The sequence below is a fragment of the Callithrix jacchus genome, chromosome 16 (assembly GCF_049354715.1).
Source record: "Callithrix jacchus isolate 240 chromosome 16, calJac240_pri, whole genome shotgun sequence".
Classification (NCBI taxonomy): Eukaryota; Metazoa; Chordata; class Mammalia; order Primates; family Cebidae; genus Callithrix; species Callithrix jacchus.
Genome location: NC_133517.1, coordinates 37,101,558 through 37,170,765, shown reverse-complemented (window position 1 = coordinate 37,170,765; position 69,208 = coordinate 37,101,558). Strand labels below are relative to the sequence as shown.

At 38.6% G+C, this 69,208-nt stretch overlaps 2 protein-coding genes across 2 annotated transcripts in view; one reads left to right on the top strand and one right to left on the bottom strand.

Annotated features, from left to right (window-relative positions):
- Positions 1-11,930: 11,930 nt before the first annotated feature.
- Positions 11,931-59,225, top strand: DECR1 (2,4-dienoyl-CoA reductase 1). Its single transcript, XM_008982873.5, has 10 exons — positions 11,931-12,038; positions 23,399-23,601; positions 25,302-25,359; positions 25,478-25,564; positions 27,303-27,450; positions 50,134-50,233; positions 55,787-55,859; positions 57,914-58,060; positions 58,900-58,962; positions 59,061-59,225. Exons 1-10 carry the CDS (start codon positions 11,970-11,972, stop codon positions 59,118-59,120), a joined length of 1,008 nt encoding a protein of 335 aa, XP_008981121.2. The 5' UTR covers positions 11,931-11,969; the 3' UTR covers positions 59,121-59,225.
- An 8,268-nt stretch (positions 59,226-67,493) lies between these two features.
- Positions 67,494-69,208, bottom strand: part of CALB1 (calbindin 1) — a 24,957-nt gene continuing 23,242 nt past the window's right edge. Inside the window, exon 11 of the mRNA XM_002759055.7 lies at positions 67,494-69,197. Within this exon, the coding sequence (XP_002759101.1) occupies positions 69,084-69,197 (114 nt within the window). The 3' untranslated portion in view covers positions 67,494-69,083. The remainder of the gene's footprint in view (positions 69,198-69,208) is intronic.

Below are 69,208 nucleotides of genomic sequence, written 5' to 3'. Positions count from 1 at the left end.
TGATAGAGTCTTCCCTTTACATCTTGCCTTAAACGAAACTTTGCTGTCACCCTAAACTACAGCTTCCCATGACAGGTTTTAGGATAGTTTGCTCCAGTGCCGTTCCCATTCATATCCACCACAGCTGTGGGCCACTAGGGTTACTACCTTCCCCTAAACTTTACTTTCCATTTTAATGTATTACTCTTCCCTACTTTACAAAGTATCTTCTTGGTCAGGATCATTTCGTGTGACCAGCCATCTTCTAGACCTTCTTTTTCTATTACCTACTGCAGGTATGACCATGACACTTGCCCATATTAGTTAAGGACACTGTCACCTATGTGAGAGATTTTGCTCCATCCCAACTCTTGCCATCATGCTCAAGTAACTGTAAGATACACTGAAAACTCATTGCACATGCTAGGCTCGCTATTCTTCGACTGTCTCAGCTCCTGTGACTTTCATCTCCACTCCACACACCAGCCTCTTGGTTGAGCACACTGTAGATCTTCACGACGTCAGAAGCTTCTTCCCCTTATTATCCTGCTTTGTAACTGGAGTTGCCTGGCCTTCCCACTTCCTCGTATGTTCACTTCCATTGCAGCACTTTTCAGCCTCATCCAGGACTCCAGCCACATGATCCTTCTACTTTACCCAGGCATCAGTCTCCTTCCATCCTCCTTCATATCCAGGGTTGATAGCTCAATAACTTTGCTGTCAGTCAGCTCTCAGAACTGAGCTGTAGCTCTCAGAGGTACTTTTACTCTGAGATCTCTCAGCTCCATAGCTCACTTGTCTAGGACCCTTAACAAACCCAGCACTGTGAGTCAATCCCAAAACAAGTTTCTCTACTGAGACACCTGGGTAAAATCTGTCCCTCTTCAAAAACATGGAGCCAATGCCAATCCATAAACTCACCTGGCCTCTTGTCTTCTTATCTCTGGTTTCATGATATGATTTTACCCTTCAGTTCAGGATGAATTTCTCCGTGGGCTTACACCCATCTCCTCTCATTTCCCCAGGGTTTTTCTTTATCAGCTATCCCTTTCTCCTACATGTTTTTGGTTTCTCTCTTTGGTTCCTTACCTTACCCTAAAAGCATTTACTTTGTCCTCTCCCCGCAATTCCATTAACCCTGGCATTAATCTCTACAAGGGATCTTATAGTTCTATAGTAATCTCATTTATGCCAACACTCTAGTTTTATGGAAGAGGAAAATAAAGCTGACAAAAGTTAATTTGTCCAGTAGCAGAAAGCCAATTGGTCGCAGAGTTGTGACAAGAACAGTATCATCAGGTGGTTTGCTTCTCAGTACAGCTCTTTCAATCCCTTCAGCTCCCAGTTGGAATGGACTTAGCTCCTGGAGCACAGCACAACTGTTGAGCAATTCCTGTGATGTGCAATCTGGGGAATGAAGGCAGCATCAAAAACCAGAAAGGCCAGCACATGGCTCACATCTGTGATCTGGAGGCTGAAGCAGGAGGATTGCTTGAGCCCAGGAGTTTAAGGCCAGCCTGAGCAAAATAGTGAGATGCCAACTCTAGAAAAAAAATATAAAGCAAATATCCAGAGGGAGGAACATTATTAACTGTAGCTCCCTTTTCTCCAACTCAGACCTGCCCTTTAAGGATGTCACCAGTCACATGTCTGGCACCTTCCACTAGAGGTAAGCATGACTCTCCCTTTCAGGTGAGCCTTACTGATATTCTTCAGTAGTGTGTCAGAAATCAGACAAGGAGTGTCATAGTCCATTTATTCTATTTCCAAAACAATGCGGAGCAACCCTACAGCCATTTCTGAAAGATGTGGTTCTTCCTCACTGCAGCAGCACAGGCCAGTGTGACAACATGGCTTTGGGGCTGGGTGTCAAGGGGTTTGCTTGCAGCTTACTGCTATTGGGGATGACCAGTTAAAAACAAAATCTCCTGGCCGGGCGCGGTGGCTCATGCCTATAATCCCAGCACTTGGGGAGGCCAAGGCGGGTGGATCACGAGGTCAAGAATCGAGACCATCCTGGTCAACAAGGTGAAACCCCATCTCTACTAAAAATACAAAAATTAGCTGGGCATGATGGTGCGCTACTTGGGAGGCTGAGGCAGGAGAATTGCTTGAACCCAGGAGGTGGAGGTTGCGGTGAGCCAAGATTGCGCCATTGCACTCCCGTCTGGGTAACAAGAGCACAACTCCGTCTCAAAAAAAAAAAAACAAAAACAAAAACAAAATCTCCTGCCACCTTGGAAGACTAGAATCACAGGCAATCTACTAGCGATTATGAAGACAAAAATAAATTTCACATTTCATATAGGCAAGCAGATACAGCCATTTTATATGTGTTCTTAAGAGAACAATAATTAGTCCTCAAGTAAGAGGACTTGACAGCACCCTTTGTCACACATTGTTCATGCCAAATTCACTTAGTGATTAGGGTGACCACCCATATTAACTAATTGGGTAGATATAAAGGAAAAGTTAACTTATTTTATCTTTATGACAGGGGGTGGGTTTAAACTTGAAGCCAGGTAAACAGCTGAAGCTAGGCTCTTAGTCTCCCACAGAAATAGGAGATAGGATGGGGCATCATCTTTGATTATTACTTTTCAAAGGGGTGGCTGTCCTTAGACACTGCTGCATTTTAAGGCTGGCAAGAGGCTTACTTAGTCTTAGGGGAAAAAAAGATTTGCATACATTTCAAAGAGACAAACAATTTGGAATGACAAGATTTATAAAGCAAATGCTCTAAGAAAAGGGAGGAGGGGAAACCTCTTCCGTTATTTTCAACAGGGAGAATTAAGCCTCTTATTCTTAATTTGTGTTTGCCCTTACATTTCCAAGCTGGCTAAGCCTGATCACCCTCTTCAACCTCTTTTCCTGGGGCAGAAGCTGTGAGCCTTAATTTCATTCAAACACAACACTGTATTTTGGATACTGTGTGTCCATTTTTTTAGAAATAAGATTCCAACAAAATATTAAACTGCACTGGCAGGGCGCAGTGGCTCACGCCTGTAATTCCAACACTTTGGGAGGCCAAGGTGGGTGGATAACCTGAGGTCAAGAGTTCGAGACCAGTCTGGCCAACATGGTGAAACCCTGTCTCTACTAAAAATACAAAAATTAGTCAGACATGGTGGTGGGCACCTGTAATCCCAGCTACTCAAGAGGCTGAGGCAGGAAATCACTTGAACCTGAGAGGTGGAGTTTGCAGTGAGCAGAGATTGTACTACTGTATTTCAGCCTAGGCAACAAGAGTGAAACTCCATCTCCAAATAGATACGTGTGTGTGTGTGTGTGTGTGTGTGTGTCTGTGTGTATAAAACTGCACTAAGCATAATTTCTAGACAACAATGCTTTCAGTAAGGCATTTTGTAGGTTTTCCTTTTTCTCCCTTCGGGTAGTTCATTTCATGGGTAATAATCTTGTTGAATTTGCTTAGTAGTTATAGCTTGTGATTCTGTCAGAAAAGAAATATCAATACAGTGATATCAGGGGTTCTCTGCTAATTCTGGGCTAATTACTGGCCATTCTCTATGTGCGGTACAATAGTGAGTGTTGCTAGCTGTTTTGTATGTGCCATGGCCGTTCTAAGTGCTTTAAATATATTATCTCCTTTAAATCTGAGTAGAAGTTTGTGAGGTTGGCACCCTTACTATTATATATGCATCTCACAGATAAGGGAATCAAATGAGAAACTTTCTAAACATTGTACGTTTAGTTAGACATGTAGCTTGGCTTGAACCTGAACAGTCTGACTCCTAAGGTTCCACCCCACTAGCAAAGAGTAAAATACAGTGGCAGAAAGCAGGGACCCTATAGCGGAACAAGGCTGAGTTCAGATTCCATTGCTGTTGTTTATCAGCTGAACAGTTTGCCTACCTGTGTTGTGCCTCAGTTTCCCAAATGCTGATAATGATAATATAAGCCATATAAGTGCCTGTGACGATTAGTGAAATGTGTACACAGAAGGTGTGCAGAATCTGACACACAGAAAATGTTAAGAAATACTAGTTTTCTTGAGAAATATATCCTCAGACACTGAAGTCAGGCTCCATGGCTCCCCCTCATGGAAATACTGTAACCCTGCATTGGAATGCCCTCTTGGTTTTACGCCCCTCCTCTGCTCCTTAGTAGCGCCTATCAATGCTACACATTCTCCTATAAATTGCTTTTGTGATAACTCAGTTAGAAAATGGTAACAGTCTCAGTACTTCATTCAACAAAGTGTTTGAGGGTTCACCGTGCACCAAACATTGTGCTAGTTATGAGGGTTAGTGGATGGTAAATTTAAAAAAGTAGGCACCCCACCCCACAGCCTCTAATATAAAAGAGAAAGAGGCAATTGCAGTTGTAATAAGAGCCACCTCACCCCAACCAAAAAAAATCAGTGCTCTATGAAAACATATAGTTGAGGCACGGGTTGATTTACCTGAAGCTAGTAAATTTCAGGGCCTCTCGTTTGCACAGCTCTTCCAAGGCCCCAGGGCCATTTTTTTTTTCCCAGTAAAATTCACGAAAGGAAGTTATTTTAACAAAAAGAGTTAAAATAATTCTGTTTCCATTCCTATTTCTGTCAAAATTCCTCTCATGTTGGATGATATTGGAGTGGTCACCAGCAGTGTGAGTTTCTGCTAAATTGAATTGGGGGATTAATTTATTTCTTAGATTAACTGAGAAAAACTTGTGTTAATTGTTGTCACTTCAGTATAGAGTTAATGCTAGTTGTCCTTTGGTCGGGCTGTCTTCCAGCAGACTGGACTATACTTTCTTCCCACCTTGTGACACATACATGCAGGGCCCAAGGCGGTATTGAAACGTAGAAGTGGCCAGTGGTACCCAGCCCTGGAAGTAAATGGGAATTGGAGGAGGAGCAAAGTTTGAATTGTTCAAAATGTTTGGAGCCATAAGCTAGTATCAAATTATGTAAAACTGTTAGCAGAGGATATGGCTTCATGGATGCGTAGTCAAAACAAAAGTTTGTTCCTGTCATGAATATTCACAATGCAGAATTTACTATTATGAATGAATGCACCATACTTTTTCTGTATATGATAATAATCACATGCAAGAGAAATTTGTAGAAATTCTCACTACAAATTTCTATTTGTAGATCCACAGTGGTCCTATGAATGGCAAGTCTTAGTGTGTGTGAGGTATGATTTAACATGAACTCCCTATTCTCTCTACTAAAGATGTGCTTGTAAAATCTTCAATAAATGAAGAGGTGATCAAAGAGAATGCAGCCCAGAAATGTACATGGAAATTACAAGTAGAGGTGTGTTAGACATTTAAGCAATTTGAAACATTACCTTATATTTGTGTGAAATTTAGGATACTGTGACTTTTTTGGCATTTGTAATTTGTTATCATTTCTTCTTACATTCAAAGTTAATATTCATTTTTGCATCCATTTTGTATTCTTTTTCCTAAATGGCTTCCCAGAGTTTGTAAGCTTCAGATGCCACCAAACTTGGATGCTTCCCTAGTGGGAAGACCTGAATTAGTGCAGAAGTCACTTTTCTAGAGAAAACAACATCAAAGCTGACCCCCGATTATGGGGTCAGAGGCAGCCATACTAGGGTGATGATGTGAAAGTGGGGAGAGGAGGCACGTGTGTGAGGGAAGCAGCCATTGCTGGAGTGCAGGCGTCTGCCAGGCACCAGCGCTGAACCGTGAGATAGGAAACCAGAAGTCATGGTATGTTTTTAAGTCCTTTGATTTCAGAAAATATTAAAAATTAAAAATAATATAACCAGTTTTTTCTGTTCATATTCAAGACAAACTAGTAGGCATAAATGTTCAACCCTATATCCAAGGGTGAAGGTAATATCTTATTTTATTTAAATTCCATTCCTAGCCCTATCCATCCGTCCATGATTGTGGGAATTAGGAGAAATTTGACCTTAGTCATCTTTAGTGCCCTGTCTCCTTTCTTCCCTCTCAGGATCATGAGAAGGACCTTAATTCATACAGGATTTTGGGGAGGCTTCTCTGATTTTCAGCTCCTAGTGGTTATATTTTTCCTAACTGGTTTGTTCCTTTGAGGTTCCAACCCTCTGCTTCTGTACTGAGCTTGGGGAACAACAGTAAAACGGAACCCAGAGTCCAGGCTGCCTAAATGTTTCATGTAGCTTTTTACCTCTGACACATTGTAGAGTGTGGGTGATGTAGTTTGGATGTGTGTCCCCGCCCACATCTCATATATTGAAATGTAGTCCCTGGTGTGGGAGGTGGAACCTGGTGGAAGGTGACTAGATCATGGGGCAGGTTTCTCATGAATGATTTAGCACCATTCCACTTGGTGCTATCTTCAGGATAGTGATGGAATTCTCCTGAGATCTAGTCACTTAAAAGTGTGTCCCTTTGCCTTCCATGAGTGGAAGCTTCCTGAGGCCTCCTCAGAAGCAGATGCCACATGCTTTCTGTGCAGCTTGCAGAACTGTGAGCTAATTAAACCTCCTTTCCTATAAATTACTCAGCCTTAGACATTTCTTTATAGAAATGCAAGAATGGACTAATACAGTAGGTCTACCTAAAACTTTGGAAACTTCTCTCTTTTTCATGTCTAGTGCATGGTTGTGGTAGACAGATCCTAAGAGGGTCTCATGAGTTCCAGTCCCTGATATTCATCTGCTGTGTAACTCCCGTCCCTTGAGTATGGCTAGGAACTATGACTCACTTCTAGATAACAGTATATGGCAAAGGTAAAAGAATTTTGCAGATGAAATTAAGGTCCTGTGAATGAAAAATAGAATATAGGGACCCCAAACTCACTGTTCCATAAGGAAGTTAAGCTTGGGAACTCAGTCACCAATACTGTCTTTTCCGGTTCCCAAACTGACAATTGTAATTTCAAAATCCCAGGATGTAGTGCCATTTCCTCTACTGCCACTTTTCACATGTTTACTTTGTCTTATGTAAACTATAGATTTACAGAGGCTAATCAGAGCCTCAAAAGAATGAAACCATCTGCTCACTGCCTACCCTCCCTTCCTTTTTTTTCTCTCCTGTTCGCTCTTTCTCCTTTAAATACAGAATTTCCTAAAACACCCTTTGTAAAAAGCATAGGTCACAGATGCTCCTGTGAGTTGCATTTTTTTTTCCCCGGACATGTCCTCAACCTTGGCCAAATGATCTCTAATCGACAGAGACCTGCCTCAGTCACTTTTTGGTTTGCAGTCCCAAGTCAGTTGATTTTAGTTAATCTAAAGGAGATTAAGACTATTTTCAGTGGGCTTCACTTAATCTGGTGATTGTCCTCAATAGAAGGGATGGGGCCTCCCTGAGGTACAAAATTATCCTTGCTGGCCTGATGTAGTAAGCAGTCTGTTGAGGAAGCCCATAAGGAGAAGGATGGAGGTTACTTCTAGAAGCTGAAGGCAACTCCAGCCAATATCCAGCAAAAACCTGGGGCTCTCAGGCATACAGTGATGAGGAAAATCATTCTGCAAACAGTCTGGAGGAGCTTGGGATCACATCTTTCCCAGTCAAGCCTCCAGATAAAAACAGCCTAGCTGACACCTTGATTGCAGTCTTGTGAGACCCAGAGCCCAAGGATCCAGCTAAGCTGTGCCTATACTTCTGACTGCTGGGACCGGTGAGATAATAAATGAATAATTGTTTTAAGTTACTAATTGTGTTAACTCCATTCTCACAGTGCTGTAAAGAAATACCCAATACTGAGTAATTTACAAAGAAACAAGGTTTAATTGAGTCATGGTTTGCAGGCTATACAGGAAGCATGGCAGGAGAGGCCGCAGGAAACTTACAGTCATGGTAGAAGGTGAAGGGGAAACAGGCAGTCTACATGGCTGGAGCAGGAGGAAGAGAGAAGGTGGCAGATGCCACACACTTTTAAACAACTGGATCTGCTGAGAATCTCTCTGGAGAATAGCACCAAAGGGAGGAATCTGCTCCCATGATCCAGACACCTCCCACCAGGCCCCAATTCCAACATTGCAGATTACAATTAGGCATGAGATTTGGGTAGGGACACAAATCCAAACCATGTTACTACTGTTGCAACTTCTTCTTAGAAACAAGATGAACCCTACTTAAAATTTGGTTTGGAAGTCAAGAATGACAGTGCCATAAATATATCAAAAGCATAGGAAAGGGTTTATTATTGATATATTCTCAAGGTTTTTTTGGGAGGATGGAGCAGGCCTCCTAAACTGGTCTAAAAGTTATTTAAGAGAACAAGTGTTCTAGGCTGAATTGTGTTACTTCCTTCTTCCCCAACCAAATATATCCATTGAACTCTTAACCCCCAGTACGTCAGAATGTGACTATATTTGGAGATAGAGCCTTTAGGAAGGTAATTCCAGTTAAATGAGGTCATTGAGAGTGGGCCTTAATCCAACACAATGGGTGTCCTCATAAGAAGAGGCAATTTGGATATGGAAAGGTGAACAGGAGGATCATGTAAAGCCACAGGGAGAAGATGGTCTCACAAGAAGCCAACCCTGCCGACTTCTGGCCTCCAGAATTCTGAAAAAATAAATTTCCATTTAAGCCACCCAATCTGTGGAACTTATGCTCCTGAACCAAATTGAGGATCAGGCTGCTATTTCTCATGGCCAATAACGAGATGCGGATGAACTGAGGAGGAAGAGAGTTTTTATTTCTGTAACTGGTTACAGGGAAAAGGCCTGGAAATTATTGCCAGAACAACTAAAAAGTACAAAGTTTTTCAGAGTTTACATACCTTCCAAGCTATATGTCTATATGTAAATGTGAATTCATCTAAAGACATAAGTGATTAACTTCTTTTAATCTATAACTAAGGTCTGAGTCCTGAAGACCTTTCTCTGGAGCCTCAGTAAATTTACCTAGTCTAAATGGGTCTCGGTGGTGGGTGATTACCCTTGTCTTGTCTCCTGCTAAATTGCAGCGGTTTGGGAAGTTCCTTCATACCTCCAATACACTTGTCTGTGGAGGCCTGGGGAGTTTCTTCAGACCCTCAGTAAAACTTGTTTAATCCTAAATGGGGCCTATGAAGAATTCCTTAGTTATTTTGTCATGCTTTAAGGCCCAGGAAACACCTAGGCAAAACTCTCGATGGGCTTTTGTTACACCCCAGCCTTTGATAAGGGCACTGGCTGTTTTTTAGCTTTTAATATTTAACTTATCCACTCAGTCAGTACTGAAACAGCTGTGATGGAATCTTGCGTTAGTGAAACCTGGCCTGCCACACTTTCTCACGGCAGCCCTAGGAAACTAATATAGCAAGAAAAAAGAGAGTCTTGGGTTTTTTAAAAAAATAATGGTTAGGGGATGGGGCTAGACAAAGGGTTTCCACACATGAGAAAGGGCTTGGCAGCCAGCACCAAAGGAAGGAGCGTCTGGGTTTTCTTATCCACTTGCCCAGCTGTGAGAAACAGGGGAAGAGCTATCAGCAATCAAACATCAAAAAACAGAGTCAGCCTTTTATCACAGCTAAGTTTGTGGTAAACACTTACTATTTCAGGGCACCATCTAACTCCAACGACAGTGTCTGTGTCCCTTTTCTTGAGGTCTTGCTCTGAGGCAAGCCCTGATGCCACTCTCACAGGCCAGAGTGCTGGGCAATCAACAATCCTCACCTTCAACCGCTGATGTGAGAGTCTGTATGCAAATACTCCAGCTTCCTCATCCCTTGAATGGGATTTCTCTGAGGTGTGTGTTCTCCATCTCCACCCAGAGTTTCTCCTATGGCATTAAGCTACAGATGCCCACAGTGCCAGCTGGTCAGATGACTTACCTGGATTGTCTACCTTCTCTTCCCTGCTGGTGCTTCCCAAGGTTCTCAAATGGGTCACTTGTACTGGATACTGGCTTCAGGGTTTGCTTCAGGAAAACCAGCATTGAGACAATGAATTAATACTGCTATCAGGGCATGGTCAAGGCCTTCCAGCCAAAGATTACCAGGGACAAACCTCCAGTTGAACCAGCTGAATTTATTATTTTTTGCAGTGAAGGATACATGCCATGAAAAATTATAGGGTGTCTCAGTAAGAGGGTGTTAGAAAGAACTTTTTATTTATTTATTTTTATTATACTTTAAGTTCTGGGGTACATGTGCAGAACATGCAGGTGTGTTACATAGGTATACACATGCCATGGTGGCTTGCTGCATCCATCACCCCATGATCTACATTAGGTATTTCTCCTAATGCTATCCCTCCCCTATCCTCCCACCCCCTGTTCTCCCTCCCCCAGCACCCCACTACCCAACAGGCCCTGGTGTGTGATGTTCCCCTCCCTGTGTCCATGTGTTCTCATTGTTCAACACCCACTTACGAGTGAGAACATGCGGTATTTGGTTTCCTGTTCTTGTGTCAGTTTGCTGAGAATGATGGTTTCCAGCTTTATCCATGTCCCTGCAAAGAACATGAACTCATCCTTTTTTTAACCCTAGAAGAAAACCTAGGCAGTACCATTCAGGACAATGGTATGGGTAAGGACTTCATGACTAAAACACCAAAAGCAATGGCAACAAAAGCCAAAATAGACAAATGGGATTAAATTAAACTTAAGAGCTTCTACACAGCAAAATAAACTATCATTGGAATGAACCAGCAACCAACAGAATAGGAAAAAAATTTTGCAATCTACCCATCTGACAAAGGGCTAATATCCAGAATCTACAAAGAACTAAAGAAATTTGCAATAAAAAACCAAACAACCCCATCAAAAAGTGGGCAAAGGATATGAACAGACACTTCTCAAAAGAAGACATTTATGCAGCCAACAAACATACAAAAGAACTTCTTATAGGGTTTGGACTTTGATCTAGGAGATGGTCTAAGGAAGTTGGAGTTCACTCTAGAATGGATGTTGTCAGAAAGGGCAGGCAATTCTGTGAGAATCTTAGTAAATCTTATTTATAGAGAAGGGAGATTAAGTCTATAGGTAGGGGAGACTAGAATGAGGTTTAAGTTGTGATTGAAAGAGAAACAGCAGCTCATTTTGGCTGAGAGCCATTGCGTTTGGTGTTTTGTGGGTGGCACCATGAGTTGTTTTCATTGATGCTTAGAACTATGAAGTTGACTTGGTTTGCCTCACTTTATTATGATGGCAGAGCAACCTTGTCTGAATTGGTATTCTGTGTGATGGTTTTAAAGTTTAAAAGGAGATGAGCATGCCCTAGGTGTGAGTTCCAGGCCAGGTTCTGAATATCAAGGTCTGCTTTATTTATCAGCATTTGAAAATGCCCGGCACATGGTTATACGCTCGATATCCATCATCAGCCTGAGCCTGGGGCGTCACACCCATATTCTTTTATCTAAAATTCTGAATTAGGTATAAATATTCACATTTTACGAGTGAGGAAAGAAAAATGTGATCTGAACTAATGCATTGTGTCAACAGATATATTACACTAGGATGGAGAGTGATGTACTGAGTCTGCGTTTGCTTTTAACGTATGTAACTTCGAGAAAAAAGCCAAGGCTAGGCGGTCGGAGCCACGCCGCATCTCGGCGACAGGGGGCGGTGTGTCCTGCGAAAAGTCAAAGCGCCGGGAGCTGCCCTTGGTGTTTTTCAGCCTCTTGGTCTTACAGAAAGTGAGGCCGCGTTTTACATCCGACATATTATTATTCGGATAATATGTAAATTAGCGCCACCCGGACCCCGCACTTCAACGCGCACTTAAGGGATAAACCCATATTACTGAAAAAGGTTTTCGCCCTTGGTGGGCAGTGTATGGGGCGCGCAGCTGCAATCTGCAAACCTTTGCAGGGCGCAGGGGTTCGTCCACCAGCTCAAGGACACAGAAACCTCCATTCTCTGCCCTATAAAGCACTCCCGGCCCAGAGAGCTGGAAAGAGCACTGGCGAGGCCGAGCAAGGCGGTGCCCTCGGCGCGAACCTGAAGGTCAGGGCCTCCGGCGTCCCAGTCCCAGCCCGGGGCGGCCCAGGGAGTGCGCCCAGCCTACAGAACTTTGTTATTTCTAGCCCGCCCCCCTGCGCCCCGCCGCTGCCGTCGCCTTCCGGCCCGAGTTCCGGAGACTCAACATGACGCTGCTGGCCAGGATTTTCTTTACTCGGGGGTCCTGGCTGCCCTGTGGCCTCGCTCCGCGGCGGGTAAGGCGGCCAGGGGTACGGGGAGCGAGGACAGGGCGTCCCGGGGCGCAAAGAGGGAGGACAGGGCGTCCTGGAGCGCTAAGAGAGCACAGAGCGACCCAGGGCGCGGGGAGAGAGGACGTCTCGGAGCGCAAGAGAAAGGGCAGGAGGTCTTGGGGTACAAAGAGAGGACCCGGCGTTCCAGGGGCTCAGGGAGCGAGGACAGGGAGTTTGGGGGCGCAGAGAGGACCGCCAAGTCCCGGGGCGAAGGGCAACGCTGGGTCCCGGGCCCGGGTCATATTCGACTGTTAGATGAAGCCCTGGTGTGTGTAGGGGGATAGGGAAGACACGCGATTTTCGAAGTTTTCAGTTCTGCAAGTTTCCAACTTGTGCATAAATAGGTAGAAAAAGGTAGGGAAGGATACAGCGCACGTCTGAGCCTTGAGGAGTGAGAGAGGGACCTGGCCGAACGAGCACTGGCCTTTGACCTGTGTGTTAGTTATGGAATTAAACACTAATACAAACAAATTCTCAATAAAAATGAAAAAAAAAACAAAACCTCGGCTGTTTATAGACTCCCCTTCCCAGATGTGTAGCTGGGAGAGATACGTCTCATGCCGGTTCCACTTCTCTCTCGCCCACACTTTTGTCACCATCTCCCCATTGCACCCATAATGGAAATAAAATACTGCAAATGAAAAGAGCTAGGAAGAAGAAAGAGTAACCAAAACAAAAAAGAAGCAGTACTATTCAAGACAGGCCCTCCCCACAACTAAATCACAAAATTGTAATAAATAAACTAAAAAGCAGATTTTCTTTAGCCAGGTAGAAAAATTAATATGTCCATTGTGAGAAAACTTTTGATTTGATAGAATGGGCAGCCACAGTGTTCTTTTTAAAAAATATGAGCAGCAGTAGTTCCAAATATGAACGCAAAGAATTAGGATGGTGGTTCCCTCAAGTGAGAGCTCTTTCTTTTAAAAAGTGAGATCTGTTCAGGGTTACAGTTTTGCTGATTTTTTTTCCTCTTCCTGTGAAAACTGGGTTATAGGTCATTGTAAAGGAAGCCGATATATTCTAATTCTTTCTCAGAGACATTTCTCATTTGAAATCTACAACAGCTCTTTGATGCCTTCAGAGATTTTATTTTATTTATTTGTTTTTTTAAAGACGGGGTTTCACCATGTTGGTCAGTCTGGTCTTGAAATCCCGACCTCAGGTGATCCACCCGCCTTGGCCTCCAAAGTGCTTGGATTACAGGCGTGAGCCACCATGCCCGGCCTGAGATTTTATTTTTTAACACACATCATTAGGATCGTAGTAATAAGGTCACACAGACCTTATCCCAGCTCTTCTGACACCATTAGACAATACCATTCGAAAGGGAGAAAATGAACTCGTTTAAAAATTAATTGTAATCTGACAATTTTGGAATTCCTTTGCTGAAGAAAAAAGTGGAAGTTTTGAGGATCAGAAGTGCATCTGTGAAGTGGGAGGTTGTTCCAGGGAACATCATGTTTTTGTGGGCAAATACAAGTTGTTATAATTAAAACCCCTAATTTGAATATTTTTATTACCAAGAACCAAGGCAAATGTTTCATTTGTCATAAAACCTATTTGTGAAGTGCTATATTAAATTGTGCTGCTGACTAGTAGGCCCCAGTTCAATTGAATAAATATTTATTGAGGACTAGCTTTGTGTCTGGCCCTGTGCTACGCCCTGGGATTCAAGATTAAAAAAAAATATGAGCCCTGCTCTCAACTGCTCTCAAGTTGCTCTCAGTTCTATGGAGGAAAACATTCAGTCATTCAGTTGCTTCTGAGGAAACACTAATTAATTAAGTACCTACTAAGTGTTGGACATTTTTGGCAATTTGTGGTTGAAAGACATTCCTACTTTTAATGCGATAATAGTCTCGTATATATTTTTAAAGCCATAAATAATAACCAATAAGTAGGCCTTGAAATCAATTTAGTGGAACAAAAGAGATTTTTAAAAAATAAATGGGAATAGAATAGGATGTATCTAAATTCGTCTCATATAGTAAGGTTGTTTTCTGTGAAACTTTAAAAAAAACACTTTGTTTTTAGATTCATTCTTTGATTACTATCATGCACACTGCCATTTTTCTTTTCCTTTTGTTTTTATCAAGAGTAAAATTGAACTATTTTTAGAAAAATGGTTCCTGACCAATGTTAATTCAGCAACACAGTTAAAAAAACAGTAGCAAATGACCTCCAACTGGCCACCCAAAAATAACTAGGGTTAACATTTGGGGAACATCATTCCAGGCATCTGTTCTGGTGAAAGGATGGATAGGCATGATTTTACTTGGATGTCACATTTTCCCTTAGAGTGCAGTCAACATTGTTTCATTGTTTTCACATGACGAATATTGTCTTGGAGCAGTATAAAACCAGCTAGATATGTTTTCTTTCTTTCTTTTTTTTTTTTAAAATCTGGAAACCTAAGTATTTCTTTATCCAGTGTAAAATTCTAGAATATAGGCTCTATGCAGGCAGAGATTTTCACCTGGTTTGTTCACTATTTATATCTAGAACAGTGCTTGGCATAGAGTAAACATGGAACAAATATCTGTTACACGAAGGAACATGTGTACTGTGTTGCTATGAACATGCGTATGTTGCTACATAAAGCAGATTTCTCACTATGGCTCATGTACAAAAAAATATGAGAAATGATAGTCTGGTGAGTCACCAGCAGACATCAATAGACTGTGAAGATGCAGATGTGTATTATAATGCATATATGACCAAAACTGTGTACTTAGAGGAGGCAGGGAGGGCTTCATGGAGGAGTTGGCCCCTGGAGCTTACTGTTACACCAGGAGTTAGAATTTCTATGGTCCCTATGGCAATCTAGACCTAAGGCATAGCATGTATCAAGAAGCGAAGGAATGGTTTGGAATTGTGGAGTTGGTGAAGTATGGGAACAGAGAGAAGCATGTAGAGATGAGATTAGTCAGGTTGCTGGGGTCCAGGGCCTGGTGGGCTTCTCTTATGTAGCAAATTGAGCATTTATGATTTGCTAGGCACCTTACTAGGGATATGAGGGTGAGAAGAAGAGCTGATTCCTTCTGTCAAGAAGGTTAGAGTCCAGTGGCATTACGGTATGATGTGCTGCATGTTAGGTTGGGTGTTCTTGCTTTTGGAGGGGATCCAAAATAAATAGCATCTGTTTTTTCCAGTCTGAAAAACGAGTGAAGACAGAAGCCAAAGTATCACTTTTACCGTGGTTTGTGAGAGGCAGCTGGGCCCTTCAGCTGGATTTTCTGAAGTAGACAGACTTACCTAATTCTGGAGGAGGGTAGAACATTGTCCTCTGAAAGCAGCGAGCTCCCAAGAGGAAGAAGACCAAGGAGGATTGTTCATACTCAATGACTCTGTCAAAATTTGCCAGTCATATCAACTGTCTCTGCAGGGACAGATTGTACATGACTTTGTGTTGCTATAAAGGAATACCTGAGGCTAGGTAATTTATAAAGAAAAGGGTTTATTTGGCTCATGATTCTGATGCCTGGACAAGTTCAAAACTGGGCATCTGCATCTGGTGATGACCTAGGGCTCTTTGTTCTTGTGGCAGAAGGTGAAGGGGAACCGGTGTTTGCAGAGATGGAAGTGAGGAGGTGTTGGGAGGTACCAGCAAGAGAGGAAGTGAGAAGGTGTTGGGAGGTGCCAGGTTCTTTCACATCCTGCTTTAGTGGAAACAAAAAGAGTGCAAACTCACTTGCCACTGCTAGGATGAGGATGGCACTATGACATTTGTGAGGGATCTGCCCCCATAACTCAAGCACCTCTCATTAGTCCCCACCTCCAAGGGGATCACATTTCAACATGAGGTTTCAAGGTACAAACATCCAAATATCCTTAGTGGGTTGACTTAGGGGACAGAAAGAAGCCTTGAGTTGTACCACCTGAGCTTCTCACAGCAGGGAGAGGTCTGGACTGGGGAAGAAGCATCTCCTGCTCATGGGGGAAGTATGTCCAGTTTTATGTGAGTGTTGTTGTTATTGTTTGGTATGTATCAAAGGTGAGACCTGAAAATTGAGTAGGAGTTAGCCAGAGGGAGAGATGTAAGAATGTTTTAGACAGGAGAGTAGCCTATGGGAAGGCCCATCATAGAGAATGAGGAGGCAGGAGGTGAGAGACAGTTAGTGAGCAGCCTATGGGCTGCGTAAAGGAGTTAGAACTTTCTCCTGAAGGGTGGGAGTGGGGATGAGAGTGGAGACAAATAGCCAAACCCTGGGTAATCCTCTCTTCTGATAAGCAGTGATAGTAGCCTCAACGAGGGCATGCTTTGAGTGTCCAGTGATACTTAGGAGGTAATATCAGAGGCCTTGGTAATTGGTTGGTAGTGAGGATGGGAGATGGGGCTGTGGTCAGGTGAGATGTTGCCATCCAAATTGTGACCGGAAATGTGATATCATCAGTTAAAGACTGGAAGTAGGGAGACCAAATGTCAAAGCACCAGTAATGAGGGTCTGAACTGAGGGTGGCATTAGAGCTTTTGCGGACTGAAATGAACTGGGCTTGGTTTGAATGTGTGGGGATAAGATAAAGTCCAGATTTCTGTCTTTGGCCCTTGAGCTAAGGACAATGCCACTTTCTTGAGCGATGACATTAAGTGGGCGCTGGAGGGAGAAGAGGAGTAAGTGACATTAGTCTTGAAGTGTCAGTAGGGTCTGGGACTCCTCAAGTGGTATATAGATAATTAAGCTGCAGAGTTGGAGGTACGTTGAATTCTGCCTGGGAGTGTTAGGGAAGGCACCAGAGCTCTCACAGCTGTGTTTGAATGATGAATGATAGGGAGCAACTTGTGTAAAGACAGGGAAAAAGGAAAGAGTTTGTGTTTGGGGAACCCTGAGTACTTTGTTTTCCTGAGTGTAAATTTCAGGGGAAACGAGGCAGGAGAGAGAGGCAGGAGCTAAGTCATGAAGGCATGTGCTGTGGGGAGCGAAGGAATCTGGATGTTGTGCAGCTACCAGGAGCCCTTAGAAGTTCCTAAGGAGAGAAGTCGCATGATCCCATTGGCAGTCCTCTGGAGATCAGTTAAAATATGACACAGAGTAGGCCCTCAGTGTTTGTGAATGTTGTGAGATTGGGGTTTGAAATCGGGTGGTGGATAGAGAGAAGGACACTGGGGAGGTAAAGGGCATGGGGCTTGCAGATGGATGGGATGTATCTGCATCCGGGCGAAGAGGAGGAGGGAATCACTGAGGTGGGGGGCAGGACAGGGGATAGGGGTGGCATTAGTGGATGAATCCTGGCCTTGGAGCTTAAATATGCATCTGAAGAAATTTCAAAACAAACTTTCTCCCAAACTACAAAGAGAACTTTAAAATATTACAAAAAAATCTAGATCTCAGATGTCTCCTAAAGGCCATCATAATCACATCAAAAGAGGGGTCAATTTTAAAGGTAGCCAGAGTTTTTTACAGCCCATAGTAGAAAACATGCCATTGATGTTTAGCAACTTTTAGGTTTTGCAGAAAACTCTAGGTAGAAAATGATTAGCATTCTCAGCTGTCCTGTGTTCTTCCCTTCCTAAGTTGGTAAATCACTCTGAGATCCAAGTGTCAGGGTAATTATCAGTAAGTCTAGAAGAAGAGCCAACTGTGCTTTGATCCCTTCTAGTCTGGGAAACACTCACACTGCATTGTGCCATAAAAGCAGTGATAGAACTCTAGGCTTTCATAATTGCTGGAATGATGAAATGATGTTGCGATTTACTTTTAGCCCTGATTTGTTCTCTATGCTTCAAAACCATATTTCCTACTTCAGCTTAGATGTCTCTACCTGACCATTCCAGAAGCATCCCAGGTGCAACGTTTCTAATGCAGAACTCATTATCCTCAGTGCTCCAACTTTGTCTTCTCAGGCCAATCCAGTCATTTCAGTTACAGCATCACTCTGCATGCAGCCACTGAAAGCCAGAAAATTCCCTTACCTTCTGCAGCCCTTGTCTTACCATGTCTGGCTGGTTGGCTTCTGAGTTTAGGCTAATTTACATGTTAAATGTGTGTGGAGTATATTGTCTCCTCTTAATTTCTGCTGCCCTCAGTATCTCTCACCTAAACTCATGACTTCTGTCTGATGGGTCTATTCCCTTTTTTTCTGGCTCAAAGTGAAATCTTAATTTTTCTAGAACTCAAAGGCAGTGCAGATGGAACAGGGATATTGAGGTAAAGGTGAGAGAGATGGAAAAATATCTTTCAGTTCTTTTCAGTAAACACGAGACCTGTTTACATGGTTTTAATGAAATAGGCAAAAGTGTGATGAAATAGATCAAGAACAAAAGCTGAAGCTCATGTTGTTGAGCATGAGGCAAGAAGAAATCACGGAGCTAGTGGATATCCTTAAATACCCTGACTTGATCATTACACATTCTGTGCATGGAACAAAATACCACATGTACCCCATATATAGGTAAAAATGTTATATATAAATAAAATCTTAAAAAAAACAAGAAATAATTGGACCAGACGATATTAGTTACATTGGTAACTCATTACATCCTCATTTTCTGGGACCTTTGCTCTTGCAAGTAGTTTTATTTGCTAACTTCCCACCACTTCACATGATAGCCTCCTGGTCTAAGCCATCATCCTCTCTTGCCTGGCCTGTTACACAAGTGTCCTAATAGTCTCTCTGTTTACAACCTTGCCCTCTACTCCATGGCAGCCAGATCCCCCTAAAAACTTAAGGCAGATCATGTCCATTCTCTGCTGAAAACTTAGCAGATGTTTCCCACTTGACTTAGAGTAAAAGCCTAAGTCTGCATAGTGGCTGACTCGGCCTGCATGGTCCAGTCCCTTTTGCCTCACTGATCTCTTCTTCTCTAGCCACACTGGCTTCCTGACTATTCCCCCATCCATAAGCATGCTCCTGCTTAAGGCCTTTGCTCCCATTCCTTTTTGCCTAAAACCCTATGATTCATTCTCCTCCTTCAGGTCTTTGCTCCAATGTCATCTTCTCAATGAGGCCTTTGCTGACAACTCTATTTAACGTAGCAATGCTCTATCCCTATTCTTTTATTTTCCCCACACTACATATTAGCTTTCAACATACTACATATTTAACTTAATTTCAGTATCCCTCATTCCTCCAAGAATAATCTTGCTGAGGGTAGAATATTGTGTCTTTTTCTTTTAATTGCTGTACTGCCATGTCTAGAACAGTGCATGGGGCATAATAGATTCTCAAAAAACACTGGCTTAAAATGAATAAATGAATGAACTCTATATCCATCATAATGTCATGTTTATCCCTAATACTTTTCTATGTAAGCAAATTCTCAAAACAAACCCTTTGCAAGAGCAGAGATTCTAATTTTTGGTTTAAAAAAGATTGTCATTATAGTTTTGGTTAACATGAATAGGGGATCAATAAGAGATGACTCAAATCAGAGGCAGGCAGGACTGAAAACCGTAGCTGAAACCATCACATTGCCTCTTAACTCTGTGATTTCATCTCTTTTTATTTTGTAGTATTGGGGAGGCCTCTGTTCAGTCTGCATCTAACTGAAGACAGATAAGTACTGTAATAAAATGGGATGTACACCCTGAAGCACAGAGCACATACATTTTCAAGGACTCATGTTCACTGCTATAAAATGTATCATTACTTAAAAATGTAATTTCTGTCTTGCTCCTGGCAACTGCATAATTCAGCCTGGCCATTGGAGCTTGGAGTCCAGCTAGGCACTTCCTTTTATATTTGTTCAGCCTTACCTTCAAGTTGCTGTGGCAACAAGATCTGTGCTCTGCAGAAGCTGAGAATATCAGTGGCCTCTGTTCCATGCCCTGCTGTAAGTTAAGGAGCAGACAGATGTGCCTAAGCAATCCACACAGTCATGGAGCATGAATTAACAAGGCCTGTGGCAAGCCTTGGGTGTGTTACTCAGTTATTTTAATGTCCACAGGAAACTATTGGCATTTGGGGTGCGACAGTTCTTCATTTTGCAAGGCTGTCCTTTTCTGCCCTGGAACATCCAGTAGAATATCCCACCTAGAACTACTGATCTCAGGTGATCCACTCACCTCACCTCCTAAAGTGCAGGGATTACAGGCGTGAGCTACTGTGCCCAGCCTGAAGATTTAGATTTTCTATTCTTGGGCTTATTCTAACTTTTAAGATGTCATAATTTAGGGTCACTGGAAATGACTAATTTTTTAAAAACAGTGGCAAAGAGCTGAATTTCAATCATATATTCATGTAAGATTCTACCTGTCTTTATCCATGCATTTTCCAATGGAACTGGAGTCTGGCCAACCAAATGTTGGCTCAAGTTTTAAAAACATTGGGCAGGATGACAAAACATATTTGGCCTAGAATCACTAATCTACCTCTATTTGAGATATTTACCCTAGACATTTTAGACTAGCCACAATATACTTAAGTAATTTATGTATGTATCTGATTGATACACAGTCCTTATCCTTGAGGGGAAGGTGCAGTGTCAAGACTCTCAGAATTGTCATTTTGAAGATTAAAAGTGTGATCATGTCTCATTAGTTTAGATGCTGTAATTTTGGAATACATGAAGGAGGAAGCTATTGTTTATATGATGTAGAAAAATGATGAGTATGGTGAGGAAGGTGGGTGATAGCTAATTTTTTGAGGGAGAGATTTAGAGCTTGTAACTAAAAAATAATTCTGTATTGTCAAAGTTGGAAGACTAGAAAGTTTTAAGAATTTTAGGTCATTAAACATCTCCAGAGAATTCAGTCTTGACATGAAAGGTGTTATTTATATTTTTGAAAACAACTTATATCTCTAAAAACCACAAAACAAGACTTGAATATCTTTAAAAGCCTGTTTTGTATCTACTTTTTAGAATTAAAAAAAAAAACAGCCAAAATACTGTTTCATGTTATTAAGGATGCTTCTTTGTCGAAACAGGGGATTGAATATGATGTGATCCTGGGAGGTCTGATCTTCTTGATGGGTCTTAATGTTGAAATGAACATCTTCCTTTTAGGAAGAGAAGATGGCTTGAATTTATATTAACATATATGCTGTGTATTGTCAGAAGGCATTGTGAATTAAAATATCATATCAATTTCTTCACTTTAGTTAGGGAAGTGGAATCATAAGGTCAGTATTGATCAGATCAAATAAGATAAATAACACAGTGCCACATGATAACCTGTTACATTATAGACACTAGGAATCACATGTTACATTTTTACCTTTATATCCTTTTCTCTACCGGTTAGGAGGTTGAGGAAATGTTTTAAAATAAATTTAAAAAGGAAGTTTGTATGCAAATATCTTGTTTAATTATTTTCATGAAGTCCCACGTCAAATTCCCTATACACATTAACATTAAAAAGTTAAAAATTATGGTAAAGGCTTTAGAAAATTAGAATACATTTTTTCCATTATTATTACTTAATGAAAAATTTACCATTCTACTTGAGTAAACTTCTTGATTCATCATCTTAATGTAATAGTTCTGAAGGCAGGTCACAGCCTTAAGGAAAACTGCCACTGATGTAGAAAAAGATTATTGTAGAGTTACTTGGATTACTATGCTTTGGCAAAAGGATATGAAAAGAAAATGCTTTGTCAACATGACGCTAAAATAAATATGATGACTGGCATGGAACATAACAAGATTTACAAATTTATCTTCAGTTATTTTATACATGATCTCAAGTTTTATCTTTCGATAACTGTTTTTTCTGCTTACAAAGATCTAATCATATGTATTGGATAGATATTGAAAGTGCTAAAAACCAACCAAACATAAAAATCCCCAAATAATTATCTATAATCTCATCACTTAGCCATAACTATAAAGTAATGGGTGGACTCTGAAGTCAGACAGATACTGGATTTAAGTCTTTATTCCTTATTATTATTTATCTTTAAAAGTTAGCTACTTTACCTTTCTGTGCTTCAATATTTTTTTTTATCTATAAAATAGGAGTAACAATAGAATTTACCATAGTGAGCTGTTTTGAGGACTGTGGTAAATATTGAATCTACTACTTATTGTTGTTATTTCCTTCTCGTCTTTTTTTTCTAGGTATATATTCTTATTTGTAGTTAAAAACATACTGTATATTTGTTTCTCTCTTTTTTTTTTATTTACCATCACGTCATAAACATTTTCTTGTGGAATTTCCAGTTGATGAACAGCCTCATTCTAAATCATTGACCACATTTCTTATTCTTTCTTCGTGATAAATTTCAAGATACCCTGAATCAACTGATGACAGCCTATTTAGCTTACAGGAATATTCTGAAAGGAAATGGTAGCTTCTGGAGTTTTAACTGGAGTTTTAATCTTGCCACCATGTCCTAATGGAATATCACATAACCTCCCTGGTGTGATCATTAAGCTTAGCAGGAGCTTAGAGAATAGACAGAGGAATATGCAAGCTTGTTATCAGAGAAGGCTTAGGAGCCTGTCAGTCTATGTTTGAACCTTGGTTCTGCAACTTTGGCAATTTTTTTAATCACTCTGAGCCCTTTCTGTATAGTAGGATAAAAATAATACCTATTTCTTGTGGTTGTCGGAAGATTAAATAGTTTAAATATGTTTAAATATGTAATCCTGGCAGGTGGTAACTACGTAATGAATGTTAGCTCCTATTGTTCATTGTATTAAATACCTAAAGTTTGTTTTATGATTAAATGTGAGTGAATGGCAGTAATATTTGTATGCAATATGAGTACAAGCTGTTACATATAAAATAGGTAATACAAATATTTTTGCCCCCAAAATGGATTGATTTTTCCTCCATGTAAAGTAAATAACAGAAGTATTCTGTTTTATGTTTTGTGGCCAGAAGCCATCATGGGAAAAGGCATTTGATTTAATAAATCTTATAAATAATTTTTAACAATTTTCTTCGGTGATTCAAAGGTGGAAAGTGATTTTCATCCAGATTATTCTTTTTGAAAGACAAAAATGCTTTATGTTAGTTTTAAAAAAATTAAATTTAAGCAAAACACCTGCAGATAATAATGGCAGCATTTATAGTGCCTACTATATGCTACACACTGCTCTAGGTACTTTATTTATAATTACTCATATAATTCTCACAATGCCATATGAAGAAATTTATTGTCCCCATTTTGTAGATGAAGGAACTGAGGCACAGAGAGTTTAAACAACCTGCTGAAAGTTATACAGCTTGGGACAAAATTCTGTGACATACAGTCCAGCTCCAGAGCCTGTGCTTTTTAAAACAAAGAATAATAATTGAGTACAATGCCAATGTGTTTGCAGTGAGTTTGTATTAATACAAGAATTTGATTACTATTAAATTCAAGAGCATGTTTTAAAAAATTCATCTGTTCTTTGGAAATATATGTGTGCAAATTTTAATTCATTTTTCCCCTTTTAGTTTTTCAGTTATGGGACAAAAATATTGTATCAAAACACTGAAGCTTTGCAGTCTAAATTCTTTTCACCCCTTCAAAAAGCGATGCTACCACCTAATAGTTTTCAAGGAAAAGTGGCATTCATTACTGGGGGAGGCACTGGCCTTGGTAAAGGAATGACAACTCTTCTGTCCAGCCTGGGTGCTCAGTGTGTGATAGCTAGCCGGTAAGTCCATTACCTCAAGTCTATTGGTGACACTTTTGAAGAAACTGTTCTGTGCCCTAGTATTGAAAACACCATGCCCAAGAGTTGTTTGATTTGCATCTTAATCTTATGTGATATATTAGAAATATTCTTTAGATTATTTAAATAAATCTTTCTAGAAAAAGTCAGGTACTGTTTGAGATGAAAGAAACAATGAAAATTGTGGAACTGATGATGTTTGGGTAAACATCCACAATTCTCTTTACTTGAATTTCCCCAATTCAGTGGTAGACTATTTGTCTTTCTATACATGAAGATGAAGTTAAAAAGTACTACATGGAGCCAGGTGGGATGGTGTGTGCTTGTAATGCTGAGAAGCTGAGGCAGGCTGGTCTCAAACTCCTGACCTCAGGAGATCTGCTCACCTTGGCTTCCCAAAGTGCTGGGATTGTATGTGTGAGCCACCGTGCCTGGCCAGTACTTTCAGTTTCTATAAGGTAAATAGATATTTCAAAATATCTATTACTGTGATGAATATAGGAAGGGTAAGACCAGGTGGAAGGAATTTCTTCTTTTTTTTTTTTCGAGACGGAGTTTCACTCTTGTTACCCAGGCTGGAGTGCAATGGCGCAATCTCGGTTCACCGCAACCTCCGCCTCCTGGGTTCAGGTAATTCTCCTGCCTCAGCCTCTAGGTCGCTGGGATTACAGGCACGCACCACCATGCCCAGCTAATTTTTTGTATTTTCAGTAGAGACGGGGTTTCACCATGTTGACCAGGATGGTCTTGATCTCTTGACCTCGTGATCCACCCACCTCGGCCTCCCAAAGTGCTAGAGGAATTTCTTCTTATTAGGCATATTCTGGTACCCTATAACTGGTCTGAGGCTTTAGAGACTGGTTTAAAAATTTAGGCTTTCACCATTTTGAATGGTGTAAATTTTGGTAGGCCAAGTAGTCATCCAAACAACAATTAGTGTGTCATTTGCAACTTCAGATTGGTCAGAACCTTTTTGTTTTTACATTGTGATTTTTTTTTTTTTTTGAGATGGAGTTTCACTCTTGTTACCCAGGCTGGAGTGCAATGGTGTGATCTCGGCTTACTACAACCTTTGCATCCCGGGTTCAAGTGATTCTCTTGCCTCAGCTTCCCAAGTAGCTGGGATTACAGACATGAGCCACCACGCCCAACTAAATTTTTGTATTTTTAGTAGAGATGGGGTTTCTCCATGTTGGTCAGGCTAGTCCCGAACTCCTGACCTCAGGTGATCTGCCTTTCTCAGCCTCCCAAAGTGCTGTGATTTATAGGCGTGAACCACCATGCTTGGCACATTGTAATGTTTTTAAGCATTTTGAAATATTTTCACTTTAATAATTCATAATTTTTCATTTTTTTTGTAGAATGAGAGACTGTGTGAATGAATGTAGACTCTTTGAAACCATAAATTTAGTCCAAACCTACTTATGTTATACCATGAATGTATTTTCTTTGAAATTTGTGAGTAGATATTGTTAAGTGGTTTAAAAGTGACTAATAAATTAGTATCAAATACAGAAAAATGATTTAAATTTGACTTTTAGAAAAAATTCACATTGATTTTTGTATATGAATAACGTCTACATTCTCAGAAATGCTTTTCTTTATACTATGCGTTCTCTGTATTCTTCGATTTATGAAATTGAAAAATATAAAATGAAGTCATACAAGGTGTTTATTTCTAGAAAGATTGATGTTTTGAAAGCCACTGCAGAAGAAATTTCTTCTCAAACTGGAAATAAGGTACATTAAAAATCTGTTACTTAATTTAGATTTAGGAGCTATAACATTTCAAATAATTTGTTCATGCTTTTGGTTTAAGAAATCTGGAAAATATAATATTCTTTTTGTTATTTTGCAGGTTCATGCCATTCAGTGTGATATAAGGGATCCTGATATGGTTCAAAACACTGTGTCAGAACTGATCAAAGTTGCAGGACATCCTAATGTAAGTGTAGTGATGATGAAGCCAAAGGGCAAGACACTTAATATTGATAACACCCACTAACATTTACAAAGGAAATAAAATATTGATACACATGTAGGACAGGGAAGCCCCAAGCTGGGGCTTAGCCTGGGAAGGTTCTTGCCTTCACCAGGAAAGAATTCAAGGCTGAGCTACTAGTAGAAAACAGCTTTATTGAAGCAGCAGCAGTGGAATGGATCTGTGACTGCTCCTTCAGAGCAGGGCAACCCCATAGTCATTGTGCTGGGCATAGCAGTTGAGAGGCAGTTTTATAGTCATGGTTATACCCACTTTTAATTACATGCAAATTAATTAGGTTTATGTAGAAATTTCTAGAAAATGGTTGGTAACTTCTGATTCGTCAGTTTATTGCCATGGAAAGGGGCAGTAACTTGCTGGCATTGCCATGGCAATGGTAAACAAACATGGTGCATTGGTGGGTATGCATAAAGAGGGGGTGCTTTCATCCAGGACATGGTTCAACTAGTCCTTAATTGCTCCTGTGGTTGAGCTCTGCCTCCAGAGTTGAGGCCCACCTTCTACCTCAATATGAGCAAGTGCTGTGTTGAGAAGCACCTATTTTCTGTCCCTAGGAAAATGCCAGCTCTGCTAAAGCATTGAACAGAGTAGGAAGACTGCTGCACAACTTCCTCTCAGGAATACTTAAAGAATCCATCTATGATTGATGATAAAACAAACTTGATTTCACTTTATTTAATAAGATTATGAAATAACAAGAGCAGTCATCCAAGAGCACAGCATTGAGTTTAAATGATTCAAGCTCTTTGCTTCTCCTAATAACTTTTGATTATCTTCCTCAGTGGAGGACAACAATACAAACATGAAAAACTATAAGAAATTCAAAATTTCTCCTTTTAAGACCTGAAATATGCATTAATATTTTGCTGTTTCTTGGTATATTTATTGGAAAGAAGCTATTTGTTCTGGTAGTCTCAAAGAGGGCACTTTTCTATGTTACAGATATTTTCAGAGAGACCAAAAACATTGAATCTCCTGTAGAACTAGGCAGAATCTTTATTGATGGTAAATAGATCGTCAACTGCAAGTTGGATTGGTTAAGTTAAACTAAAATGACACCAGAAACAAAAAGGCATTTCTTGAGATTTCTTGAATTCAAATGCAGTCACATTGTAAATATGTTTAATCTGTATTTTTTTTTAACTTTAAAAATTTTATTTATTTATTTAATTATTTAGAGACAGGGTCTTGCTCTATCACCCAGGTTGGAATGCAACTGGCACAATCACGGCTCAGTGGAGCGTTGACCTCCTGGGCTCCAGTGATCCTCCCACCTCAGCTTCCAAAGTAGCTGGGAATACAGGCATGCACCACCACACTGGGCTAATTTTTAAAACAAAATGTTTGTAGAGATGAGGTCTTGCTTTGTTACCCAGGCTGGTCTTGAAGTTTTCCCAAAGTGCTAGGATTACAGGCATGAGCCACTGTACCCAGCCTTAATTTTCTTAACAAGAGAGTCTATCCTAATTTAAAGATGGCTTAGGATTCTGAAATTGGTACCTTACAAAGGAGGTTTTCACAGACTCAGACTACCAAATCTCATGGTATTGTTTTGTAGGTAACTATGAACTTCAACTTTATTGTATTATTTATCTTAATACATTTCAAAAACAAAAACCTTGCAGGGAAAATGTTTTTCCTCATCTAAAAGTTTCTGTAACTTGCCTTGTTCATTTATTAGATTGTGATCAACAATGCAGCAGGAAATTTTATTTCTCCTACTGAAAGACTTTCTCCTAATGCTTGGAAAACCATAACTGACATAGTTCTAAATGGCACAGCCTTCATGACACTAGAAATTGGAAAACAACTAATTAAAGCACAGAAAGGTATGTTTATTTGCTTTTCTCATATTTATTTGTCTCCTATGTGTGCAAGGTTCTGTGCTAAGTAAGCTCTGTGATACTTTAAAAGTCAATGAGACAGTCTACACTTGTATAACTCACAATGTAATGGAGAAAAATGATACTTAAATAATTATTATGTGTTACGATTTGAGCAGTAATAAATAATACTTTTCAAGTGCATTGGCAATCCAGAGACAGGAATGACTAACTCTCCCTGGGGTCAGTGATCAGGTTGAGGAACAAGGTGCAATTTAAGCGGAAAGTTTAAAGATCTAGATGTGGAGAAAGAGGAGGGAAAGGGCATATGAATGCACATGGCTGGAGGCTTGGTGGAGAAGAGGTGCATAAGTACATAGGGAATGATGAAAAACTTGATGTCATTAGAGATGGGGAAAGGAGTAGGAAATGACTTTGGGAAGGTGGTTTGGAGTATAATTGGGAAGTTCTAAATATCAAAATAAGGAGTTTAATGTTAATTCTGAAAGGAATGGGAAGTATTTTTATATGGATTTCCATTGAAGGTGAAACAAAGAATGTGACTTGATTGGAAAGGTTATTGACAACAAGGTGGACAATGGAAGGAAAGCCATTCAGGAGGATTTGCTTTTTCTTTTAACATGTGATTGGCTGGGAAATAAAGTAGGAGACATTTAGAAGATAAGGTCAACAGGTCTTACTGCTTCAATGAGATGGGGTGAAGAGTTTGGATGATGATGATACCACTGAGAATAAGAACACTGGAGGGAAAATAGATTTAGAGGGAACTTACTAGGAGAACCTTTTTGTTAGTATTATGAATGAACTTCTTTATAAAAATTCATATGTATGTGAATGGTAGACATATTCAATGTATGTATGTGTACATGCATATGTATCTAGAACCAGCATACATTTATTCACTTAACAGACACTTACTAATGACTTTTGTTTGGCAGGCCCTATACTCACGCTCAAAGCACAGTGAAGGACAAGACTCTGTCCCTGAATAATTTGGGGAACTTGAAGGATGGGGTATTTTCCCAGCTTAGGTGGAGAGTATCATGAACAAGGAAAATGAAGAAGAGTTCTCATGCTTCTCAGAGGAAGTCCTTTGAGGATTGAGGGGAGGAAGGAAGGACTGGAGCTGGTCAGGTTCCTCCCTCTGGTTCAGAAACCTTTGCCTTATGAGGTTTAGTTTCTTCTTTTGTGCAGCACAGGTGATCCTAGCACCAGCTTGAGATAGGATGTAGGAGCAGACAGTGGGATGCTACAGAGGCACTAGCTCTGTGTGTGTGTGTGTGTGATTGTGCATGTGTGTGCATACATATGCACACTAATAGCTTCTATCCTTTGTCTATGCAGTTATTGAAATGGAAATTCCTGCTTACATATTTCCATGACAGCATAGGGTATATGATTTATATTTGGAGTTTGGATGATAAGTGTTTGATTTTTCGTTGTTGTTGTTGGAGGGGCAGGAAGATTGATGGGAGAAAGGGAAGAGTGTGACTCCTCTGTCTTCCCTTCTCTGCCCGGGGAACTTTGGTCTCTGTATCTCTCCTGTGTTTCTGCCCCTGTCTGATTTTCTCTTTCCCTACCCCTTGCTCTTGTCTCAATTTCGTTCTCTACTGCTCTGCCTCTGTCAGCTCCTCATTTTTGGTTCTCTGTTTCTCTCTTCATTTCAGTTTCTTTCATTTATTTGTCCTTCTTTGCCTCATTGTCTCTTATTTCTTCCCTCACTCATGTCTGTGACCCTCGATTTCTGTCTGACTCTCCCTTCCTTCCTCATTATTGTCTTTCATTTTAACATAGACTCTGATCTATTTTCGTTCATCACATTGGATTAAAATTCTATGGGCTTCATTAACAATAGATTAGATATCTTTTTAAAAGATGGAAGCCAGTTTTTATTCTTCCAAGATTCCTGTCAGTTATTGATGCTATAAAATGACAGAGTTTGGAGAACTTGGACCACTGGGCTGAATACACAGTTAAAGGATTTGTTCTGCTACTGCATCCGCAGTCAAGGAATTCAAGCGTGTTACTGTGTGTAAAACCTGGAAGTCAGCTCAGGGCCAGCAGTCTGTGGTAATCTGTGATCAGAGTAGGTTAGATCTTGGAAGTCAGCCAAGGTGAGATATCTACGAAGTCAGAGCAGAGAAGACAAAGGAACCAGAAGCTGGAAGACAGAAGCTCACTTGTTGTGGGCAGGAATTGGTGGTGACTCGGAGGGGAAAGCAGATGACTGAGGATCAAGAGTGCAGTGGCCTTAGGAAAGGCAGAGAAACTAGAATTAGTCAGGCAGCACTGATCCAAAATGAACAATTATAAACAAACCAAAGATTTAGGAAACTTCCAAAGACATTAGCTGAGTGAACTCTCACAGCTACAAAGGTCAAAAAATAAATAGGTGGTCCTTATTGGGAAGGATATTGAAAGTATCTTGGTGAGGTTCGTTCCTCACTAGAATCTAATGTATAAAAATGAAAAAATAGTAGTATGGAGAAGACTACCCAATTTTATTAAAAAATTGAGAGACCTTGCAATCACAAAAGACTGAGAGACTAATACAGAGTTTTAAGAGTCTGAGCATGGAAGATATGGATAGGGTAAATATTGAATTTTTTCATCAAATCCTAGATTGTTAGGAAAAAAAATTACTTCCTAAACCTCACAAGAAGTAATTTTAGGACAGAAAGGAAAATTATTTTGTTGAAATGACTTTAATAATTGTCCTTTTTTTTTTTTTTTGAGATGGAGTCTCCCTCTGTTGTGATCTCAGCTCACTGCCACCTTGACCTCCTGGGTTTCAGTGATTCTTCTGCTTCTTGGCTAGCTGGGATTACAGGAATATGCCACCATGCTTGACTAATTTTTGTATTTTTAATAGAGATGGGATTTTACTTTGTTGGCCAGGTTGATCTCCAACTCCTGATCTCAAGTGATCCTCCTGCCTCGGCTTCTTCAGAGTGCTGGGATTATGGGCATGAGCCACGATGCCCAGCCATAAATAATTGTCTTAGTCAGTTTGGACTGCTATAACAAATTACTACAGACTTGGTGGTGTAAGCAACAGACATGGTCAGGTTTTTGGTGAGGGCTCTGTTCCTTGTGTCCTTAGATGGCCTTTCTTTGATGTCTACACACAGCTAGGGATCTCATATCTTCTTATCTTTCTATAAGGGCATTAATCCTACTATGGGGCTCCACCCTCATGACCTGATCCAAAACGAATGGTCTCCCAAAAGTCTCACTTCCAAATACTGTCGCATTAAGGATTAAGGTTTGATACAGTTTGGCTCTATGTCCCCACCCACATCTCATCTTGTAGCTCCCATAATTCCCACATGTTGTGGGAGGTACCCTGTGGGAGATGATTGAATCATGGAGGTGGGTCTTTCCTGTGCTGTTCTCATGATAGTGAATGGGTCTTATGAGATCAGATGGTTTTAAAAAATGGGAGTTTCTCTGCATAAGCTCTTTTTTTGCCTGCCATCATTCACGTAAGATATGACTTGCTCCTTTCCTTCCACCATCATTTTGAAACCTTCCCACCCATGTGGAACTGTAAGTGCAATGAAACCTCTTTCTTTTGTGAATTGCCCACTCTCAGATATGTCCATCAGCAGCATGAAAATGTACTAATACAGAGTTTGAACATCTGAATTCTCAGGAGGCACAAACATTTAGTCCATAGCAGAAATCCTTATGTACCATTATGGTGTTTTAGAACTTACAAAGCTCTTTCATATACTAGTATGAAAAAAGTACAAAGCTCAAGTATAAACCTAAATACAGGTGGATTTTTAAAAAATGTAACAAGTAAATCAATGCCATAAAACAACCTTTTTTAAAAAAAAAAATAGAGATGGGGTTTCTCTATATTGACTAGGCTGGTTTGGAACTCCTGGCCTCAAGAAATCTTATCTTGGCCTCCCAATGTACTAGGATTACAGGCATGAGCTACTATGTCTAGTTACTATACTGTAACTTTAACATATTATTTTTATAATAGTTTGCAAAAATTGAGGTAAAATCTACATATAGTGAAATGCAGAGATCTTAAATGTGTACAAATTTATGTTTCAATAAACTTATAAACTTAGACACACATACCCCAATCAAGACAGAACATTTCCATTACGCTCAAGGATTCTCCTTTGCTACCTTCCAGTCACTATCTATTTAAATCCTTAGCCCATTTCTTATAGGATTATTTTGTCTATTATTCATTTGTAGAAATTCTTTATATATTCTCACTGATTACTTTGTCAGATATAGTATGTATTTAGAATATTTCCTCCCAGCCTATGGTTTGCTGTTTCCTTTCCTTAACAGTATCTTTTGATGAACAGAAGAAATTTCAAATTTGAACTAAGTTTCCAAACTGTTTTCTAAATTGGCTGTACAATATTGCCAATAGTATTCCCAAAAGCAGTGTATAAGTTGCAGTTGCCCCACATCCTTGCCAAATGCTTGCTATGGTTAAGCTTTTTAAACGTCAGCCTTTCTAGGTTTGTATAGTGGTTTTTCATTTGTGGTGCTAACTTACATTTTCATAGTGACAAATGATACTGAGCATCTTTTCATGTGCTTATTTGTCATTAATATATATTCTTGATGAAATGTCTGTTTAAATCTTTTGTCTATTTTAAAAGTTGAATTGTTAAAATTTTTCTTCTATGCTTTTTCTGTCTAAGAAATCTTTGCCTAACACAAGGTCACAGGTAATTTCTCCTTTGTTTTCTTTTTGGTAGTTTCATAGTTTTCCCTCTTACTATTTAGGGGAGAGAATCATTTTAAATTAAGGTGTGCATATGGTATAGGGTAAAGGTTGAGCTTAATTTTTTTGCTTACTCTATTCATTCTTTACCTCATTGAATTGCCCCAGACTATTGTTGAAAATCATTTAACATATACAACATGTGCCGCATGCAAATGTACCACTTTTAATCTTTTATACTGTGTTTTTACTGTGTCTTTTCAGGTATATGTATACGTGTATATGTATATACGTGTGTGTGTGTGTGTGTGTGTGTGTGTGTGTGTGTGTATGAGTCAGTTTCTGAACTCACTATTCTGTTCCATTGATCTGTATGTCTATCATTATTTTGTCTTCATAATATATATATGAACACATAATATATGGGCTTGTTTACTTTTACATATATTATATGTATTCATTACTTTAGCTTGATATTAACCTGAAATGAGGGAGTATGTTTCCTCCAACTTTATTTCTTTTGAAAATTGTTTTGGGTCTTCTGTGTCCTTTGCATTTTTATAGAAATTTTAGAATTGACTTGATAGTTTTTTTTAAACTATTGTGATTTTGACCAGGTTTGTGTTTAATTTGTAGGTTACCTTGGGAGAATTGACATTTTTTACAATATCATGTCTTCTAATCTCGCAATATGGTACCTCTCACCATTTATTTAAAGTCTTCTTTAATTTCTATTAGCAGTGTTTGCACAGGCATTGTACGTGTTTTGTTAACTTTCTCCCAACATATTTTAATTTTTGTTATTATTGAAAATGGCACTGTTTTATAAGTGATATTTTCTAGTTGTTTTTTTGTAGCATTTAGAAATACAGTGGACAAGTTTTGTGTATTGATGTTTTCCCTAGGAGCTTGCTAAACTCACTTAATGGTTATTGCAGCTTTTTTTTTTGGTTAGATTCCTTTAGATTTTCTACACTGATAATACTGTTAGTGAGAAAAAGACGTTTTTGTATTTTTCTTCCCAATTGGTAAGCCTTTTATTTTCTTTCTTGCCGTACTTTACTAGATGGGATCTTCAGTAAAATATTGAATAGCTGTGGTAAAAACTAAGATCCTGTTTTTTCCTCATATTTAAGAATGAATCAAATACATTTTCTCTTGATTCTAGCAGGAAAGCACTTAGATTGTCACTATTAATTATGAATTACCTGTAAGTTTTCATAAATACCCTTTATCAGTATTAGGAAGTTTTCTTCTATATCTAGTTTGCTTGATAGCTTTTTAAATAAATCATGAATAGGTATTGAATTTATTAATATGTCTTCTTTCTATATTTATTGAGATGATCATATTTTCAGCCTGTTAATATGGTGAATTACATTAATTAATTTTTGAATATTAAACACCATTGCATTCCTAGGCTGAATCTTTCTTGGTTATGCTATGTTATCCTAGTTATACATTGCTGGATTTGTTTTGCTGAAATTTTCTTAGTGCTCACTTTGTCAGTTTCCACGTGTTACTTTTTATTGAGTGTTTTAGCTTCTATGCTTGTTTAGTTTAGTGATTAGGATTTGAGGGAAGTTTATATGCAGATGTTACCTCATCCTTTGCACCTGCTCTGGCAGCTTTGTCCAACAGGTCATATGTTGGCTACAGCCTTGCCTTGTGAAATTGATAGTTTAACGTGAATCCAACAAGTGCCTCTTGAGTCCACATCAAAGACATATAAGTGTTTGACACAGTGTGATAGTCTTTATATTAGGATTCTTTTTTTAAAGAATCTTAAATTACTTAACAGTCAAGTTAAAATGTTGTCGTATCTATTATTGTCTTAAAAATAAATTTTGATTCCATCTAGAGAAAACTAATTAAATTTTTTTTTTTTTGCTTTTCTTGCATGTATTGTTGAAAAAAAAATGTGGCAGCCTATTCAGATGTACTTGATTTTGGACTAGCTTTGTTGTTGAATCACATGGATTACTTTATACTAGAAAGCTAGAATTCCTTCTGCCTAAGAACATAGGAGAATTCTATAGTGATTGCTGCAAGTTCTGTATTAAATAAAGGTATATGATATAATGGGTGTTGGAATAAAGAACGAGCAAAAAAGTGAAATATTATTTATAAAGACATGACCTAATTTCAACCAAATTTTCACTTATTTTTACTTCCTTCTTTCCTTCTTCCCTCCTTCACTTCCTTTCTTTTTTATAAAACTCTTCCTTCCTTTTTTTTCTTTCTTTCACATCTAACATTTATTGAGTGCTTTTTTTTTTTTTTTTTTTTGAGACGGAGTTTCGCTCTTGTTACCCAGGCTGGAGTGCAATGGCGCGATCTCGGCTCACCGCAATTTCCACCTCCTGGGTTCAGGCAATTCTCCTTCCTCAGCCTCCCGAGCAGCTGGGATTACAGGCACGCACCACCGTGCCCAGCTAATTTTTTGTAATTTTAGTAGAGACGGGGTTTCACCATGTTGACCAAGATGGTCTCGATCTGTTGACCTTGTGATCCACCCGCCTCGGCCTCCCAAAGTGCTGGGATTACAGGCTTGAGCCACCGCGCCCGGCCCTTGAGTGCTTATTTTGTATCAGGCTTTGTTCTAAGTGCTAAATACTTATCAACTCATTTAACACTTGCAATGACCTTGTAAAGCAAGTGCTCTTTAATTCCCATTTATAGACATGGGTAGAAACTGAGGTACAATCTTTTTTAATATAGGAAGTGAATTTTTTAATACTCACATTTACAGATGAGAAACTATGACTTATTAATTACCTAAGTGTTAACTATCGCTATTAAAATCAACAATTGACATAATAAAAAAAATTAGTTGTTTTAAGTGGTCTAGTTAAGAAAAAGAAGGAACTGTGACATTTTGTTCTAGTCATGGTCAGTCACTTAGTTTACACATGATACTTGGACAGTTAGTAAGTTACAATATTTTACTATTACTCAGCTTTTCCATCTATAAAATCGACTTGATAATAAATGACTACTCCAATATTTAGTAACAGAACAAGATGTTAGGTGTAGAAGCCTCAAGAAAAATATAAATTGCTTTACAAATGTACATGTGTTTTTTCTTACATGTGAATGGACATCCGATAGCCCAACTAATATAAAGACTTGGTAGAAATAACTTTAAGAATTTCAGGGAATTTAAAACTAAGAAGCAGAAGCAACCCAAGGAAGCTTGAACCATATAGAGCTTGTGTTGGGGAAAGGGAAAGAGTGAAGTGAAAGCAACTATCTAGGCAGATTAATCATGTAAAATAAAGAGGAAATAAGGAAGTAATGAAGGAATGTTTATAAAACGAATTGTGGATTGGATGTGTATTATAGGAATTATGTCTGAAATAATCTTACCAGCAGCCTTGTGATAGAGGAAGAGAATAAATGTAAATCACGAATTGAAGGAAAAATAGAAAAAAAGGACAGTTTTAGTCAATAGAGAAGAAGAAACAGTTTTCAAGGCTAGAGGCCTTGGAAGCATTGAACTAAGTAAAATACTCTATATTGTTTTTGCAGTTCAATTAAATTGTCAGAAAACACAAGGTTTTTAAACATCTTGCTGTTCATTGGGAGTTCCTGATGTGTGAAATGTAAACACAAGAATAAATTTGAAAACATTCTTTTTTCAAACCTATAGATATTGTACTTGGCCAGTTACTCTTCCTTGTCCTCTGTAATGCAGCACCCTCAGCCTATCCAGTCTCATGTCCCTCTGTAACAGCCCCTGTTTGACTGCTCTGTTACACATGGCCCAATTGGAATCATTCTTTCCCTGAGCCATAGAGTCTCCATTCTCAGCTCTAGTCCACTCCTCAGTGAAGGACTACCAGTTCAGAGGCTAGCATGCACACTTTAGCACAGTGGTCCCCAGCTTTTTTGGCACCAGGGAGCATTTTCAGGGAAGACTATATTTTCACAGACCAGGGGAAGGGGCAGGGGGTGGTTTTAGAATGAAACTATTTCACCTCAGATCGTTAGGTGTTAGATTGTCATAAGGAGTGTGCAAGCTAGATCCCTTGCATGCACAGTTCGCAATAGGGTTTGCACTCCTATGAGAATCTAATGCCACTGCTGATCTGATAGGAGGTGGAGCTCAGGCAGTAATGCTGGCTTGCCCACTGCTCACCTCCTGCTGTGTGGCCTGCTTCCTAACTGGCCATGGACCATTATGGGGCCTGGGTGTTGGGGTCCCCTGCTTTAGCACTTAAAAACATGCTACATGTGGTTATTGTTTCATGTTGTAAGTCTCCTATTCCATCAAATTTCCATCCATTAGAAGTTCTTTTATCCATCAAGGTGCATTACTTCTGCCCCACCTACAAAGCCTTTCCATTCCTTTCCCACCTTTTCCTGACTCAACACTGAACACAAAGGTGGTGCTTTGTTTATACAGTGAAACATTTTGGAGACCTACAAAAGGAAGGTGCGTTGAGTACATACTTAGCACTTCTTTCAATTATGTCCTTCAACTTTACTATTAGAGGTAAAAGATGACCAGTTATTGACATGATCAACTGGAATTGAAGCCAATGCACCTTGTTTCAGAAGTGGGAAGAGTAGAGCATAGCAGAAGGCTTTTCTTATTTGTCAGTAGTATGAGTACAAGATGTATGTTGCTTCAAGTATAATAGGACCACATGAGTATTTCTTTGTATTAAGTCCAAAGATTTTGTTTTTTTCTAGAACAGTGGGTGCATCTAAAGAATATTTTAAAACACATTTTTAGTTATCAGTTGAAATTTATTAAGGCTGTATTAGTATCCTTTTTGCTAGAGTCATCTTGTTTGATAGAATAGTTCTACCTCATCTGTTTAAATTTCTTAGAGCAACTGTGCACCTTTTGGTGTTTTTTGAAGATAAGGTAAAGAAAGGTAAGGTGATCCGGGAATTTTGAAAATGAATTATTTATTCTTTCTAAGTACATAATTCGAAATTTCTTGGCAAGGTAGTAGTGGTTACATAGTAGTTAAGAGTGCAGGCTCTAGAGCTTAACTGCCTAGTTCCAATCCTGGTTAATACTTTTTTGTCCTATCAACTTGGATAGATTACCTTGCTGTGCCTCAGTCTTGTCTGTAAAATGATGTTCATAATAAATCCTTCTTCCTAGGATTGCTGTAATGATTATATGAGCTAAAGTCTATAAGGTGTTAAGAATAGTTCCTGACCCAGACTAGTACTCAGTAAATGTTAGTTATGAAAGAAAATGTTAAGTTTCCCCCAAGATAAATGTATTTTTACCACATCTTTTATAAGGGGACCATCAAGTATCTGAAAGTTAGATTTTGACCCATAATTAAAATTGGTCAGAAAAACCAGAGTCCTGATATCACTTATTATAATTAAGCTTAAATATAGCAACCTACTTGAGGTATGTATTTAGACTAAATGTTTAAATGAGAAAAGTGTTTTCTTAGTAAGTAATATTATTTGTATAGGGTTATTCTAATTTTTAAAAGTTATAGTCCTTTTTTGAATAACTTAGAGAATTAATGATTTTTAGATTTTCATATGGGCTGTTATTGAAAATGGCTGGGAGACAGGTATCCTCTGTGCCCTCATCAAAAAGGCAGAGAAGTTTGTCTTCTTACCATGATTGTCAGTAATATTAATTGCCAACAATAATAGTAGAACAGTTAGAACTCCAACCAACAGCTCAGTTGTATATTTAGGCAGTACAAGGAGTTCAGTGTTGCTTATATGTGACCTATACTGCCTGGAGGGATAGAAGATGAGGCCAAGTGATGTGAACTTTGTCCTTCGGAGATAGGTAAAGTTAAACAAGGATTTAAAAGAAAATTTCTTAAAATACTTTATTTCCATTTGTTGGAAAGTTGATATAATACACTTATACTAGTCTCCCATCATGACCACAACAACAAATGACCACAAACTTAACAGCTTGATATATCATACACTTATAATTTTATAATTCTGTTTTTCACAAGTAAATATACAGAGTTTCTTGTCTGATTTCTCTGCTTCATATCTTACAGGGCTAATATCAAGGAATCACCCAGAAGAGCTCACGTATTGGAGGCTCTAGAAAGAGTCCATACACACACACACACACACACACACACACACACGTTTATTTAGGTTGTTGGAAGAATCAAGTTTCTTGTAGTTGTAGGACTAAAGTCTATATTTTTCATGGTTGCTGTCAGCTCAGGGCCACCTCATCTCCTAGGGACATCTCTGATCTTTACATAGGGACTGGTACATCTCAGAGTCAGCAATACCATAATGTCTTTCTCATGCTGGGTACTGACTTTCCCTTCTGCCACATCTCTCTTGCCTGCTCCTTAAAATTAATCCTTCTGACTACAGCCAGAGAAAGTTACCTGTTTTTAAGGGTTCATGTGATTAGACTGTGTCACCTGGATGATCCCAGAAATGCCCTCCTCTTAAAGTCTGTAATCTTTATTAATATCTTCAAAGTTATTTTGCCATGTAACATAAGAAATTCAGTTCTTAGGAATTAGGGCATGGCATCTTTAAGTGGGGTCATTCTGCCCACACATATTTCTTATCTAGTTAGAAAGGCAACCCTCAGAACAATCAGCAAATTTTGAAATAAGTAAATAATTATGTAGTATCTGTAATGTAAAAGATGCTTCATTAGATATGGCACCCGTATGTACTGCTCAGCATATGTAGCAGCCCTGACCTACAGGAGTTCAACAAAGTCTTGGATGTGTCCATTTAACTAGGCGGCTGGGATGCCCGTTGGAGTCTTGGCTTACACAGTTACCTTCCACTCTGGTGATGTTTCCTAACACAACTTGCCAAATTATTAACACACAGCTAGTAAATGGCAGACTTTTTGCATGAGAGCAGAAGAGTAATAGGGGGGATCAATAACAGCAGTGAATTAACAAGTAATTCTTAGAATCTAATGACATTTGCTGGACATGCCTTATGTTTCTGTTTTACAGGTGATAAACTAGGGTCCAGAGCAGGGATATGACTTCCCCAAATTCTCATAGCTACACAGCTAGTAAATAGTGGACTCGGTTTCTGAGCCCAGGTGTCTGTATACTATACTACTCCCCTTCTGTTGGTCATTGGAACTAAAATTGGTTAGTGATTCTTTCAATTTTCATTGTATTGAAACCAGATTTTAGAGCTTTTGAATCTTCTTTTGAAATTAGAACATAATCTTGTACATATCTTAGCTTTTTTTAATAGATAATGTGATTTTTGATGTTCTTTTATTACTTTTTTTCCATGTCAAAATAACAAAGGATGGGCTAGCATAATATTTATTTCATTGATTGCTTCCCTTCTTTATTTTCTTAACCTCATTAATAGTATAGATTCATTTCTGTTGTCTGCTCTGAGCTGTTAGAAACTTGCCTTTTACAAAGCTTTTCCATGGGCAGTTATTCTAATTGAAATAATGGGCCTCTGCACAAGAAGGAAACTATATGTGACTAACCCTGGGGATCTGGGAATTCTTTACTTTGAGCTTTAGTACCACTTTTCATTTTTTTGAAGTCCAGCTGCTAATTGTTTCACCTTGCAGCATTGATGCTATGGGAGCAGTACAGTTTTCCAATTTTTACCTGCCTTTTACACTCAGGAGAACTAGAAGCAGCAGTATCTCATTCTAAGAAGTGGGCTCCCCAGATTTTCTGGGCTGAGAAAATAAAACCTAAAGGGATAAAGAGAATAGTAAAATAACTTTCATTTCAGCATCTTCATTATATTAGAATGGCTTAACTCCTTTTCCACACTTGGAAAAATGTATCTGTTCAATCTTAGGTGAAAGGTAGTGCCCTTTCCATTGGAGCATTTGCCTTGTATTTGTCACTTTTAAAGCATTTTTTTTTTTTTGTAATTTTGCTGTAAGAATGATGCAGTTAGCATCTGTTGTCAATGTACTGTAATGGAGCCCACTAATGTTCTACATCCCTCCTCTTTCAGAGTACGATTTTGGAAGCAAAGTAATTTTCAGTGATCTGAAAGGCTGTTTGATATATAAAAGGAATTACCAGAATGACTAACATAACCATTCTTATTTTTTCTATCCTCAAAATGGTACTCCTGCCCCCTCCTACACCCCCATGTTTCCCAGGATGTGCTGAGTTTTCTCTCTACTCTGGAAAATGCTGAGAGAAAGAGAAACTAAATATGTGGAGCAGAGAAAAAACTTATCTGAATATTCTTCAAAATACTTTCCTTGTAGTCCTTCAAATTTAAATTTTCTTAAAGTATTTACTGTTATGTAAAAAATGTAAACTTTTTTGATTCTTTTGCAAATATTAAACTTAGAGTATTGTCTAATCCAATGTTAGGACTAAATAAGAAGTAAAAAATTCACTGATTTCTCAGGAGCTAAGGATAACCCTTCTAAGCCTTCATTCATTCATTCATTAAGTTAGTTGGTTTTTTTTTTTGAGACATAGTCTTGCTCTGTTGTTCAGGCTGAAGTGCAGTGGCATGATCTCGGCTCACTGCAACCTCTGCCTCCTGGGTTCAAGTGATCCTCCTGCCTCAGCCTCCTCAGTAGCTGGGATTACAGGCACACCCTACCACACCTGGCTAATTTTCATATTTTTGGTAGAGACAGGGTTTTACCATGTTGGCCAGGCTGGTCTTGAACTCCTGACCTCAGACAATCTGCCTCCTTGGTCTCCCAAATTGCTATGATTACAGGCATGAGCCACTGTGCCTGGCCTCATTCAGTTAATTTGTTGAGAAGCTACTGTGTCCTAGACACAATTGACCACTGTGTAAACAGTGTCACTTTTTAGTAGTATCTCATTCTAAGAAGTGGGCTAGCTGGGTGCGGTGGCTCAAGCCTGTAATCCCAGCACTTTGGGAGGCCGAGATGGGTAGATCACAAAGGTCAAGAGATAGAGACAATCCTGGTCAAAATGGTGAAACCCCCGTCTTTACTAAAAATACAAAAAATTAGCTGGGCATGGTGGCGTGTGCCTGTATTCCCAGCTACTTAGGAGGCTGAGGCAGGAGAATTGCCTAAACCCAGGAGGCAGAGGTTGTGGTGAGCCGAGATCGTGCCATTGCACTCCAGCCTGGGTAACAAAAGTGAAACTCTGTCTCAAAAAAAAAAGAAGTGGCTACCCAAATTTTTTTATTTTTTTTAAATTTTTTTAAATTTTTTTATTTTTTTAAATTTTTTATTGGATTTTAGGTTTTGGGGTACATGAGCAGAGCATATAAGACAGTTGCGTAGGAACACACATGGCAGTGTACTTTTCTTTCCTTCTCCCCTTCACCCACATTTGGCATTTCTCCCCAGGCTATCCCTCCCCACCTCCCCCTCCCACTGGCCCTCCCCTTTTCCCCCCAGTAGACCCCAGTGTTTAGTACTCCCCTTTCTGTGTCCATGTGTTCTCATTTTTCATCACCCACCTATGAGTGAGAATATGCAGTGTTTCATTTTCTGTTCTTGTGTCAGTTTGCTGAGGATGACGTTCTCCAGATTCATCCATGTCCCCACAAACGACACAAACTCATCATTTCTGATTGCTGCATAATATTCCATGGTGTATATGTGCCATATTTTTCCAATCCAGTCTATTATCAATGGGCATTTGGTTTGATTCCAGGTCTTTGCTATTGTAAACAGTGCTGCAATGAACATTCGTGTACATGTGTCCTTATAGTAGAACGATTTATAGTCTTTTGGATATATACCCAGTAATGGGATTGCTGGGTCAAATGGAGTTTCTATTTCTAAGGCCTTGAGGAATCGCCACACTGCTTTCCACAATGGTTGAACTAATTTACACTCCCACCAACAGTGTAAAAGTGTTCCTTTTTCTCCACATCCTCTCCAGCATCTGTTGTCTCCAGATTTTTTAATGATCGCCATTCTAACAGGCGTGAGATGGTATCTCAATGTGGTTTTGATTTGCATCTCTCTGATGACCAGTGATGATGAGCATTTTTTCATATGATTGTTGGCCTCATATATGTCTTCTTTCATAAAGTGTCTGTTCATATCCTTTGCCCACTTTTGAATGGGCTTGTTTGTTTTATTCCTGTAAATCTGTTTGAGTTCTTTGTAATTCTGGATATCAGCCCTTTGTCAGATGGGTAGACTGCAAAATTTTTTTCCCATTCTGTTGGTTGCCGATCCACTCTAGTGACTGTTTCTTTTGCTGTGCAGAAGCTGTGGAGTTTGATTAGGTCCCATTTGTCTATTTTGGCTTTTGTTGCCAATGCTTTTGGTGTTTTGTTCATAAAGTCCTTGCCTACTCCTATGTCCTGGATGGTTTTGCCTAGATTTCCTTCTAGGGTTTTTATGGTGCCAGGTCTTATGTTTAAATCTTTAATCCATCTGGAGTTAATTTTAGTGTAAGGTGTCAGGAAGGGGTCCAGTTTCTGCTTTCTGCATATGGCTAGCCAGTTTTCCCAACACCATTTGTTAAACATGGAATCCTTTCCCCCTTGCTTGTTTTTGTCAGGTTTATCAAAGATTGTATAGTTGTAGATATGTTGTGTTGCCTCCGGTGCCTCTGTTTTGTTCCATTGGTCTATATCTCTGTTTTGGTACCAGTAGCATGCTGTTTTGATTACTGTAGCCTTGTAGTATAGTTTGAAATCTGGTAGTGTGATGCCCCCCGCTGTGTTCTTTTTGCTAGGATTGACTTGGCTATGCGGGCTCTCTTTTGGTTCCATATAAAGTTCATGGTGGTTTTTTCCAGTTCTGTGAAGAAAGTCGATGGTAGCTTGATGGGGATAGCGTTGATTCTGTAAATTACTTTGGGCAGTATAGCCATTTTCACGATATTAATTCTTCCTAACCATGAACATGGAATGTTTCTCCATCTGTTTGTGTCCTCTCTTATTTCGTTGAGCAGTGGTTTGTAGTTCTCCTTGAAGGGGTCCCTTACGTTCCTTGTGAGTTGTATTCCAAGGTATTTTATTCTTTTTGTAGCAATTGTGAATGGCAGTTCGTTCTTGATTTGGCTTTCTTTAAGTCTGTTATTGGTGTAGACGAATGCTTGTGATTTTTGCACATTGATTTTATATCCTGAGACTTTGCTGAAGTTGCTTATCAGTTTCAGGAGTTTTTGGGCTGAGGCGATGGGGTCTTCTAGGTATACTATCATGTCGTCTGCAAATAGAGACAATTTGGCTTCCACCTTTCCTATTTGAATACCCTTTATTTCTCTTTCTTGCCTGATTGCTCTGGCTAGAACTTCCAGAACTATATTGAATAGGAGTGGTGAAAGAGGGCATCCTTGTCTAGTGCCAGATTTCAAAGGGAATGCTTCCAGTTTTTGCCCATTCAGTATGATATTGGCTGTTGGTTTGTCATAAATAGCTTTTATTACTTTGAGATACGTTCCATCGATACCGAGTTTATTGAGGTTTTTAGCATAAAGGGCTGTTGAATTTTGTCAAATGCCTTCTCTGCGTCAATTGAGATAATCATGTGGTTTTTGTTTTTGGTTCTGTTTATGTGGTGAATTACGTTGATAGACTTGCATATGTTGAACCAGCCTTGCATCCCTGGGATGAATCCTACTTGATCACGGTGAATAAGTTTTTTGATTTGCTGTTGCATTTGGCTTGCCAATATTTTATTGAAGATTTTTGCATCTATGTTCATCATGGATATTGGCCTGAAGTTTTCTTTTCTTGTTGGGTCTCTGCCGGGTTTTGGTATCAGGATGATGTCGGTCTCGTAAAATGATTTGGGAAGGATTCCCTCTTTTTGGATTGTTTGAAATAGTTTTAGAAGGAATGGTACCAGCTCCTCTTTGTGTGTCTGGTAGAATTCGGCTGTGAACCCGTCTGGACCTGGGCTTTTTTTGTGTGGTAGGCTCTTAATTGCTGCCTCGACTTTTGACCTTGTTATTGGTCTATTCATAGTTTCAGCTTCCTCCTGGTTTAGGCTTGGGAGGACACAGGAGTCCAGGAATTTATCCATTTCTTCCAGGTTTACTAGTTTATGTGCATAGAGTTGTTTATAATATTCTCTGATGATGGTTTGAATTTCTGTGGAATCTGTGGTGATTTCCCCTTTATCATTTTTTATTGCATCTATTTGGTTGTTCTCTTTTTTATTTTTAATCAATCTGGCTAGTGGTCTGTCTATTTTGTTGATCTTTTCAAAAAACCAGCTCTTGGATTTATTGATTTTTTGAAGGGTTTTTCCTATCTCAATCTCCTTCAGTTCAGCTCTGATCTTAGTTATTTCTTGTCTTCTGCTGGGTTTGAGTTTTTTTGATCTTGCTCTTCTAGCTCTTTCAATTTTGACGATAGGGTGTCAATTTTGGATCTCTCCATTCTTCTCATATGGGCACTTAATGCTATACACTTTCCTCTAGAGACTGCTTTAAATGTGTCCCAGAGATTCTGGCATGTTGTGTCTTCGTTCTCATTGGTTTTGAAGAACTTCTTTATTTCTGCCTTCATTTCATTGTTTACCCAGTCAACATTCAAGAGCCAGTTGTTCAGTTTCCATGAAGCTGTGCGGTTCTGGGTTGGTTTCTGAATTCTGAGTTCTAACTTGATTGCACTATTGTCTGAGAGGCTGTTTGTTATGATTTCAGTTGTTTTGCATTTGTTGAGCAGTGCTTTACTTCCAATTATGTGGTCAGTTTTAGAGTAGGTGTGATGTGGTGCTGAGAAGAATGTATATTCTGTGGATTTGGGGTGGAGAGTTCTGTAAATGTCTATCAGGTTTGCTTGCTCCAGGTCTGAGTTCAAGCCCTGGATATCCTTGTTGATTTTCTGTCTGGTTGATCTGTCTAATATTGACAGTGGAGTGTGAAAGTCTCCCACTATTATTGTGTTGGAGTCTAAGTCTCTTTGTAAGTCATTAAGAACTTGCCTTATGTATCTGGGTGCTCCTGTATTGGGTCTATATATGTTTAGGATTGTTGGCTCTTCTTGTTGTATCGATCCTTTTACCATTATGTAATGGCCTTCTTTGTCTCTTTTGATCTTTGTTGCTTTAAAGTCTATTTAATCAGAGATGAGACTTGCAACTCCTGCTTTTTTTTTTTCTCTCCATTTGTTTGGTAAATCTTCCTCCATCCCTTTATTTTGAGCCTTTGTGTATCCTTGCACGTGAGATGGGTTTCCTGGATACAGCACACTGATGGGTTTTGGATTTTTATCCAATTTGCCAGTCTGTGTCTTTTGATTGGTGCATTTAGTCCATTTACATTTAGGGTTAATATTGTTATGTGTGAATTTGATACTGCCATTTTGATGCTAAGTGGCTCTTTGGCCTGTTAGTTGTTGTAGAATCTTCAGTATGTTGATGCTCTTTAACTTTTAGTGTGATTTTGGAATGGCTGGTACTGGTTGTTCCTTTCTATGTGTAGTGCCTCTTTTAGGAGCTCTTGTAAAGCTGGCCTGGTGGTGACAAAATCTCTGAGTACTTGCTTGTTCACAAAGGATTTTATTTTTCCTTCACTTCTGAAGCTCAGTTTGGCTGGATATGAAATTCTGGGTTGAAAGTTCTTTTCTTTAAGAATGTTGAATATTGGCCCCCACTCTCTTCTGGCTTGTAGTGTTTCTGCCGAGGGATCTGCTGTGAGTCTGATGGGCTTCCCTTTGTGGGTAACTCGACCTTTCTCTCTGGCTGCCCTTAGTATTTTCTCCTTTATTTCAACCTTGTTGAATCTGACGATTATGTGCCTTGGGGTTGATCTTCTTGCAGAATATCTTTGTGGTGTTCTCTGTATTTCCTGCATTTGAGTGTTGGCCTGTCTTGCTAGGTGGGGGAAGTTTTCCTGGATGATGTCCTGAAGAGTATTTTCCAGCTTGGATTCATTCTCTTCGTCCCCTTCTGGTACACCTATCAAACGTAGGTTAGGTCTTTTCACATAGTCCCACATTTCTTGGAGACTTTGTTCATTCCTTTTTGTGCTTTTTTCTCTAATCTTGGTTTCTCGTTTAATTTCATTGAGTTGGTCTTCGACTTCAGATATTCTTTCTTCTGCTTGGTCAATTCGGCTATTGAAACTTGTGCATGCTTCGCGAAGTTCTCGTATTGTGTTCTTCGGCTCCTTTAATTCATTCATATTCCTCTCTAAGTTATCCATTCTTGTTATCATTTCCTCATATCTTTTTTTAAGTTCCTTAGTTTCTTTGCATTGATTTAATACATGTTCTTTTAGCTCACAAAAGTTTCTCATTATCCACCTTCTGAAGTCTAATTCCGTCATTTCGTCACAGTCATTCTCCGTCCAGCTTTGCTCCCTTGCTGGTGAGGAGTTTTGGTCCTTTCTAGGAGGCAAGGTGTTCTGGTTTCGGGTGTTTTCCTCCTTTTTTCTCTGGTTTCTTCCCAGCTTTGTGGGTTTATCCGCTTGTCATCTGCGTAGTTGCTGACTTTTCGATTGGGTCTCTGAGTGGACACCCAGATTGTTGATGATTAAGTATTTCTGTTACTTGGTTTTCCTTCTACCAGCCTAGCCCCTTTGCTGTACGACTGCTGAGGTCCACTCCAGGCCCTGCTTGTCTGGGGTGCACCTTTAGCAGCTGTGGCACAGTGAGGGATGCTACCTGTTTCTTTTTCTGCTATCTTTGTCCCAGGATGATGCCTGCCAAATGTCAGTCTTTTGGATATAGAGGGGTCAGGGAGCTGCTTGAGGAGACAGTCTGTACTTTTTTGGAGCTCAATTGCTGAGCTGTGAGCTCTGTTGTTCATTCAGGGCTGTTAGGCTGCTATGTTTGATTCTGCTGCAACAGAGCTCATTAAAAAAAACCCTTTTTTTCTCAAATGCTCTGTGTTGGGGGGTTCGGGCTTTATTTTTCGATGTCCGACAAGGTGTCCTGCCCAGCTAGAAGGCAGACTAGCCGCTGTTTGGCTGCTGAGGCTCCACCCTGCTGTTGTGTGATTCGCCCTGTTCCTGCAGGCTCTGCTGTGGTCTCCGCCACGCCCTGCTGCGGAGTCTCTTCGTTGTAGCGTGTTGCCTCTGCAACGGCAGGCTGCGTCAGCAGTGGGCGTGTATCTCAGTAGGGACGGGTTGCCTCGGCAATGGCTGGCTGCATCAGCGGTGGGCGTGTATCTCAGTTGGGGCGGGTTGCCTCGGTAGTGGTGGACGCCCCTCCCCCACAGAGCGTCTTGGACCATCTGCTCGGGATAGTTTGAAATCGCGGTTTTGTTCGTCCCACTGGGTGTCCCAAACGATCTGTCCCTGCAGTCCCCTGGGCTGGCCTACTGTCCAAGTCTCGTTCAGTCTCAAGTCCAGCCCTCTCAAGTCTCAGGTTGCTGGTTCAACAGGGCACCTGGACAAGCGCGCCCTGTGGGGATTGCTGGGTAGGGCCAGCCGCTGCCGCCCCGGCTGCCAGCTTCGCCAGGCAGACCTACTGCCTGGCGTCCCATGTGTTTTTTATACTTGGGAGTTTCCCTGTTCTGTGGGCAACAAAGATCAGTCTGGAAATGCAGCTCCAACTCACCGTTTGTGGATTCAATGAGAGCTCCAATCCTGGGTTGTTCTCACAGCACCATCTTGAGTCCTCCCCCCAATTTTTTTATTTTTATACAATCAGTCATTTTAAAAAGAAATTTAGAAAACAAGAAAAAATATTTTATATTTACCTATTTACCATTTCTCTTGTAATATCATCTTCATATCACCTTTATTTTTGAAGGGTAGTTTTGATGGATATGAGATTCAGGTTAACAAGCTTTTATCTTTCCATACCTTAAAAATGTAATTCCATCGTCTTCTAGCTTACATTATTTCTGATCAGAATATAATGAAAATTTTTATTTGTGTTTGTATATTTTTACTGTTTATTTTTACATTTGGCTGCTATTAAGTATCTATATATCACTGGTTTCAGTGATTATTATGGTAATGTCTTGATGTATTAGTTTAGCTTTCTGCATCTGTAAGTTATATTTTTTACCAAATTTGGAATTTTTTAGTCCTTATTTCAAGTACATTTTCTTCCTCTGTGACTCCAATTATGTTTTTTAGAATGCTAGATATTGTTCCACAGGCAATGAGGTTCTACTGGTTTTTCTCTTCAGATTTTTTTTCCCCATTTGTCCTTCATTTTGGATAGTTAACATTGCTGTGTCTTCAGATTCATGGATCTTTTCTTCTGCAGCTAAGCTTATTTGTTCAATTATTCATTTCAGATATTGTATTTGTCTGCTTTAGGAGTCGTATTTGTTTTTATTTTGTATTTTTCACTGTTCTCATTATACTAATATTTTCAGTGAAATCTTTAAAAATATTTGTAATAGCATTTAAAAGGCTATTTGTCTGCTACTTCTGTCTTCTCTGGGTCTATTAATGATTTTTCTCCTGGTTAGGTTTCTGTGTCTTTTTATGTGCAGTACATTTTTATTGCTTGCTGTGAACGTTATGTTATTGTGAAGGGTCGTTTTAAAGCTTTATTTCAGCAAGTCTATAGTAGCCTTTGCTTTTGGGCCAATTTAATCCTTCTACAAAGGTTGTTTCTTTTTTTTTTTTTGAGATGGAATCTCACTCTGTTGCCTGGGTTGGAGTGCAGTGGTGAGATCTTGATCATGGCAATCTCCACCTCCTGCAGTTTAAGCAATTCTCTGCCCCAGCCTCCTGAGTAGCTGGGATTACAGGCATGTGCCACTACACCCAGCCAATTTTTTGTATTTTTAGGAGAGACTGCGTTTCACCATCTTGGCCAGACTGGTCTTGAATGCCTGACCTCATGATCCACCCACCTTGGCCTCCTGAAGTGCTGGGATTACAGGAGTGAGCCGCCGCACCTGGCTAGCATTATTATTATTATTATTATTATTATTATTATTTTTTTTTTTTCCTGAGCTCTCTACTAAAAGTCTTCAATGTTCAGTGAAGCTGCTTAGAACTCACATGTCTCCCAGCCCTATGTGAGCTCTGGGAATTGTATCACTTAAAGCTCCCTGGTAGTTGTTCTTTGCCTGGCCTCATGGAATCTCACACTAAACATGTACAGCTTATTATTTGTCTAAAGCCTCAGTGAGACTCTATTCAGCTTTATGGAGTTCTATTAATATCTCTGCATACTTTCCTCCTTGGAGGAACTCTTAGAAACCTTAGTTTCCTCAGCCTTCCCAAACTGATCTATATCTTCTTAACTCAGTGTGAATGCCATCTTCTGCTTGGGTTCCTCCTCCTCATCCTACCATCTATAGTACCTTTAGAAAAAAATCTGGAGTATCTTAGGGCTTATTCATTTTCCTTCTTTCAGAGATCGCAATCCTTCCCTGCTTGCTGTACAGTATCTGTACATAATTGTGGCATATATCTGTTTTTTTTTTTCCGAGATGGAGTTTTGCTCTTGTTACCCAGGCTGGAGTGCAATGGCGTGATCTTGGCTCACCGCAACCTCCGACTCCTAGGTTCAGGCAATTCTCCCTCCTTAGCCTCAGTAGCTGGGATTACAGGCACGCGCCACCATTCCCAGCTAATTTTTTGTATTTTTAGTAGAGACGGGGGTTTCACGATGTTGACCAGGATGGTCTCTATCTCATGACCTCGTGATCCACCCGCCTCGGCCTCCCAAAGTGCTGGGATTACAGGCTTGAGCCACCGTGTAGCGTATATCTTACTCAGGTTTCTTGATATTTACAGCAGAAGGGTAAGTTCATCATGTCTAGAGGCAGAGGTCTGTGCTAGTTTAATTTTAATTCTGATTTATTCTTATTCAAGTAGTACTTAGTTAATGGGAATCCTGCCCAGCTGATTATACAAGGTGCAGTAGGGGCAGGCCTCTGAGATTTGGGCTTTTGTATTGACTTGCCAGGCATACATTCCAAGTAAGTGCAGACTGGGCCATCCTAAATCACAAGATTAGTAGCAAGACATATCAATTTTCTTAGGTTATTCTCTCATTACTTTAGAGTGAGTGAAGTTTTAAAAAATACTTCAGTTTTCTTATGCCCTCTTGACTCAGAACCCATTCTTATAAATCATGTTTTCCTTATGCGAAGTGATATAGCTGTATTGCTAATCGACTGCATCCTTTTACAATTTCAGGAGCAGCATTTCTTGCTATTACAACTATCTATGCTGAGACTGGTTCAGGTTTTGTAGTACCGAGTGCTTCTGCCAAAGCAGGCGTGGAAGCCATGAGCAAGTAAGAACTTCCTTGTCAATTCTGTTGCTAAACATAAATAATACAGTTTGGTGGCTCAGGGAACTAAATTGCTGCTTTCTGGTCTCCATCCAGAGAAAAGTAAAACAAAGACTTGGATTCACCATGAGACACAAATTTTATCTCCCAGATAAGTCCTATTCATCTATAGCAGCACTGTCCTTTGGAACTTTCTGCAGTGATGGAAATGTTCTGTAAATATGCACTATCCAATAGCCACATGTAGATATTGAACCCTTGGAATGTGGCCACTGTGACAGAGAAATTAAATTAAAAAAATTAATAGTTGTATATGGCTAGTAGCTATGTATTAGACACCACAGGACTATAGCTTTTTTGATTTCTCACAGATCTTTAGCAGTGCCATCCCTAAGCTCTCTCATAAGCACATCTTTATTCTTTTATTGCACATACTGTATAAGATTAATAGTACTACACAGACCATGAGCACTTGCCAAGTCCAGTGGCATTTTCTCAGCAGAGTATGACTGCCTTTTTTTTTTTTTGAGACAGGGCTTCACTCTGTTACCCAAGCTGGAGTGCAGTGGTGCAGTCACAGCTCATTGCAGCCTTAATTTCCCAAACTCAAGCTATCCAAACTCAAGCTGCCTTAGCCTCCCAAGTAGCTGGGACTACAGCACCTGGCTAATTAAAAAAATTTTTTTGTAGAGATGAGGTCTTGTTATGTTGCCCAGGCTGGTTTGGCACTCCTTACCTCAAGAAATCCTCCTGCCTCAGCCTCCCAAAGTGCTGGGCATGAGCCACCATACCCAGCCATGATTGCTTTTTGAATTTGTTCTCCATTGGCCTTTTCCATTATCTTTGATATAATGGGGGTTCTCATCATTTCATGGCTTGTCTGGCTTACTATAATCATGGCATATTTCTTTGCTAGCAGTCTCTTTCCCCTGTATTTTTAATTCACATTTTCACTAGAATTATCTTTCTAAGAACATATAAGTCTGCTCATGACATTCCCCAGCTAAAACAGATCATTTCTGGTCACTCTTTGGAATAAAAGCCAGAACTCACTATGACATTCTAAACAACTTGTCTCTGGCCATTGTTAATTAATTTATTCATTCAGTAAATATTTATTGTATGCCTTATGTGTGCTTGGTCCTAGGGATATGATAGTGATATAAATCAAACAGTTCTCATTGTCAGCTGAGTTTTAATTTTTTTACTATTCCATTTATTTTTATGCTTTAATTTACATTGAACTGTTCCATGGTTCCCCAAACTTACAATACATTTTCATATATCTATGCCTGAGTTATATTGTTGTTAGAATTTTTCTGTAGTGTTTTATGTACTTCCTTTGGGATGTTTTTAATCATTCCCTTCTCTCTGTGCCTTAAAATTTGTTTAATTCAATCTAGTGAGAGGGCAAACTCTAATAAATAGATTCTAAAATGAAGATAAGATACTAATATAGCAGCGGCAGAGAGTAGGGCATGGCTGCCTTTTTCATAACATTAAGCTATCTGACTTCCCAATTTAAGCGTGAGTTCTGTGAGAGAAGGGACCATATGTTTGCATCCTTAGTACCTAGAAGGGCCTGGTCCATAGCTGGTACTCCATGCTTGTAGAGCTGAATTATTGTACTCTTCTTTTAGTAGTCCCAGTGAATTTTTAAATATTTAAATCAGTAAATACACATTAGTTTGAGATAGAAATATTTATTCACAAGCTGAATCTTAGTCTGAATAGAGATAATTACCATTTTTAAGGTCAGGTGGTGTTGGAAATAAAGGATGAGAACTTGACTATTTTGGCAGCATTTGTACAATGTCAATATTCGTTTTGTTGGTACTATTTTATCTTGTTAAAACTTTCCATTTCATGTCCTTTAAGAACTGATTTTGTGCTGCTTTTCTTTGTATTCCTGCATATAAGAGATGCTCAATAAACATGTGCCTTCCTTTATAGCTTGAGTTCCCCTTGACCTTCTTCTTATACTTTATAGTACACAGTCATACTAAATAAGGCATTGGAGGCTCCCAAATTCTACATGTTGTTTGGGCCCTTGCCTTTTACCCATACTGACCCATATGCCTTGGCTGTCTTCCTTTCTCCATCTGTATTAGTCTGTTCTCACACTGCTATGAAGAAATTTCTGTGACTGTGTAATTTGTAAAGAAAAGAGGTTTAACTGACTCACAGTTCTGCATGGCAAAGGAGGCCTCAGGAAACTTACAATTATGGTAGAAGGCACCTCTTCAAAGGGCAGCAGGAGAGGGAATGAGTGCCAGGTGAAAGGGGCCTCTTATCAAACTATTAGATCTTGTGAGAACTTACTGTCACGAGAACAGCATGGAGAAAACTGCTCCCATCACTCAGTTGTCTCTACCTGATCTCACCCTTGACATGTGGGGATTATTACAATTCAGGGTGAGATTTGGGTGAGGACACAGAGCCAAACCATATTACCATCTTACTGTCTTAATTTCTCATCTCATTCTCCTTTCCCCTGCCTCTTGCCTATTACTTCTTCACCCATAAACTCAAATGTTACCTCTTCAGAGAAGCCCTCCCTATCACTCCTACTTAGGTTCTTCCTTTAAGCAGGTATGACTCACATCACAGAATTCCTAGCCTAGTAACTAGTTTATTATATAACCAACCCCACCTCTCTTGAGAGGAAGGGACTGCTCTTTTGAGAGCAGGGATTGACTTTATTTGAGGCTAAACAATATTTATAGTTTTGACATGTGGCAAGTATATGATAAACATTTGTTGAATGAACAATAATAATGGCTAACATTGAATATATTGTTCTTAGCATTTAAACACGCAGAGCTAACTGTATGAGGTGGATTCATTATCAAATTACAATAGTTCTTCAGTTTATCAGCTAGCCTAATGATAGTTGAAAGATCATGCTAGCAACTGAACAAATGTATCTGGCATACCTCTGAGTAGAGAGAGGATGGCTTTTCCTCTAGGCAGATTTTTTTAACAGGTTGCTGTTAAGAAAATAGATTCTGCTCAGTACAGTAATTCTACTAAGACATGAAGCAATTTAGAGTAGATACATTATAAATAAATGCCCAGGGTAGCTATGGCAATGAACTTTGTCAAAAACATCACTCGGAGAAGCAATTTTTATGTATGTTTTGTCTGAAACATACAGCCCACCCATTTCACTAAAATGCATTCATGGATTAAGTCAGATTAATAGGCTATCCTTAGGTTGCATGTGCCCTATTCTGTAGAACTGGTTTTACTGAACTTGCCTTTGAAATGATGCTGTAAGACTATATTAATGGATATGTGATAGTTTCATAGAACATAGCCCTTTTTTTTTTTAATTATACTTTAAGTTCTGGGATACATGCACAAAATGTGCAGGTTTGTTACATAGGTATGCATGTGCCATGGTGGTTTGCTGCACCCATCAACCCATCATCTACATTAGGTATTTCTCCTAATGCTGTTCCTTCTCTAACCCCTCAGCCCTTGACAGGTCTTGTGTGTGATGTTCCCCTCCCTGTGTTCATGTGTTCTTATTGTTCAACTCCCACTTATAAGTGAGAACATGCAGTGTTTGGTTTTCAGTTCCTGTGTTAGTTTGCTGAGAATGATGGTTTCCAGCTTCATCCATGTCCCTGCAAAAGACATGAACACATCCTTTCTTATGGTTGCATAGTATTGCATGGTGTATATGTGCCACTATTTTTTAAAATCTAGTCTATTGATGGGCATTTGGGTCGGTTCCAAGTCTTTGCTATTGTGAACAGTGCTGCAAGAAACATACGTGTTCATGCAACTTTATAGTAGAATGATTTATAATCCTTTGGGTATATACCCAGTAATTGGATTGCTGAGCCAAATAGTATTTCTTGTTCTAGATCCTTGAGGAATCGCCACACTGTTTTCCACAATGGTTGAACTAACTTACATTTCCACTAACGGTGTAAAAGAGTTCCTATTTCTCCACATCCTCACCAGCATCTGTTGTTTCCTGACTTTTTAATGATCGCCATTCTAACTGGCATGAGATGGTATCTTATTGTAGTTTTGATTTGGATTTCTCTAATGACCAGAGATGATGAGCTTTTTTTCATATGTTTGTTGGCTGCATAAATGTCTTCTTTTGAGAAGTGTCTGTTCATATCCTTCACCCACTTTTGATGGGATTTTTTTTTCTTGTAAATTTGTTTAAGTTCTTTGTAGATTCTGGATATTAGCCCTTTGTCAGATGGATAGATTACAAAACTTTTCTCCCATTCTGTAGGTTACTTTTTCACTCTGATGATTGTTTCTTTTGCTGTGTAGAAGTTCCCATTTATCAACTTTGAACTTAGCCCATTTTATGTATTGCACGGATACAGTGTTTTAAGATTGTTATACAACACAATTTTTCTTTTGTAAGTCTAGGAAGACTTAAACAATTTTTCGTATTAGAAACAATTGTGCTTTTCCTGAGCAATTAGCTTGTTCTTTCTTTAAGGATACTGTGGATTGTATTACTGATTAGGCTTGCCTTTTTTTGTGTAGAGTCATCGAAAGAGTAGATTCAAATTTGTGATGTGACTATTGCAGTTTTATGGAACTTCACACACTTCAATACATTTAGATATTAGCTTCATTCTTGGCTTCTTTATATTTCCTAATCCTGGCATTTCTCTCTTTATCTTGCTTTTTTTCTTTCCTTTCTTTCAAATTATTTTATCTCCCTCATTTGCATTCTTTTAAGCTACCTTGTCATTTTTAAAAATTATAATAAGTATATATACATACAAATATACATATAAATATAAATTTTTAAAATAAATTTAGATTTTAAAAGAGCTATCTGTCAAGTAAGCTTTTAAAACAAGTTCCTTTGAAGTTCTTTGTTTGCTATTAGTGTTATAATTTGCTTTAGGACATTAAGCAAGATTTTGTTAGATTCCTATTTCCATTCAAGTTTAGTTCAACAATTATATTAAAGGATGTTAGTTAGACATGGATGTGGTTAATATTTTCAATTGATGTAATCTTTTACTCAAATAAAGCACTTGTGATGTTATAGACATTGTAATCCAATGATACAGGGTTATTAGTAAAGTTATAATGAGCTTTGTAACTACAAGACTAAACTCCAGAAAATGTGAGGGAAGGGCATGAAGCACTCATGTTTTTATGTGAGTAATGAATACTTTAAAAATGTATATTGACATTGGACTTAATGTTCTTTTTTTTCTTCTTTTTCTGGACTTAATGTTCTAATGTACAAATGCTAGGTGGTATAGCATAGTGGTTAAGGACACTAAAATGTAAACAGTAGGTTGTACAGTAGAGTGACTAAGGGTACAGACTGAAGCTAGACCTCTTGAGATTGACAAATTGGCCATATGACCTAGAGAAAATAATGTAACCTTTCTGTGTCCAAGTTACATTATCTGTAACATAGGGAACAATAAGAGTACCTACCTGTTGGGGTTGTAATCTCTAGCATGTAGTAAGCATCCAGTGAGTCTCAGTTATTACTGTTTTTAATATACAGTATAATATTTCAGAATGTATGTTGTTGATTTTAATTTTTAGATCTCTTGCGGCTGAATGGGGTAAATATGGTATGCGATTCAATGTGATTCAACCAGGGCCTATAAAAACCAAAGTAAGTTGTATTTTGCTTATTATTACATTGTGAATGATTAAATAATGAAAAACTAATAAATATATTCTGGTTGTTATGTAAAGGACTTTCCAGAGATGCCTGGGTTTAGAGCCCTGGTTCTAGGGAAAAGGCTTTTGCTTTTATTCATTATCAAATATAAGAAAGAGGCAGGCAGGAATATAGCAGCTATGCAATTTCTTCATAATGTCTATTTCAGTGCCTTAATCATCTTTTGAGATCTTTTATGCCATCAGTTTTGGCACTTTGTCTGATTTGTTTCAGTGGTCTGTTACTGTCCTCTATTTGTCAACTTTCACTACATTTTAAAGGCTCTTACATTGTCTGACATCCTGATTTTTTTCAAATCAAGAAAATATAACTATATTTTTAGTTTAATAGATGCTCTTGTAATTTATTATACAGGCTTAGTCTTGCTATAGGTAGCATTTTCCTTGACTCATGCCTATTCCCTTTCACTCTCAGTCAATTATGCATGCCATCTAACGCCCACATCTCTCTGATTATAAATCTGTCTGACAGCATGGATTTCACCTGTAAGTAATAATCCTTGCAGATACTCATTGCAACTTGTAATTATCTCTAATGTTGTTACAGATGTTGCTCAGAATGTCCACAGCTTCTCTGCTCTCTCATTACCCCAGAATAACTTCACTCTCACACTCTTGGTTTTCACCTAAAGCAAGAATTTATAATGCTAACCAGATGTAATGTTAAAAGCCCAGGCAAAATTTGGTAACTTTTTTCAGTTCTATAAACAGACTGGAAAATAATACCAAGGGATATTTGGATTATAGGTAGCTCTGGGTATTAAATAGTAACTTGAAAATGGCCATATTAGTTTATTTAGCAGTTTAAAGGATGGGAAATGGAAATAAAAACTTCCTGAGTGACTGGAACTTGATGGACTATCTTATTTATCTGTCACGTCAATACTAAACAGTCTAATAAAATTAGTGGAGAAAACCTTAAAAACATACCTTAAAACACATGATTGAAGGTGGCCATGTCCTAAGCATATCTGAAAAGAAGCTTATAGACACAGAGGCATCTCTCCAAGACCCCCATATCTAGGGGAAAAAATCACCTGCATTTTATTTATTTATTTATTTAACATATATTTATTGACTGCCCTCTGTATGCAAGGGTACTGAGAAAGATACAGAAATATCTCTGAGAAAGTGCTTACCTGCAAGGAATTTATGGTCAAGCCACTGAGATAGGAGTTGTACCCAAATAATAAGTATTTACTGTTAAAGAGATTAAAAGAAAGCTGAAGTGTAGAAACTCCCTAGTATGCACTTTTTAGAACCAGGATCAGGACCAGTTGCTACACCTTGTCTCTGGGCTTTATACCCTCCTGGGAAGAACTGGAGGTCTCTCATGGAGTCCCCTGAGTGTTTGTTCTGTCTTATGCCTGTGTTACTGAGAATAACTGTCACCTAAATTTCAATGCACTAGTACAGAAAAATTCAGTTGTTTTTATTAATCAGTGCACATCCGTAATTCATCTTGGTCTGTTCCTTCACATCATTGGCAGAAAGCAAATTGGCCAATTTAGTTACAGTTTTTCTCTCTCTAGAATCTAATTGAATTTCTACATACTTGTTTTCTTCCTTTTCCAATATTTTGGGATGAAAGAAGAAAATAAATTTTCTCTTAAATATTTCCCATGAGTCACTTTTCTGCATTTACTAAATAAAAAGCTAGTAATACCACTGCCTTTACACTAAGCTTATACATATTTCAGAGTACTTAAATATATATTTTTCATTTGAGGCTTATAATAATTTTGTGAGGTAGCTAAGATATATATCCTTATTTTACATAGAAGAAACTAAGATTAAAAGGGTTATATTTTCCAGTGATCTACTTTTTTAAAAGAAGAATTTGGTGAAATTCTTTTTTACTTACAAAGTCTAAGATGTTAAGCTGCATGGTAGCATGCCATTTTATACACATTTTTTTTTTCTTAAGTAGGAAAGGAATTGCACTGAAAAACTCAACACAACCTAATTGTTTTCTTAATTTCTAAGGGTGCCTTTAGCCGTCTGGACCCAACTGGAGCATTTGAGAAAGAAATGATTGACAGAATTCCCTGTGGTCGCCTGGGGACTGTGGAAGAACTTGCAAATCTTGCTGCTTTCCTTTGTAGTGATTATGCTTCTTGGATTAATGGAGCAGTAAGCGTCATTTCTCTTCACTTTTTTTCAGGAGTGTGTTTAGGGCAGGGAGGACTGTTGTGGAACCAATCATGACAATGCTGAATGTAAATATGATTTAAAATATGTATTTAGCTGTAATATCAAAATATTACATATATTGTTTAGCCTATGACATTTATTCAGTGATGTATTCATCTGTTCTCACACTGCTAAAGATGTACCTGAGACTGTGTAATTTATAAAGAAAAGAGGTTTAATTGACACAGTTTTGCATGTCTGAGGAGGGCACAGGAAATTTACAATTATGGCTGAAGGGGGAGAGTCACGTCTTACATGGCAGCAGGCAATAGGGAGAGAGAAAAGGGAGACAGAGAGAGAGATGTGTGTGTGTGAAGGGGAAGGAGTCCCTTATAAAACCATCAGGTCTTATGAGAACTCACTCATGAGAATGAGAAGGGCATGGGGGAAACTGCCCCAATAATCCAATCACCTCCTACCGGGTCTCTCCCTCCACACCTGGGGATAATTGTGAGGATTACAATTCAAGGTGAGACTTTTGTGGAGACACAGCTAAACCATATCAAGTGATAAATTAATAGATGCAAGTTACCTTGGTAGATATACCTTTAAGATGATCTTCGAGATTTGGTAGAGTTTTGAAATTGTGAAGATGTTAGGAATAGAATTTTAAACTGAATAAATCAATTTAGGTCTAATTATGAGTTTTATCTTTAAAATTTCACCTTTGATTAAAGTGCCAAAGAGATATTCCATCCAATTAGTATAGGAAAATGGTTAGTGGTTCAGAAACTTTTTAATAGGGGTTAGTTTCGGAGTTTAAAAATTTGTTTTTCCAGGTCATTAAATTTGATGGTGGAGAGGAAGTACTTATTTCAGGGGAATTCAACAGTCTGAGAAAGGTAATGCCATTTTGTGTGTATAATGTAATATCAACAGCTAAGATACTAGCTTTAAAAACATGTAAAAAGCACATTAAATTGACATCTTTTTGTGTTAGGTCACCAAGGAGCAGTGGGACACCATAGAAGGACTTATCAGGAAGACAAAAGGTTCCTAAGACCACTCCAGCCTTCATCTTGCTTACAATCAAGGGAATAGAAATGAAACAAACGATCTCTTATCTTTTGACTATTTCAAGTCTAATAAATTGTTAATTAACAAACATTCATTGAGTATGTATTATGTACCAGGCCAGTGATAGCCACTGTATATTCAAAGATGAAATATAGGCCTTCAAAACATTAAAAAATAAAGGAGGCATAGGGAGAGTAGGTAAAGACTTTGATAGAGGTAAAAAATGCATAGAAGTGCAGAGAGAACATATCTTTTTGGCTTGGAAAATCAGGAGAAACTCAATGGTGGGAGTGGCATTTGAGTTATATATTGTACTATACCTATAATGATGGGCCTAAAAGAAAGAAATTAGAGGATACATACTACATTTAATAGACTATGCCTTTCTAGTATATTTTCTTTTCACTAGACTTCTGAATTATCTTCTTTGGGTAACTTAGTATTAAGTTAATTTTTACTAAGACCTTTTCGTAACCTTTAATTTTTAGTATGACGTATTTGTAGCCATGTATTTTATTTAATACTGAATAAGCTGTAGCCCTTGCCCTCTCAAAATTCATTATCTAGCAAGATAGTCAAACTTAAAAATAACTATTTATGATACATTGTGGTAAGTATTATTACAGCAGTATTTAAATGTGGAAGAGGAAGTAATTCATTCTGTCTCTAGAATTTAGAGGATGTGATGCCTAGGAGATAGCATGCCATCCCAGCTGTAAAAGAAGTAGATTTCTCTGGGTAAAAAAGGTAAACAAAGTCTATAAAATATTTTTGTGTTTCATCTGATTAAGTTTCATGTTTGGTTTGACTAATTTGTCATCCTGAGAATCAAATAATAAGAAATCCAAAGTCCCAAGTCTACAGAGCTATACTTTTGATCTTATATTTTTAAAATGTCCACTTTGCTTTCCCAGGAGTCACTCATAACACGTTCATTAGACTGACTATTCCCATTGCCCGAGTTGCCAGCAGAGGAAACCAGCTTCCATCTTTCCTCATCTGAACAAATCTGCAAAGGAATCCAGTTTTCCTGTTTGAATTTGTATGCCACAAGCCCCATATGGAAACTCCTATTGCATTGACAGTTAATTGTGTATATAAATTACATTTACTACATTTAATTATGTATATAGAGAGGAATGTTACAGGTTTGGAATAAGTGGCCTGACATTTTCTCCACATGCTTGCAATACAATACTCTTAAAATAAAATGCAGACAGGTACCTAGTCTCTATTTTACCTTTAATACTAACTCTGTATATCAGTCTGTTCTCATGCTGCTAATAAACACGTAACCAAAACTGGGTAGTTTATAAAGGAAAGGAGTTTTATTTACTCACAGTTCAGCCTGGCTAGGGAGGCCTCACAATCATGGAAGAAGGTGAATAAGGAGCAAAGTCATATCTTACATGGCGGCAGGCAGGAGGGCTATGCAGGAAAACTCCCAGTTATAAAATCATCAGGTCTCGTGAAACTTATTCACTATCACACTAGTGTGTTGATTTTGTGTTCACACATCTGTAGTGATAGTTTATCACTCATTCCATTTCCAAACCCACCTTCCCATCCACCTCTATCCAAACACATAAAGACCTACTCTTTCCCTCCACTGATTCCACCAATATAGTCATATTTCTCCTTTTGGTTAAATTGATACTAAATGTTTACACTTATATAACTTAAATATTATTTTTCCAGTGTTTTTTCAACCTTTTTTAAAAAAAAATTCAGATTATATGATAAATCAGATTCTTTTTAAGATAAATATTATTTTTAGCATTCTATTGTTTTGATGTACCATAATTTATTTATTGGAAATAGGCCTATTTATATTTATCATTTTTATCTTTTAAAATATTTATAGAGACAGTTTCTTGCCATATTTATCAGGCTGGTCTTGAACTTCTGACCTCAAGTGATCCTTCTGCCCTGGCCTCCTGAAAGTCTGGGGTTGTAGGCATGAGCCACTGAGCCTGGCCTTTGTGTTAAAATTTTTTATTATTTATTTATTTTAAAATATGTTTTATTGTACTTTAGTTCTGGGGTACATGTGCAAAACATGCAGGATTGTTGCATAGGTACATACATGGCAATGTAGTTTGCTGCCTGCATCTCCCCGTCACCTATATCTGGCATTTCTCCCCATGTTATCTCTCCCCAACTTCCCTACCCGCCGCTGTCCCTCCCCTAATCCCCCACAACAGACCCCAGTGTGTGATGGTCCCCTCCCTGCGTCCATGTGTTCTCATTGTTCAATACCTACCTATAAGTGAGAACATGCGGTGTTTGTGTATCTGTTCTTGCATCCGTTTGCTGAGAGTGATGGTTTCCAGATTCATCCATGTCCCTACAAAGGACACAAACTCATCATTTTTTATGGCTGCATAGTATTCCATGGTGTATGTGTGCCACATTTTCCTTGCCCAGTCTATCATCAATGGGCATTTGAGTTGGTTCCAGGTCTTTGCTGTTGTAAACAGTGCCACAATGAACATACATGTGCATGTGTCTTTATAATAGAATGATTTATAATCCTTTGAATATATACCTAGTAATGGGATTGGTGTGTCAAATGGAATTTCTGTTTCTTTGCAGTGTTCTCTGTATTTTCTGGACTTTCCCCTGATAATATCCTGAAGAGTGTTTTCCAGCTTGGATTCATTCTCTCTGTCACATTCAGGTACACCTATCAAATGTAGATTAGGTCTTTTCACATAATCCCATATTTCTTGGAGGCTTTGTTCATTTCTTTTCACTCTTTTTTCTCTAATCTTGTCTTCTCATTTTATTTCATTGAGTTTATCTTCAATCTCTGATATCCTTTCTTCTGCTTGGTTGATTCAGCTGTTGAAACTTGTGTATGTTTTGAGAAGTTCTTGTGTTGTGTTTTTCAGCTCCATTAAGTCATTTATATTCTTCTCTAAGCTGTTTATTCTCATTAGCATTTCGTCAAACCTTTTTTCAAGGTTCGTAGTTTCTTTGCATTCGGTTAGAACATGTTCTTTTAGCTCAGAGAAGTTTGTTATTACCTACCTTCTGAAACCTGTTTCTGTCAGTTTCTCAGACTCATTCTCCATCCAGCTTTGTTCTTTTGCTGGTGATGAGTTGTGATCCCTTGGAGGAGGAGAGGTGTTCTGGTTTTGGGTGTTTTCATCCTTTTTGTGCTGGTTTCTTCCCATTTTTGTGTATTTATCTACCTGTGGTCTTTCTAGTTGGTGTCTTTTGGATGGGGTCTCTGAGTGGATGTACTTTTTTGTTGATGATGAAGCTATTTCTTTCTCTTTTTTAGTTTTTCTTCTAACAATCAGGCCCCTGTGCTATAGGTTCACTCCAGACCCTGCTTGCCTGGGGATCACTTGCGGTGGCTGCAAAACAGTAAGGGTTTCTGCCAGTTTCTTCTTCTGTTAGCTTTGTCCCAGAAGGATACCCACCAGATGTCAGCCTGAGCTCTCCTATATGAGGTGACTCTTTGGATATATGGGGGTCAGGGAGCTGCTTGAGGAGATAGTTGTCCCTTTTAGGAACATAAGTATTGAGTTGTGAGCTCCGTTGTTCTGTTCAGAGATGCTGGGCAGGTACGTTTAAGTCTGCTGCAGTGGAACTCATAACTGCCTTTTTTTCCCAGGTGCTCTGTCCTGGGAAGGTGGGGCTTTATAAGTTCCTGATGTGTTCCTGCCTTTTCTCAGAGATGCCCTGCCCAGTGAGGAGGTAGCCTACTCACAGTCTGTGAGCAAAGGCATTGCTGAGCTGCCATGGGCTCTGCCCAGCTGCTGTATGAACTTCCTTGCAGTTTTGTTTATATAGTTAGAACTACCTCTGTAACGACGGTCTCTCTCAGTAATGGCAGACTGCCTCTGTAATGGCAGATTGCCCAGTAATGGCGGATTGCCTCGGTAATGGTGGACTGCCTTTGTAATGGATGACTGCCTTGGTAATGGCAGACTGCCTCAGTAGTGGCAGACTGCCTCGCTAATGGCGGACACCCTTCTCTTGACAGAGCTGAACTGTCCTGGGTCCAGCTGTGCTTGCTGTGAAACTCTCAATCCAGAGCATTTCAGATTGCTGGTCTTTGTGGGGGTGGGACCCGCTGAGCCAGATCACCTAGCTCCCTGTTTCAGCCCGCTTTTTCAGTTGAATGGGCGGCTCTATCTCCCACGTGTTCCAGGTGCCAGGTGAAACAGCTTCCCAAATTTGTGTGAGTTTTTATGCAGAGACCCAGCTGAAACATCCGTGCTGGAAACTCACCGTGCTTTTCTGCCTGGGAATCTCCTGGTCTGTGGGCAGTAATAACTCGTTTGGAAACGTGGTGTTCTTTCACCCTCTGCATTGTTCTCTGGGAACTGCACTCCAGAACTGGTCCTATTCAGCCATCTTGGATCCCTCCAAGCAAGATTTTTTATATTTTAATGTTTTTCAAGAATGCTGATGCCTCTCCCAATGCATTTTAAAATTAGTATTAATATTACTTTTGATTGGCAAATCACAATTGAATTCATTTATTGGGTGCCTTGTACATTTAAGGGATACAGTGTGATGTTTTGATAAATGTGTATAATGTGGAATAATTAAATCAAGCTAATTAACATATCTATCACCTCTCTTACCTATTGGCTTTTATGGAGAGACACTTGAAATGTAATTTTATTTGTTAATTTTAAATATGCAACACATTATTATTGACTATAGTCATGCTGCAATAGGTCTTAAAACCTGTTCTCTCTATATGAAATTTTGTACACTTTGATCAGAAATCCCTACCCCCTTCTCCCCACTCCCCTAACCTCTAGTAAACTCATTCTACTTTCTTTTATTTTTTTTTTGAGATGGAGTCATGCTCTTGTCCAAGCTGGAGTCCAATGGTGCAATTTCAGCTCACCACAACCTCCGCTTCCCAGGTTCAAGTGATTCTCCTGCCTCAACCTCCCGAGTAGCTGGGATTACAGGTGCATGCCACCACACCCAGCTAACTTTTTGTATTTTTAGTAGAAAGGGGGTTTCACCATGTTAGCCAGGCTGGTGTTGAACTCCTGACCTCAGGTGATCTGCTCGAGTCAGCCTCCCAAAGTACCAATCATCATTCTACTCTCTGCTTCCATGAGTTCAGCTTTATTGGATTCTATACATAAGAGAGATCACAGGTTACTTTTATTTTTCAGTATTATAAACTTCGAACATTTTTCTATGTAACACATTTTTAAAATTTGGAAATTTTTCCTCATTTCTAGAAATAGTATTAATCAAAGTTGTGAAGCTTTTAAAGCTTTTTTGATATACATATCCAATTGTTATTCTAAAGATTTGTATGAGTTTAAACCCTCCTGAGTAATGTGTGACAGTGCCCGTTTCAACAAATACCTGCCAACACTGAGAACTATTCAGCTTTTTTACATGTAACAAATGATAGTTCCATTAAAAACTTATTTAATTATTAGTGAGATTGCATACTTTTTACATTTGTGAATTTCTTGTCTTTTTACCTAATGGTATCTTAAGGGGTATTGTAAAAATTTTGATTTGTATGAGTTTGCATGCAATTTTTTCTTCTGCTAAAGAAAAAAATAGTTCTTTTAATAGTTTCTTAGTCATTTATGACATCATTATTTTGTTATTACAAATGGTTGATGAGAAAGTAAAGCTTGCCAGCCTGGCAGAGAGGATCAGAGAAGAGAGATCATGGAGATGTTGACTAACAGATATTTTTTCCTGAGTCTGAAAGATTATCCATATTGTTTATGGATAATCACTGTATTCTATGACAGACCACATGTGGACTGTAACCACATCAGTGTTCACCTTAAGAATGATTACTTTGTCACTCAATACCTTCTGTAAGAGTCCTGCTTCTGTTGCACTAGTGGAAGAGTTAGTACTCAGTAAATTGAAGATTATTGGTAACAGTATCACTCATCTTCCGATTAACATGTGAAAACACCTCCAGGAAATGTTTCAGGTATAGAGTGACAGCCATTGTTTTCTTATTGTTCTTGTGGAAACTAAAGCAACGAGAATTTAATGACTTTGAATTATAGAATTTTAGAGCTAGAAAACCCTTAGAAAATGCAAAGTCTCAATGTTTTTATTTTACAGTTGAGGAGGCTGCAGACCTAGAAAGTTATATGACTTGCCCTAGGTCACACAGTAAGTCAAGCTCACGTCTCTCACCCAGTTGGATATTTCTTGTGATCATAACTTAAATCAAGAGACAATACCAGGGTTTTTAGGAGATAACAGTTACATTACAAAAGCCTCGAAGAGGAGAAAGCCCATCATTTTTTTTTAACTTGTTAGTTGAAGTATGACTTCAAAAATGCACAAATCGTGAATTATCACAATACAAATGCACTCAGGTAACTATTCTCCAGGTCAAGAAACAGAACATTACTAGGAACCCAGAAGCCTCCCTTCTGCCTGCCTTTGTGACTCCCTTCCTCCTTCTCACAACTAACCACTGTCTTGAATTCTAACCCCATTGTTAAGCTGTTTTGGGATTTGTATAAATAGAATCACAGAATATGTATTCTTCTGTTTTCTTTCTTTCTGTGTAGCAATTTCCAATGCATTCTCATTGTTGTATTTTATAGAATATATGAATATACCACAATTTGTTAGTTCTGCTCTTGGTGGACATTTAGATTATTTCTAGTTTGAGGGCATGCCAAATACAAAACTACCGTGAACATTCTATTCTTTTGGCGAAAATATATACACCTTTCTCTGTTAGATTGATAATACTTAGAAGTGAAATTGCTGGCTTATAGGGTATGCATATGTTCAAATTTAGTAGATAATGTCAATGGCTTCCAAGACTATTTACAATTTAACCTCCCACCAGGCTGTTTGGGAACTTCTACTGTGCTGCATCCTCACCAGTAGTGAGCAGCACTGTTTAAGCCATTCATGAGTGTGTGGTGGCATCTCATTTGTTTTAATTTTCTTTGTTAGAGACAAGGTCTCACTCTTGTCCCTTAGGCTGGAGTGCAGCGACATGATCTCAGCTCACTGCAGCTTCAACTTTCTGGGCTCAGGTGATTCTCCCTCTCTAGTAGCTGGAAATACAGGTCTGCGCCACCATGCCTAGCTAACTTTTTGTAGAGACAGAGTTTCGCCAGGTTGCCAGGCTGGTCTCAAACTCCTGGGCTCAAGCGATCCTCCTGCCTCAGCCTCCCAAATGCTGGGCTTACAGGCATGAGCCACTGTACCTGACCAATTTGCATTTCTTCTGATTCCTCATAGAGTTGATTACTTTTTATATGTTACTGGATTTCACAAGGATTTCTCTTGTGAAATACTTGTTTAACTTTCTTACACATTTTTCTATTGGGCTATATTTTTAAATGTTGGTTTCTGGGAGTAATGTTAATGTATTTTTGATATGTGCCTTTGTCAAATGTATGTGTTGCAAATATCTTCCATTCTAAAATTTGATTTTTCACTCTCAGTTTTTTTTAAAGTTTATAGTCTTTTAATGAACAGAAATTCTTGATTTTAGTAGAGTCCAGTTTTTTCTATCTGTTTCTTCATAATTAGATGTGAAGAAGTATTTTCATGCATGAGATACTGAAGATATTCTCCTGTGTTGTTTACATGTTTCACGTTTATATTCATAATAAACTTGGAATGAATTTTGTTTGTGGCATGAGGTAGTCATTGTGCCAGTAATTTTATATTTGCCTTTCTAGATTCTTTTTTTTTTTTTGTTCTTAACCCTTTTCTCTTGAGGAAGCAGATCTGTCATGTATATAGGTAAGTGTGACTGATGTAGCTGAGGTGTAGGAATTTCTTTCCTTGATAGTGCTCAGGAACCAAAGTCAACCATGATAGTCCTGTTGCTAGCTTCATGACAGTTATTGCTACCAGCTCTCTAGGAAGTCTCTTCAAATACTTCCCTATCATAATTTGTTTTTGTTGTTTTTCTTTCTTTGCCCATGCTGTTACTGTAAGAATGCCATACCTGTATTTCCAGCTACTAGAGAGGGAGTTTTGATGCATACTTGGTAGTGAACAGTTATTTTTCTATGATAACTATTAACTATTCAGTTTTATTAGTTATTAATGAATGAAATATAGGAAAATTCTGTATGTTCCTATTTTTCCTTTAGAGATCTTTCATGAAGAAATATTTGACTATGTCAGTTGGGCAGAAAATGTGAAATATTTGGATACTTTGAGATTTCTTTGTAAATTTTAATGTTAGGGACACCCCTGAATTTAATGAGGCATCCAGTATTTCACAGAGTCAATTTGTGTTTATTTAGATTCCTTAGGCTATAATCATTTGAGCATCCTACATTTCCACCTGGATCCATCATGAATTGCATGTCAGCTGACATTTTGAAGAAGAAACAAATACAAGAGATTAAGGTTATTTTCTTCTTTATTTATTCTTAGTAGTTCAATTCAGTCTAATGTCAGTGCTTCCATTTACACGCTAAAGGCAAAGCCAGTCTCCCACGCACTCACTCACATCATTTAATGAATTTTAGTTTTTGGCAGATCTCATTTCTATTTGTTCTTGAGGGAAACAGATAGCTCACATTTTTTTTGTTATTTTTATGAATTCAGAAAATAAGTGTTGAATTTATAGAATGAGGACATTCAAGCTGACCCAGAATGATCATTAACTCTTAGGCTGTAACCGTAAATTTCATGTGGACACATCTCTCATAGCTCCCTATTTCACAATCACAGAATCTAAAATCACCGACTGTTACATGTCAACTAAAACCAGTATAGGATATTCTAGCTACAAGTATGTGAAACTGTAACTTAGATGTGTGTTAAAGAATGTTTTAGAATCTTCTTGCTAGATAAGATAAATGATTACATTAGCATTTATTTTCAGATATTTTTTAAACTCATTTGAAACTACTTGCAGATAGAAATAGAACTATTCTGAATGCTGATCTCAATATGAAATATAGAATCCACAGAATACACAAAAGTATTGATGATATAACATTCAGTAATCAGGATGCTATGATTTTACATTAAAATTTAATTATGTAGTAAAAAATAGAGTTGTTATAGCTAGAAAAAAATATTTTCAGAGGCAGCAGATACCCTTGGTGGAAATGAACAGTTCTACATAGAAAGAAAATCCAGGAAGTATGCAAACTAGACACCAGAATACGCAGTATATTAAATTTAATCAGAGATTACACAGAATATGACATAAAACAGCAGTTGACTAGAATAATTATAATCTGCAACACGTGAAAACAGTTTAGAAAATTGATTTAGGTCATATTCTCTGACAGTAGGCTTGTTGGAAATATAGGCATAGAATCAGACAGATTTATGTGTCATCTGGTGCTCCCTTCCCTTGCTACCATATCAACTTCAATTGATGGTTTTGTATGGATTCAAGCAGCAGACTTGGCTGTTGATTGGTAAACTAAATCTGTAATGAGACTGTTAACTTCATAAAGCCACAATTAACTATTTATTGCTATTTTGATGAGTATTTTAGATGCAAAAGCACATTCCTCCTAATATAGTGGGAAATATAGCTCAGAAATAATTTGTGGGACAGTTTTATGATTGTCTAAAATAAGAAATGTTTGGCTTGTCATGTATAATTCCATTATTCAGTGACAAACACACATTTGCACATCAGAGACAAGAATTTTAGAGATGAATCCTGGTGGAATTTTTAGGGAAATCTTGTTCAACTATATTTATGAAAGCAAGAATATGTTATTTTTAAAAATTGGGTGTACTGACTGGCCTAAGCATAGACTTTCTTCTTTTCAATCATATAGTTACAAAAACTGTATATTACAAACAGTATAGAAACAAGCTGAAAAGAATGAGCCACACATCCTGGATGATTATCTATATGCAGTTAAATTTACATATATAAAAGAAAATACAGCCTACTCCCTTATAGTGCACAGTTATTTTTTAGATAAAATGTATCACTAGCAAGTGGTTGTGGCCACTAATTCTAGTTATCCCCAGCACAGAGAATAAGAGCAAGATCCGTTCGGTACAGCTTCCCTCCATCCGACAAAGCCATTATGTTCTTCTTGTATGTTGTAATATTATTAATATCCAGATCCTGTATAGAAC

Coding starts and splice junctions, on each gene's coding strand:
- DECR1 (XM_008982873.5), top strand. CDS start 11,970: ATGACGCTGCTGGCCAGGATTTTCTTTACTCGGGGGTCCTGGCTGCCC. Junction 58,061..58,899: donor CTTCTTGGATTAATGGAGCA/GTAAGCGTCATT, acceptor TTGTTTTTCCAG/GTCATTAAATTTGATGGTGG. Junction 58,963..59,060: donor AATTCAACAGTCTGAGAAAG/GTAATGCCATTT, acceptor TTTTTGTGTTAG/GTCACCAAGGAGCAGTGGGA.